This window comes from Nymphaea colorata, chromosome 2 (genome assembly GCF_008831285.2).
Source record: "Nymphaea colorata isolate Beijing-Zhang1983 chromosome 2, ASM883128v2, whole genome shotgun sequence".
In the NCBI taxonomy this organism is placed as follows: Eukaryota; Viridiplantae; Streptophyta; class Magnoliopsida; order Nymphaeales; family Nymphaeaceae; genus Nymphaea; species Nymphaea colorata.
In genome coordinates this window covers 25,175,787-25,247,875 of record NC_045139.1, presented here as the reverse complement: position 1 = coordinate 25,247,875, position 72,089 = coordinate 25,175,787, and the positions used below count along the sequence as shown (strand labels likewise).

General features: G+C 37.7%; 2 protein-coding genes, 1 long non-coding RNA gene and 1 pseudogene across 3 annotated transcripts in view; 3 read left to right on the top strand and 1 right to left on the bottom strand.

Moving 5' to 3' along the window:
- The first annotated feature begins 20,534 nt into the window (after positions 1 to 20,534).
- On the top strand, positions 20,535 to 28,015 carry LOC116248623 (laccase-14-like; annotated as a pseudogene).
- Positions 28,016 to 31,127: 3,112 nt separating this feature from the next.
- Positions 31,128 to 32,903, bottom strand: LOC126409824 (uncharacterized). The gene is made up of 2 exons (XM_050076304.1): positions 32,153 to 32,903; positions 31,128 to 31,862 (listed from the first exon to the last, which is right to left on the bottom strand). The coding sequence occupies exons 1-2, from the start codon at positions 32,790 to 32,792 to the stop codon at positions 31,825 to 31,827; spliced, it is 678 nt and encodes a 225-aa protein (XP_049932261.1). The 5' UTR covers positions 32,793 to 32,903; the 3' UTR covers positions 31,128 to 31,824.
- A 17,117-nt stretch (positions 32,904 to 50,020) lies between these two features.
- Positions 50,021 to 59,608, top strand: LOC126409734 (uncharacterized). Its single transcript, XR_007572364.1, has 2 exons — positions 50,021 to 50,410; positions 59,139 to 59,608. It is a non-coding gene; the product is annotated as an uncharacterized LOC126409734 (long non-coding RNA).
- A 12,041-nt stretch (positions 59,609 to 71,649) lies between these two features.
- The window catches only part of LOC116248944 (uridine 5'-monophosphate synthase-like), a 4,188-nt gene continuing 3,748 nt past the window's right edge, over positions 71,650 to 72,089 (top strand). Inside the window, exon 1 of the mRNA XM_031621987.2 lies at positions 71,650 to 72,089. This exon is cut by the window's right edge and continues 522 nt beyond it. Within this exon, the coding sequence (XP_031477847.1) occupies positions 71,817 to 72,089 (273 nt within the window). The 5' untranslated portion in view covers positions 71,650 to 71,816.

Below are 72,089 nucleotides of genomic sequence, written 5' to 3'. Positions count from 1 at the left end.
TTCTGTATTTATGTGCTTTTTGATCTCCATAAGGTTTTAAAGTTGGACCAGTTGAAAATAAACACGTTGTAATCACATTACATGTAATTCTCATGCTATACATCCATATCAGATCTATGTCATTGATTATGTTAATATTTGTGATCATTGAAGGTTTAGCTAATTTTATTATAGCGAAAGCCGCTTTGGTTCTGTGTTGATATGGTTATGGATGAGATTGGTGAAAATGACGTTTAATAAGATAACAATTATGAGCTCCTAAGGTTTTGTGTAATGTCTGAATGTATAAAGATATATTTGGCCCAAGTGAGAGATTGTAAGATCATTTGATGGGTCGACATATGTCAATTAGAAATTTCAGACATTATGGCTATCTTAACGTAAATATCCGCTTAAGTGATTGCATTTTAGGATATTATGTCATTTTAGATGGTATGAGGTAATTTTGAAATGCATAAATACTAGTACGCAATTACAGACTCTTTGATGGGTGGAATCCGTAATTGCCCTTAATATAAATTGGTAGTGGTCCCTGGGGTTGTGCAATGGTTACCTGAAACGTTGGTGTCTAGGGTTTTCCTCTTTCCCATCTGAGAGAGGCCTCAAGCGCGCCGCAAAAACCCTGGAAGATCCTACCGCGATCTACCGTCCAGTTCTTCAGATGGATTCAGGTACACTTCCGCTACAGTTAAGTTTATTTGGTTTAATTCAATGATTTAGCATGAACATGATCCTGTTTAGGGCATATCGTTTTGTGTATGCATGAAGGGGAGAAATCCAAACATAGAAGCCTTGCTTTCATTGATGACACCTGCTTCCTGCAACACCGCCTACTGCCTTGTTGGTGCGATATCATTCCTTGGACTCGAATGGATCAGGAGACAATCAACTGGTTCAACAGAGAATATCCGTGCTAGCTTTAAGCCAGACATCAGGGCCATCATTCAATTGAGTTAGGATTTTTTGGGTCATCGTTTGTATTATTTCGTTTAGAGAAACTGATACGCAAGCAAACGCTCTGCTGGAGGTTCTGCCTCCATCATTTATTTCAAACGAAGGAGAAAGAATCCAATAACCAACAAATAGAAGAAGGGAGAAAAAACAAAACAAACTCCACCGAGCTCATACCGGTGGAGGATAACAAACAAGCAGCAAGATCAACAGATGGAGCCTCAAGAGAAATGGAAATACAAGCAAAGATATTCACAAAATTTCTAACACCTCCGGAGGGCAAAGTCTCCCTCCCGCAAATTTATGAGCCATCTGGTCCACCTCTTATTGTTGAAAATCCAAGGACTTGGTGAATCCCATCTATCAACGTCGTATTTAAAGCCTGGCTAAGCAACATCGTTCCAATAGAATAGAAGCTAAAATGACATCTTTGAGGAGGAAAGAGAAGACCGAAGCCTGTGATTGTGTTAACTCCACAAATAGCAATGTTTTCTTTGCCTTCATATAGAGAAGCAATTTGTATACAGGCCATTCCATTACTGCAAGCCATTATCTTCGAAGGGAAGAAGCCAAATACAACAGTCCAAGACACTCTGAGTCTCACTACTAAGGCCCTTCTTACACTCCATGGTCTTGTAAGAATTGCACGTAATGTGTTATTATTAACAACAATTAACAAGTAGTTGTCTTTTAGTTAACTCCTTTTACATATATTTTTTGATTATTTAAATCAAAACTCTAATAATAAAGAAGATGAAAGTTTGATTGTGAAGAGAAGAGACAGTATAGAATATTTGAACGATGTAGACAATTTCTTTGATTTTGCAAGTGTTAATAATGCATAGTCAAAGGACGAATGAGATGTTCATGCATAAAATGGAACAATTTTAGGTTTCAGAAGGCACTTGATGCATTAGATTCTATTGTTTCTCATGGATGAACGAGAATAGAAACAAGAGAAGGGATGATGACTCAAGAGGATAAGTGACTCTCTTGCATACTAATTTGCAAGAGTATTCCTTAGATTATATAGTGTAATAACCAGACGTTACAAAGCTAGAGTTACAACGTTACACAGCTGGTACATCGTTACAAGGCTGCTATACATATGTTAACATTACGGACTAGGAGTTATGAGTGCAACTTGTATTTTGAATTCTTTCCCTCGTTGAGATGATTCTTGACAACGTCTAGGCTTCATTGCCAATCTCTTTCCATGATTCTTGATAACGTCTAGGCTTGATTGCCAATCTCTTTCCATGATTCTTGATAACGTCTAGGCTTGATTGCCAATCTTCAGCCATTGACAGTTCTTTCCTTAACATGCTCCCTCAAGCTGAACGTTGGATCAACTACATTTAGCTTGTTTCAAAACAAGTTGAACGAACTAGTGCTAAGTGCTTTCGTCGTTCCATCAGTCAATTGTTCAGCGGATCATATGAATTTAACTTGGATATTTCTTTGATTGACATGATCTCGAATGAAATGAAAATTCCAAGATCTTTCATAAAAAATGTATCCTGGAGTTGTCGAATAACCCAATCAATAAGAGAAGGGGATGAAGCATTAACGATTATATCATCAACATAAACAAGCACATAAAGGTTATCTTTGCCTTTGGAATAGATAAATAGTGATGCATCCGATTGTAAGATGAAGAAACCAATCCTTAGAAGATAACAACTGAGCCGATGGTACCAAGCTCGTGGGGCTTGTTTGAGGCCACATATAGCTTTTTCCAGTTTACATACATAAGTAGGATGTTTTTGATCTTCAAAGCCTTTTGGTTGGGTCATATAGTCGTCTTCATCTAGGTGGCCATTAAGAAAAGCATTGTCAAAATCAAGTTGACGAAAAGGCCACCCTTGTTGTACGGCTAACGAAAGTAAGACCCTAATAGTCGTGGGTTTTACTGTTGGACTGAAGGTTTTCGAGTAGTTGATGCCTTCTTCTTGAAGGAAACCACGAGTAACAAGTCGTGCCTTATGTCTAGCTATGGTCCCATCGACGTTCCGTTTAATCTTGTATACCCATTTGGAACTAATGACATTAAGACCATGCCATGTTGGAACAAGCCGCCACATTTTGTTTAGTTTGAGTGCATCGATCTCATGCTTCATTGCTTGTTGCCAATCACTCTGCTGAATTGCTTCATTGAAGGAGGTTGGTTCTTTCTGATCTATCATAACACAAAATATTTTCGGTGTCAAGGAACCTGTCATTGACCTGGTTACCATTGAATGAGTACGCTGAACCGGTTGCGTAAAAGGTGAGCTTTCTTGTATTGTTTCATTTTTAGCCTCTTGTGTGTGTTCATGACCAGCAAAATCATGTATGGGCAGATCGATAAGATTATCATGAGAACATGTTCCAAGAGGTGATGAAGGACTTGGTTGTTGTTGTATGAATGTAGGTGTAGCATGATTTCGTGAAGGCGAGATGTCTTGATGAGAGGCTGAAAAATCAGCCACATGTGACAAGAAAGAACTGTCCTGTGGAGGTGTTGAAGCATGATTGACTAGTGAAAGCATATTATCTTGATATGCTAAAGGATCCATGTCCTGAGAAGTGCTATGTTCAAGATTAACCACCGTACCTTGATCAGTTTGAGTACTAGGCATCCAGAAAGAAGCATCAACAGATGTTGGTGACTGTCCAGTGTGCAAATTCTCATAAAAAATCACATGCCTAGAGATAAGAGTCCTTCGAAATGTGGCATAATAACAAAGATACCCTTTATGTATGCTTGCATAGCCAATAAAACTTGGTGTTGTTTGATAAAGAGAGAAGTGGATAACATATGGGTCCACAAACTCGTAGATGAGTATAATCGGGCACCCTGTCAAACACCAGTTGAAAAGGAGTCTTTTATTTAAGCTTTAGAATCAAGAGCCGATTAATAATATATACTGCAGTCCTGAAAGATTCAACCCAAAACTTGTAATCAAGGCCAGAGTCGTGTATCATACACAAACCAGTTTCAACAATGTGTCTATTTTTTCCTTTCAACTATGCCGTTTTGCTCAAGCGTATAAGGATAGGAAAATCGATGAAGAATTCCATGTTCTTCACAGAATGATTCTAACGCCTTGGTGCAAAATTCACCTCCATTGTCTGACTGTATGGTGGCAATTTTTGAATTAATTGATTTTCCACCAAGACTTTAAAATTGCAAACACAGTCAACCACTTCAAATTTTGTCTTGAGAGGAAATAACCATGAATAGCGAGAGAAATTATCAACTATGAGAAGAAAATATTTGAAACCAACCTTGGAGATCACGGGAGCTGGTCCCCAAATGTCCATATGTAAAACTTCAAGAACTCGAGAAGCATGAAAATCAGAAGAAGGAAATGGTTGTTTATGCATTTTGCTAACAAAACACGATTCATAGACCTCTCATCGAGATGAAGAGTTTATGGAAATTAAATAACTAGTGTTTAAAAGATTCACAATCCTTTTTATTCGCATGTCTTAACCGACGATGCCATAGTTCATATGAGGCTGCATCATTGTGACATGAAAACCAACTGCTGAAGGCTGCTCTTTCTTGATTCTCGCTAGCTCGCTTAAGCGCAATGGGATAGAGTCCATTACGCTTCTTTGGTCCCCGAAGAAGAATTTTGTTTGTTCGCCGATCCTTGATCACAAATTCATATGATGAGAACTCAAAAATACAGTCATTATCAGTAGTAAGTTTTCTGACCGATAACAAATTGTGAGCAATAGTGGGGACGTGAAGAGTATTCTTTAGTTTAAAAGAATTCCCATTAACATCGACTGATCACCAGTATGTTTAATAAAAAGGTGAGAGCCATTACCAATAATGACGTTCTCTTGTCCATCCTGAGGAGCTTTGTTGTGCATCATATCATCACTTGCTACAATATGATTTGTAGCACCTGTATCTGGATACCAATATTCGTTTAATGAGTCTTGCAGACTCATGGCAGAGTAGGCTTGAGGAATGTCGTAGCACGTGCGAGCTGAGTGCCTCTTCCGTCTACAATATTGGCAAACAATAAGAGGGCGTTGGTATTGTGGATTAGTTGTACCATGTCGCGATTGTGGCTAGGACTGATTTCCATGTCCCAGAAATTGATTTCCATGGCCACCTCGATTTCTTCCTCTTCGGCCGTAGAAAAACCCTCTGCCTCGACGTTGCCCACGAAAAACGCTGAACGTAGTTTGGTTGATAACCTGCGATGCTGGCTGAACAGACTCAGTCGAGTTTCATCGAAGTTGACTTAAGTAAGGCAAGCTGTTTTTCTTGATTGAGCAAAAGATCAAATAGTTCAGAAAATGAAAGATTTGATGATGATGGACCAGTAAGCATGGTTATAAAACTTTTATATTCAGAAGACAATCCATTAAGTGTGACTTGTGCTAGATCTTGATTGGAAATTTCTTGACCAGCAGTGGATAAAGCATCCGAAAGAAATCTGATTTGATCTAAATAAGCTTGCATAGACATACTTCCCTTGTTGATAAGAAGCAACTCCTTACGCAACAACATGATTCTTAGAGGAGACTGAGAACCATATGATTTCTCAAGCGTTGTCCAAGCATCAAAGGCAGTTTTGGCGCGCATGATCTGCCCCAACACAGCTTCAGTGACTGTTGCCTTGATCCAGCTTAATGTCAGTCGGTCCAGCTTTCTCCATGCAACAAATTTTGGATTCGTTTCAGTTTTGTCGTCCTTTGTTATCTATTTTGGTGGTTCGATTTGAGTCTCATCAACAAACTGACGACTCTAGTTGACTTCGCCATAACAGGTAGTTATCTCGATTAAGTTTAACGGAGACCAGAGCAGCATCGGGATCCCATTGGATGGGAGACGTGGTAGCCATGGTACATTTAAAGGAAGACAACTTAAGGCTGAATATAATGAAAAACAGAGGTTCCAATAGAGACGGCTAAGAACATGCAGCAAGCGAGAATCTTCCACGCAGGAAATAAAAGGCTTCTGGGACGAGCGTCACTTGTAATATATGCAGCTCTTCACCGGATCGTCCTAAAATTTTGGAAACTGGTCCAAAAATAGTAGACTTGTGCTTGAATCCAACGCCACCAAGCTTGGTCCCTCATTTGCCTCCAAGAAGAATCACGCATCTTAGAAAGTCACGTGATTCTGCAAGAGACAAGCAAAAACAGGGGATACGCCACAGACAGGCGATGAAAAATCAGGCCGGCATTAGCTTTTCCGGCCAAGGTAGATGTCGAGCAGGGATGTTTTGGAAGCTAGACACCTGGGCAATCACTCAGACCAAGTTTAAAATCATGGAGTTAAAACCAGGCTTTTGAAGTTCCGCCACTTTCTGAATCCCTAGTTTCACGCTCTGAAGAAGAACATAAGAAGTGGCCAGAAAACAGGAGCTTCTGGTCGGCTCAGGCAACAATATTAGGCAAGGATAGGCTCCTTGCAACCACAACGAGTTGGGGATGTTTTCTGAGCAGTATGAGGACCAACGAAGGTTGTCACCAACAACGGTGTGCAGATGAACAAGTATGCCATGAGGAAGTCGGTTTCCCCTGTTTCACAAAAGACGCAACAAGAGAGGCGGCCGGAAAACGGAAGATTCCGGCCAGCTCATACGACGGTTTTGGGCAAGGATGGACTCCAATGAGCAGAGGATGAAACTTGAACAGTATGAGGACCAACGAAGGTTGGTACCTGTGTTGATGTGCAGGTGAATAGAGACACTAAAAAGAACTATGGTTGAACAAAGGGGCAACCAGAATAGAGGAGCACCAAGAACTAGGCAGATGGCTCTGATACCATGAACGAGAATAGAAACAAGAGAAGGGATGATGACTCAAGAGGATGAGTGACTCTCTTGCATACTAATTTGCAAGAGTATTCCTTAGATTATATAGTGTGATAACTAGACGTTACAAAGCTAGAGTTACAACGTTACATAGCTGGTACATCGTTACAAGGCTGCTATACATATGGTAACATTACAGACGAGGAGTTATGAGTGCAGCTTGTATTTTGAATTATTTCCCTCGTTGAGATGATTCTTGACAATGTCTAGGCTTGATTGCCAATCTCTTTCCATGATTCTTGATAACGTCTAGGCTTGATTGCCAATCTTTAGCCATTGGCAATTCTTTCCTTAACAATGGATCAGTCATCCTCCTATTGGCTTTATCATAGGAAATTAGTTTTTTTTAACTCCAATAGAAGTTAACTAACTAACCAACATGCACTTTAAAAACATGCACGAAATGCTAGATGATGTTTTTGACATGCATGAAGATGCATTGGCTTCAGGTAGGCCCATCAACCACGTTATTGAAGGAGGGGAAGACAATGACATGTATAAAAGATTGAATAGAATTGTAGAAGGGAAACTTTATCTAGACTGCAGTAGACATATGAAAAGGGATTTTTTAGTTTACTTGTTTTATATTATATTTTATGTCGGTGAAGAAACAAAAGTTTCAACATGTTATTTGATCTATTACATGAAGCTGTCCCTACTGGAATGCAATTACCAAAGACCATATATAAAGCCAAAAAAATTATCACACAATTGGGGAATCATAATGCAATAGATATGTGCCCAAATAGCTGCATGTTATATAAGAATAAGTCCTCATCAAAAGATACATATGTCAAATATGGTGTGCCATGATAGCAAGATACCGGCAATCAATCTACCACGAATGCATCTAAAAATGAAAAAATGACACCTACCAAAACTATGCATTTTTTTCTGATTGCACCACAGTTAAAGTGCATAATGTTGCATGACAGATGACATGACATTTTGAAACTCATGATAAAGATGGAGTGTTTGATATGCCCAATAGATGGATTAACATGGAAGAGGTTTGATGAAATGAACTCAACTTTTGCAGGATGCTCAAAATATATGACTTGGTTTAACAAGTGATGATTTTAATTTGAAAGTATGACCTCAGCTTACAATATTTGGCCTATTTTGTTAGTCATTTTAATTCTCCCACCTTAAATGTGTAATGAAGCAATCTTATATCGTGTTATCATTGCTTATACCTGGACCAACTGCTTCCAATACATCTAACATTGATGTTTGTTTGCAACCGCTTTAGATGAATTATTAACACTATGAAGTGAAATAGTACATATATTTGATATTCATAAAGAGGAATACTTTCAACTGTACTATACATGACTTTCAAAATATACTTATTTACCAAGGTGGAGTACTAAAGGCAAGCTAGCATGTCGAATATGTTACATAGGTACCGTTAGTTGTAGATTAAAGCAAACAAAAAAATGTATTATATGAGACATCATTGTTGCTTGCCTATAATAATAAATATGGAAAAAACGGTCACCTATTTGATGGTACTGTGAAAATGAGACTGATTCCAATTCTCCTATCTGAGAATATTGCAATACATCACAGTGACAAATGTTGTAATGAAAGATAATTCAACCCAAACAAAAGGTTTATACACAACTGGAAGAAAATGAGTATCTTCTTCACACTACCATATTAGAAGAATAACATATTATTTCATAGTTCAGATGTCATAGACATTGAAAAAAACATATGTGGTAACACCATTGGTACGTTATCACACCTAAACAAGTAATCCAAATATCATTTGAATGTTCAATTAAACTTGAAAGAAATGAACATAGGATACAAGAATATTTAGATTCGTTGACGGTTCTTATCGTCGATAGAGGCTAACAAGTCGTTGCTACAAATTTACGGTGATGACCTTGGCATTGTCGACTATAACTTCATTGGGGGAAGCCATTGACATTCGGTGATAGCAAAGATGACAATTTTTTTCTGTACAACGGCTTAACCTGTCATCGTACAGAACTTACAGAGAATGAAAAAAAAATTGCAGGTGCATCTCGCTCCATTATAAGTGCTACAACCATTCTAGCACTGGTGTTGCTGGACATTTCCAGCTTCCACTGCCTAAAGAGAGAGAGAGAGAGAGAGAGAGAGAGAGAGAGAGAGAGAGAGCACATACCTCCTTATAGCCCAGATCCCCCATCACCGCTTGCTATGGATGTGGAGAGAAAAGTGGTTTCCTTTGAATTGTCAGTAATACATATATTGACATTTTCAATAGTTTTACTAATGCTTTCTGCATATCAATAAAAGGACATTCTTTTGTAGTGATTATTCTTTTCCATTCGATATAGTGTACTGTCAATGAGAAATTTCCTAAAATTCCTACATGAACCAGGATTGAGCCTCATTCCATTTTATTAAACTACCCCATCCTACGAAAAAATCACCAAATAGAGCACATGGTCCATCATACCTGCCAATCAACTGACCATTCTCTTCAAGAGCAACTCCCATAGAGCATGAATCAGTCAACAAACAGATTCCACTGACTATAGAAGATAAATTTTCATCTAGAAAGCAACATTTTAAAATAATCTAAAACTGATCAACCAACAAAAACCTAGCTTCAGCAACCAACAGAACCCTAACTTCAACATGACCAGGATTCCAACACGCTATTATACAAGTTTTAGAATCAAGCAAGGAGCAGTTAGCAAAACCAACATATCTATAAATGTCCTTCTTCCAATTCTCAATTGCATCCAAATAAAGCATGTGATCAGGAAGAAATAAAACGGGAAGGTAATGTTCTTGGAGAACATACCTTAACTCCAACCCCATAGACCTTCTCATGAGCTCACAAATATTCCATGATAAGATTTTCATCTACAAATCAGAATTGCAGAAGCTAGGGGCTGCAGAAAGACCTTTCGAATATCATCAAAGTTGCTCCCACTTCTCAGGCACTCACAAGAAAAAGATGGCTCTGTATCAATGAAAACAAAAGACTTATTGCTTATAGCTGTAAGCAAGACCTGCCCTTCCTTACCCTTGCTTCCCCTTCCCGTGCCAAGATGGGAGTTTGAAGAAGTGTTGGGATTGTTAGGGATAGAATACAAGTCATGCTGTTCCAAGACCAAAATATGTGTTTGAAGACTTTTGGCTTATGTTGTGCACCATCCTTAGACTGGCTTGGAATTGGAATCGTCTGGTGATTTCATCTTTGCCATGATTGACCACATTCTGTCACATATTTTATGAAAGGGGGTTGGGGATCTTACCTTCTTTTCTGTGAGGCGAGAGATTTCTCTCTTTTCAGTTTGATATAAGGCGACACAATATTTTCAACAACCTTCTCTATTAGGCCCTCAACTTCATGTTCCATGTATTCTTGCACAAGGCCCACCTCTGGGATGATCCCATAATCGTCATCACCCATAAGAACATTGAGTGATTTTATGAAATATTTCTTCGATCCACATTTTTCACCTTCATGTCTTCACCTTTACAGTCATAATTTCTGATAGTATCCTTCATTCTCCTAGGATAGAGCTCTGGAATCACAATATCTACAAAACCAAACTCTACTTTCATATATCACTTGTTGTTTGAAAACCCTTCATCAGTCTTGAGTTCAATCTCTAGAGGGAGATGCACTTTGATTGGGAGGTACACCTTAACTCTAGTAAACACATTCTATGAAACAGCCCTGGTAGGCCCATCAACTTCTACGAGAACACCCTTGAGCAACTCCCTAAAACCTTAGAATTCCGGCCAACAGGGTGCAGGCCAGGGAGATGAATCCATGAGGGGGTTTTCCCTGCAACTGATCAAGCTTCACCTCATTTGAAACTCTTATGAGGAAATCTCCTTTGCACATCCCTGCCATCAAAATGGGAGTGCCATCTGATCATAATCGCCCTGTGAGACGTTGATTCTCTTGTTACCATTGACCTCAATGACTTCTAGTGTTGGAAAATGTCAAGTGTCTTCATCAAGACCTCCACATGCAATGCTCGTGCAAGTTTTACCACCGTCAACAATCCTTAGGGAAGCATTCTTTGTCACAGGGCAATCGATCGATTGATCTCCCCTTATTTGCTCTTGGTTGCCCCTCAGAAAGCCACTAGGCAAGGAAATCTCTGGCATCGTCAATTCCTTGATCTCATCTGCCTAACTCAGTACACAATCAACAGTTTGCCTCATTCTTCAAAGAGTAATGATACACAAAATACTGTAAGCCTACAAGCAATAGCATCTACATCCATATAGCTAGAACCAAATAAATTTAGATCTATGTGGCTAGATTCAGATTTGCAATTTTTTAGTTAAACAGTCCTAGAATCATAAGGGAGGTGAAAGACGTAAAAAAATTTGTCTGGTTAACTTGTTAATTCCCACTTAGATGCTAGATGGATAAGGAGCAATGTCAATCTGTGATCTTTTCTAGATTGGTGATGAGAAGTCGACGTTTCAACATCACACAAACAAAATTGTCAATATTTTCTTACCTTGTTAATGTTTGCTCTTGTTGCCATATATTCATTATTATTCCTCTTGTAGCCGTTTGAGTGTCGTTAAGGAAATGTTGAGGAAACGCCTTCCTTGTTGGTCTTCCTTCAACTAATTTGTAAAGAAAAATAACAAAAAACATAGCAATGCTGCATGATGTTCTTATTGTGGATGTAGGATCGACAGATCCAAACCACGTAAATCTGTGTGCATTGTCTTCCTTCTACTCTCTCAAAAGTTATCATGGTACCAGAACGGTTTTGAATCTATAGTGAAACAGAGGAAGTTCTCCATCCATTCACAACAACGACTTATGTTGGTGTTGTCAAAATTTGTTCTTAAAGATGTCGAGCAGATGTTGGAAGGACTCTTGAGTATCTGAAGATCTCTCCAAAGTATTTGCAAAATATATGGAGCACCAAGGAGAGAATTTTTTTTTAGCATTGCCTTTGAAAAAAAAAAAAGAGGGCAGCAACGTGCTAGTTTCCCTTTCATTCCATTGACCGGCATTATCACCACAATTAATCTCCCAGCCTAAGATTTTACAGAAAGGACCGCCTATCTGTAGTGGATCCAACACCTTTAAGCTCGACCAATTTGGTGATCGGAGTCGGCTGGAATCGTCAAATTTCCAACCGCCTCTTTTGCTGCAAAACAGCGCACAACGTGCTTGTTGCCCTTTTATTCCATCGGCCGGCGTTGTCTCCACAATCAATTTCCCAGCCTGAGATTTTACAAGAAGGACCACATATCTGTTGCAGATCCAACACCTCTGAGCTCGACCAATTTGGTGACCGTAGTCGGCCGGAATCATCAAATTTCTGACCACCTCTTTTGCAGCAAAACAGGGCATTACTGGATTTTGTCTCTATTCTATCAACCAACGTTATCTCCGCGAGCCATCTTCCTTTGTGAGATTTTGCAAGGAGAATCGCCTCTCTGTTGCTCATCCAATGCCTCCAAAATCGACCTGATTGGTGACCGGAGTAGGCCGAAATCACCTGACTTCTGACCGTCTCTCCTGCTGCACTAAACAAGTTGCAGAAAACAAGTTTCAGACCGTCTCTGCATGCAGGCTCTTGAGCGGTCCCTTTATCGGCAGAAAACAAGTTTGTTCATGTTTCTCTTTTATCAATGGACACTAATGAAGGGACCAGTGATTCTCAGGGACTGAACTCGGCTAGTGGATCTTCTACACAGCAACAAATTGTCGTGGAGACAGGTACCACCATTCTCAAAATTACAAATGTTCCATTGAATGGCTTAAATTATATGTCTTGGTCCAAAGCTGCTACTATGCTCTTAAGTGGAAAATGTAAACGTGGGTTTGTTAATGGAAAAAAATCTAAACCAGCCATTGACGACCCTAACTATGATGAGTGGGAGTCTGGTAATCATATGGTCATGTCTTGGTTGCTGAATTATATGGATGCTAAAATCGCTGAGAGTTTTTATTACTTTGAAACTGCCGAGGAAATATGGAATGCTGCCAAATAATTATATAGTGAAAAATATAGTACAGTGCACATGTATCAACTCTCCCATGAAATTTACGAGTTGAAGAAAGGTCATATGACCTTGAGTAACTATATTGCTACACTCAAAGGGAAGTGGAATGAGATGGACTCTCATTGTCCACTCTCAACCGACCTTGCTCGCATTAAGAGGCAGCGAGTTCAAGAAAGAACCTTCAAACTATTGGCTGGTTTAGGTGAAGATTACGAACAAGCAAGAAGCCAAATATTAATGACTTCTGATCTGCCGTCTTTGGATATGGTGTGTAACACCCTCTTACGAGAAGAAAAAAGGAAGAAGATTATGAAGACCGGTGACATTGTTGATACTAAAACTTGTGGTGAAAACATTGAAAAAGTTGCTTTTAATTCCTCGGTCAGCAAGAAACATGAAGAAAAAATGGAGGTTCAATCGTCATTCAGAAATAGAGGAAAATGACCAGTGTGCACATACTCCAAAAAAGAAGTGCATGTTTGAGAAAAATGCTGGAATTTGCATGGCAGACCTACCAATAAGGGAGACCATCTAAAACAACAGTATAAACCGCAGGCGCAGTTGGTCCAATCCGATGAAGGTGAGGTTACTCTTGCTACTATTGCAAAGATGATTAAAAATCTAAATGACCAGAGACACACCAATGCGGTAACTGTTGCATCAGCATTCACTTCACCTAGAAATCAGCTAGGTATGAATTTAGACCCTTCTCTTACTAGAAATTACTCTTGGTTCATGGATTCAGGTGCATATGAACATATGTCATGTTTTCACAATAACTTGAAAGATATAGAAAATAAAAGTGAAAAAAGGACTGTGACTATAGTTGATGGCACTTCCATAAAGTTGTTGGAGTAGGAAAAGCAAGTTTTTTTGAAAAAGAATTGAAAACTCTTTATATGCCTAATCTTGCATCCAATCTTCTCTCTGTTTCTAAGATTACACATGATCTAAATTGCAATGTTATCTTTTCTCCTACCAATGTACTATTTCAGGACAGGGTGACGAAGATGATGATTGGTGAAGAAAAAGAAGAGAATGGAGTGTATGTGATCAATCAAAATAATAATGTTGTTATGACTGCTAGCTTGGGATTTGATTCTCACTTATGACATTGCGGACTTGGCCACCTGTCCAGTAGAATTTTATCGTTAATTTTTCCTCATGAAACTTTTGATTTACATGCGTGTGAAATTTGTCAACATGTTAAAATGACTCATCCTTCTTTTTATTTGTCTGAAACTTTAGCTAGTGAACCGTTTGAATTGGTGCATGTTGATGTTTGGGGTCCTGCTCCAGTAACATCTTATAATGGTTTTAAATATTATTTATCATTTATTGATGATTTCTCTAAGGTAACTTGGTTATATCTTCTCAATTCCAAAGATCAAGTTTTTGAAAAAAAATGTGATTTACTATAATATGGTGCAAACTCAATATAATGTTGGTATAAGAACCGATAATGGGACTGAGCTTGAAAACAGTTCTTTTCAAAATTTTGAAATATGAGTGGCATGATGCATCAATATTCATGTGTAAAAACTCCGCAACAAAACGGAGTAGTCGAGAGGAAAAACCGTCATATTCTTGAAATTACATGTTCCTTACTTTTTCAATCTTGTATGCCTAACCAGTTTTGGAGCGAGGCAACTATGACTGCTTGCTATCTAATTAGCCGAACTCCTACCTGCATACTAAGAGGAAAATCACCTCTTCACATCCTTACAGGATGCAAGATCAGTACCAATCGCTTGAAATTGTTCGGGAGCATTGTGTATGTTATGATCGACAAAACTAAATGAGACAAACTTAGTCCCAAAGCTCACAAGTGTGTATTTATGGAATATTCAGCCAACAAAAAAGGATATAGATGGGACAACCCTTATGAACAACACATGTGTATCTCTAGAGACGTCAAATTTGATGAGTCAGTGCCATATTTTAAAAATCACCATCATCAAGAAAGACGTCAGGGGGAGACTACTTTGCCAAACATTAGCATATATGATGATTTAGTTGCAATTTCTACCAACCAAGGTAATCATAGTACATCAGAAGAAGCTCAAGTACAAACCTTGATCGAAAACATGGGAACTTATGAAGTTGAAAGGGACACAACAGAAGTCACCGAGCCTAGAAGATCACAAAGAATCATTCAACCTCTTAGACACTTGAAACATTATGTGACATATAAGGCAGTTATGCATCCTATCGAAAATCATGTGACGTTTAAAAATTTCTCTAAAAAACACTCTGCTTTTTTGGCTACCATAAAAAGAGAAATAAAACCAAGATCTTATGAGGAGGCCAAAGAGAATCCTGATTGGATCAAAGCTATGCAGGAAGAGGTTGATGCCTTAAACATAAATCAAACACGAAATATTGCTCAATTTCCTTAAGGACGTGCAGTTGACTGCAGATGAGATTTTAAAATGAAATACAACAGTGATGGAATAGTGGAAAGATACAAGGCCAGACTAGTCACAAAAGGGTATACTCAAACACAATGATTGGATTATGATCAGGCATTTGCCCCGGTAGCCAAGATGAATATTGTTTGAATATTGCTCTTGATCGCTTGCAACTATGATTGGCCACTATTCCAATTAGATGTCAAAATGCTTTCTTGCAGGGAGACTTACAAGAAGAAGTATATATGAAGCTACCTCTTGGAAGGTCTCAATAAAAGTCTACATCAGTATGCAAGCTGTGAAAATTGATATATGGACTTAATATGGATTCTACATTAGTAAAGCCAACAATTCGTTGTTTATCAATAAGAAAGACAATGATATTACTTTGGTTCTTATCTATGTGAACGATATAATCATCACAGGAAGCAACACTTTCAAGATCAATGATGCAAAATCACTACTTCAAGAGGCCTTTGACATAAAGGATTTGAGAAAGTTAAAATACTTTTTGGGAATATAAAATGCTCAGTCAAGGAAAGGACTATTTATGTCACAAAAAAAATATGTCACTGATTTACTCAAAGAAACTAGAAAACTTGGATGTCGTCCTGTAGATACACCAGTGGTCATCAACAACACTCTAGAAATTTCAAGATATCAACGACTAGTAGGAAGGTTTATATATCTCATAGTTACAAGATCTGACATCACCTATGCAGTAAATCTTGTTAGTCAACATATGCATGATCCGACTCAGGAACATTGGGACATGGTTGAATGGATTCTCAAATAAAGAAATCTCCCGACCAAGGATTATTATATAAACGAAATGGCCATGTCAACATTAGAGCATATTCTGATGGAGATTGGGGAGGAAGCATGGATCGAAAATCCACTATTGGATATTGTATTTATGTAGGCGATAACCTTGTATCTTGGTGAAGTAAGAAACAACAAGTCACTTCCAGGTCCAGTGCAGAAGCAGAATACAGTGCAATGGCCACCACAGCTAGTGAAATTACTTGGATTCGTACTCTTTTATCTGAAATGGGCTTGGAATTCAGTTCTCCCACACCAATGCATTGTGATAATCAAGCTGTCATACATATCGCAGCAAATGCAGTGTTCCATGAAAGGACAAAACATATAGAAATTAACTATCACTTCATACGAGAAAAGGTCCAGAATGGCGAAATCACTACTCCCTTCACACCAAGTTCATAACAGCTTGCAGATGGATTCACCAAAGCAATATCAAGAAAAGAGTTAAATGAAGCTATTAACAAGTGGGGCTGCCATGACTTGTATGCCCCACTTGAGGGGGAGTGATGAGAAGTCGACGTTTCAACATCACGCAAACGAAATTGTCAATATTTTCTTACCTTGTTAATGTTTGCTCTTGTTGCCATATATTCCTCTTGTAGCCGTTTGAGTGCCATTAAGGAAACATTGAGGAAATGCCTTCCTTGTTGGTCTTCCTTCAACGCTACATATATTCATTGTAATTTGTAAAGAAGAATAAAAAAAAACAGAGCAAGGTTGCGTGATGTTCTTATCGTGGATGTAGGATCGACAAGTCCGAACCACGTAAATCTGTGTGCATTGTCTTCCTTCTACTCTCTCAAAAGTTATCAATTGGCAGTTAAGAAAAAGACATGGAGAAAAAGGTATGCGCTAATAATAGATTATGAAAATATTACCCAACACCCTAAGAGAATCTAGCAATGAAACTATTATTTTATTTGCATGGCCACGTCAATGATGTCATTCTTCATATGAACTTCTAACTCCATTTATGCAGCGAGCTGCAAACACCTTCTTCTATACTTCTTGGGTGCTGCCTTGAATTGATTGGCCGACGCCCAATTTGTGCCTCAAGGCTAGTGCATACCTGGTGGGGCTGGTGGCATGTTAACAGTACGTCATTAGTTTCATTCTCATGGGCACTACTCTTATGTGTCTCATGAAAGTAGAGTGGGGCATCGAGTTGAAGGCGCATTGATTTTATCGCACACGCTGACGTAGCCTGGAGCTAAAAGGCATACAGAGTTCTATGCTAAATCCCACTAACAAACCTTTGTTTCTATGTTGAAGCATGTCAACATCCATGTAGAGTTACTTAAATTATTCTTTGTGGCAAATGCAGTATTATTTGCAGTTTGTACTCGAAAGTTCTTTCTATATGATATAATGCAGTTTCTTCACCTAACAGACAAAAGCAAGCAAGCAATACATATAACTAAATATAATAAGAATGACCGGTTTGAATGTTCAGGTGATGGTCGTTGAAAGCAAGAACTGTGCAACTGATTATTATATAGTTCTAATCAAGTGCCGAGACAGGTGTGGCCTCCGTCGGACGTATGCGTCAGTTATTAGATTGGGGTCCAGGAATATTGGTCGCTCGCAAGACCCAAGTAGTTGCAAGGCTAATTAAAAATTTGTTAATTATATATTTAGTACCTGATAAAAAAAAATTGACTCTACCCCTGGTTTTATCACAGAAGCTCTTCCATTAACTGTGAGGGCACATGATATCTCATGTGTCAATGTTTTCAAAAAATTGGTCTGAATTCAAACTAAACTAAGATTATCATAAATTGGCATGTGTCTGCCAATTTAAATTTAATGATAAGGAATCAATCCATTTTATGCATATCATGAGATTATTTAAGTGTAGCAACTTACTTTTAATTTCTTTTTAACTTTCCCTCGTTTTCCAAAATTTTTTAAATATTTTCCAAATATTTTAGCAAACCGGCAGCCTGGGCCGTTCCATTCAATTTTCTAATTTAAGAACATTCTCTGGATGATCATATCGAAAGGGAGACCCAAGCCACCTTGTGGGCACGTGGGGACATTTTTTTTCTTAAAAAAAAAGAGCAATTTTGTCTTTTTATGAAAGCTGTTTTCAGACATTTCCAGTTTTATCCCTCTCCAGTGGCTGTCCGTTAGTTTTTTCTTTGTAAAGATCGAGTTATAATTTCAAACTTTTTAACAGGAACCAAAATACAATTTTTCAAATAAAATTTTGATCGGACTACGATTATGACACGGGAGAAAGAAATAGAGAAGAATATCCAGTTCCTAGTAGACTAGAAAATTTGTTCTTCAATTTCCCTCTAGAAATTCGAGCACCAGTGTGGTTAGTTGGTCATCAAATGATAGTTCTCTATAAATCTGGAAGATCTTGGGATCAAGAAAGGTCCAACCTAAAACTTGGTTTTACATATAGTTAAAACTTGAGGTTGCCGTCCATTTAAAGATATACTTTGCGCTCAAAGCAAGAAATGGAATAAGTATTGTTCCATCAAGAAACATAAACACATGCTACATACCTTATTCGTACATAATTTTATGCATGGGATCTGAAGTGCGTGTATGGTACCAATAATATCAAATATTGTCCACCCCTATCACACTGCATTATTCAGCTAAAGCAACCATTATATGTATATATATATAATCCCATCTAGAAACGTGTGAACCATGCACCAACGGTGACAACGATGAATGAGAAGACTAAAAAGAAGAATAGAAAGGGGAAATGGAGGATATAGACCGAGAGTAAGATCTTTATATCCCAGACTGCCAGCATCAACATGCATCAACACTAAAGCGTTTTCCAACAATTACATTTAAAATGTTGTGCTATTTTTTGGCTGCAATGGAGAGGATTTGTTGCCGATCGGTGGAATGTAATTGCACAAAATTGGTGTCATTCCATTAAAATTTTAATTTTTTGTGATTTTTCTTTTGAATTTTGATTAGTGAATATGCCATTTCAGAAATTGTAACTCTTGGAATTCTCAAACAATTTTACGTTCCACCAGCATTTCAGGAGAGGAGAGAGATAGTAGGAAAAGAAAAGGGTAAAAAGTTATATCATAATTCATACACCAATCAAAAGATTCATTTTCTAATTCTACTTGCATTTACTTGTGAGGCACAAATGTAGGGTAAAAAGTTGGGGTCTGGGCCTTGTATAGGGATTTTTCATGCATTTTAGGTTTCCAAAATTAATCACTCTTCATTAATAATAGTACAGGCTAGCCTATTAGTTGTGACAACTTCTATTACCAGCTAGCAGCAGGCACACCTTACATTCGATCTGAGTCGACAATACAGCATCGAGCTCGACTCGTTTAACTCGTTTTTGTTAAGTCTTTCTTGTTTCTTTAACTCGCTAGCTTGTTTAACTCGTTCAGTTGTTACTCATTCAACTATTCTCTCATTGTATTTCAGCATTCATTATGTAGTTGATCCAAGTTAAGTTTAAATAACTTGAGTTCTTACCACTTGAACTGAACTCGTTTAACATTTCGAGCATATATTTGAACTTGAGCTCCACTTCGAGTCGAGTTTTGACGGGCACTGTTTGAGATGCTATGTACTTAAGTTTTCAGAGATCATATGCATGAATCTGATGCATCTACTCTGAATGGCAAAGAATAACTGGCCATATTCTAATAAGATGTGGACAAAGGCATCCACAAGCTCCACCTAACTAGTAGCTACCATTCTTTCAATTGGTCTTGCTGGTGGATCTTATTTGACAGTTTCCACAAAAGAAAAAAGTGATCTTTTGTATGAAAAGTACGGTAAAATGTGAACTCATTTTTCAAATCATGGGTAAATTAAGTTCAAAAATGTCTGAGGAGTACAAAGCCATTTGCCCCACTTATTTAGATAAGTTTATTGTTTGTGAAATATGTGTTCGCTTACGTTTCATAGATCTACCTATTATTGATTCGCGATTAAAAATAGATCTCAGAAAGAAATGATTGCTGAGTCATAGTATTTATTTCGAAATATGTATACTTGTAGTAACATATAATTGCCCGGTTCTATGAGAACCATGTGATCAACTTTTAGTACTCATTTTTTTAAGTAAAGACTGCCATACTTGCATGAATCGAACAATTCCCTGTAATTTACAATTCAAGAATGAAAATAATCCAGAGTCACAATTCCTCCTCAAATTAAAATGGGAATCAAAAGTTCATGTTTCAATTTTTTAATTTTGAAAACAAAATGCCTCGCTTGATTAATATTGATTCTAATTTCTTAAAAATCAAGCATTTTGATCTAAAATTCCATTCCATGATCCTGGGTGTATTTAACAGCAATTGATTTCACAGGCAAAGGATCGAAGTCGGTGCAACGCCGGCAGTTACCAGGTCTTTCTCAAATAAATACTCGAGGGCGGTTTTGTCATTTTTTTTGTGCTTTGTTCTTACAAGGCTGGTTTTGTCTTATTAACTTCAACCCAGCGGACTGGATTCAATCTGCGTTGCTATATATTGTGTAAGTTCGCTTTGCTTCTGAGCAATCGGGGACTGCCTTAATAAGGAGCTACGCGATGGGTGTGGACTTCCAGAAGCGACTCCTCCTCCTGCAACTTCTCACCATTTGTCTCTCCTGTTCTCTGCCATCGCAAGCATCATCAAGAATTCACTACCATGACTTTGTTGTGAGCCCCCTCCTATCCTTCCTTCCTTCCTTTCTTTCTGTATTAAATTAGCCATCAGATCAGATCAGCTTCAATGGCGGTTTCTCTTCTGCAAATTCTGTTTACTTTCTGCATCTCGCGATCATATATATATGTATACCAGATGGAAGTCCGGCCGCTTCTCTTAACTTACAGAATTTGTTTAATTTCTTTGCCTTCCGGCTAATTCACGGGCTTCCTGGAATCTATCCCATTTTCAATGCCAGTTTTTAAAATGGTTTTCTTCTCTGTTGAGATGTTTTGCGTGGCTTGCTTATGCTACCAACCATCGTTGTTTCTCTACTTTTGCCTTTTAATTGGATGTTTGGTTGCCGGATGTAGACAGAGAAGGAAGGTTATGGGTTCGGGCTCCGAACACGGGCAGTGCGTGTTCGGGACCCGATAGGTGACTAAAATGCCTTTGAATCTTGAACTCCCTCCTCCTATATCAGCAAAAGAAAAAGAAAGATTTTGTTAAACATGTGAGTGGGTGTGTGGTGCGGAAATTCGCACCACTCCTCTCAAGGGAGATCGAGTTGTTGCGTGCAACAAATATACACGAGAAAGGGTTGGAGTATTTTAGAATTTTTATTTTTACAATGATGTGTATTTTTTAGTCTTTTTAGTTTTTAACAATTTCTTTTGAATTCCTTTCAAAACTTCCTTTTTCACTTTATAACCAGCTTCACCCTCAAGCTTGCGGTCATTAATGCACATCGAGTTCACACTTCAAGGCCACACACACAGTCAAATATGCTGGATGTCAGACGCATCCAGCAGAATTTGAATATTTCTTGTATATATAGATATATAAGTAATGATAAATCCCAAACCACTAGGTGAAAGATAAAATCAGACTCATCAAAATGGATAGTTAAGTTAAACAATTTTTTGCACAATCTAACCGTGCAGACATTATCTTAAGAATGTTTTATAGTGGAAATATATGTTAAGTTAATCGTTTCTTGAGTTGAATAATGTTCTTAGAGTAATAGAAAAGTAAACAACTATTATAACATCGAAATTTACTAGTAGAAAAATCAATAAATTCTTATAAAAACAACTTTAACCAAGACTTACTTTATGTTAAATTAGTGTTTGTAGACCTTCTACCGTGTTTATATTTTATCTAAAATCTAAGACGTCCTTGTTTTTATCTTTGACCTGAATGGTGTGTGTATATATATATAAAATCTAAAATCTAAGACGTCCTTGTTTTTATCTTTGACCTGAATGAGAGAGAGAGAGAGAGAGAGATTGGTGTATCCCAGACAACATAGACCAAAAATTTTTCAGAGACATCATACATTTTTGTGCTTACAATCTTTCTTTTGCAGGTGGGTCCAACCTCATTTACAAGGCTGTGTGAGACCAATGAGGTGCTGGCGATCAATGGGCAGCTGCCGGGGCCAACTTTATAAGTAAACAGGGGCGACATGCCTCGCTGTGGGTTCCAGGAACCATGGCCCGAGATATTGAATTTTTGTTTACACATTTAATTTGTCCTCGAAAGTGGGGCTTCCTGCATTTGTTTAGGGTTGTTTATGTAATTTTGAGCACCCACCCACCTCACATGTGATGTGTCGCATGTGTCCGGGGCGGATCACAAATACTAGTTGCCATATTTTTTTTTGGGTATCATATGACAAGCATGAAAAAATGATAAATTTTTAAAATACTTAAAAATTAATAATAAATAAAATAAATGAGAAACACAACATAAAAAAAATAAATGACAAGACAACATAAAAAAATAAATGCATAATGAATAAGTAAATATTAGAAATAAAAACAAGCAGTTTTCCATTAAAAAAACGTAAAAAAATGCCCAGAATAAAAAAACCACTAAAAAATGCATTTTTCAGTTTTGGCCTTTTTTTTTTCAAAGAACTGTATTTTCGTCGCTTTTTTCCGCTGACTGATTTTGTACATTTCAACATATTAAAAAAACAAGAAACAACTTTGCTTCAAGGAGTGTCATGAAATTCAATTGGTGATATCGATCGACGCTGCTCGGTAAGTCGCCAATGAGCTTGGAAATTATGCTGCCGATTCTTAATTAGAGTTAAATTATGGTAACGAGATTTATATCTGCAGGCTCTGCCTAAATAATGAAAATCTTGCAACTTCTAGTCCACTAACAGTATAAATCTGTCTTCTTCCTCATTTTTTCTTCATGTTCTAGAAAATGACCAAGTTCTTAATTAATTCGTTCATCTATAACGTGGCAGACCATTACCTTATTGAAGCAACAAGTTATGTGGGCATACAAATTTTCGCATTTAGCTTCTTATTTCTATGTAACATTATCCTTTATAATGACTGGATGGACTCATTGCCCATAATTTTTAGAACTGGGCAGAGGCTGTCTTAAGAAGAAACAAATCATGTAGATCTGGAAACTCTCACATTCAGCCTGTTATCTGTTTCTGACATTAATTTTTTAAGATGCTGACTGTTTGGACTCCTTGTCCATATTTTTTTTGAATGGAATGCAGGCATGGACTACTAAACCCGGGCAATCCATGGCATGATGGGCCAGAATATATCACCATGTGTGGTGTTCAACCAGGATCAAATTTCACCCAGCACTTCCTTTTCACCACAGAGGAAGGGACAATTTGGTATCACTGGTCAGTCTATGGTGCAGTGGTCGTCTATCCAAAACTTGGCAAGACTTATCCCTTCCCTAAGCCAGACAAGGAACATGTTGTGCTTATAGGTAAGTTCAGTTGTTGTTCTTTACCTTATGCTACCTCTCTCTCTCTCTCTCTCTCTCTGAATTATGCGCAAAATATGACGGAAAGCCCCCACCACACTATCCTTGCACACTCATATTTCCTAAAGCTTCAGGTGTCCATATAGAACCGTCAGGATGAAAAAGAAACCATAATGATAACCTGAATGTAAAGAAAGTGTTTTGCAGATGCACAGAATGTAGCCTAACTTTGTTCTTTATGGCAGTATGACTATGAAAAGGGCTTCAGTGCTCCCTATAGTTATATCCGATTTTTAGCTATGGTGCATGATTTAAGCTTTTAGTAATAGCAAAGCAACAATCCATTTGCCATCTACATGATACTGCTTAGGGCTTCCATTGCCATACATAAAATGGCGATATGCATCTTTTATAGAACCTTCAAAAGGGTTGCACAAACTTTTTTTTTAAAAAAAAAAAAAAAAGCCCCAGCAAACCAAGTAGTTCTTGACATAGTTGGCACAACATGCATCATAATGGCATGCATGTAAGTTAAGTGTATGAAGCCTTCCTTGTCTTCATTTAAGGCTTCTTAGAGGACTTAAAAGAAAGGTACTAAGCTCTCCAATATTATAATCTTGGTCTCTAAATTCAAGGGGGTAGTCTTTTTCTGTATTGTTAAAAAATCTAGACCAAAGTAGGCAGAAGAGAAAGGATGAAGATGTAGAAACAAATAAAATGAATGGAAAGGAGGAAGAGAAGTGGGGGAAAGGCAAAGGATTACATGAAGGTCTTAAACTAAGGTATGAGACCTCTTGTCGTTTGATACAACAATAAATTTATTGCCCAAGTTATGTTGACATGTAAAAAATGCCTTGCACCTAAAGCCCTTAAATGCAAATCTTGTATTTTGTGCTTGGGGAAAATGTAGATGAAAGTGGATAACAATTGATGAGTGAATCCTTTAATTTCATGCTGACCAAATTTGCCACTTTTGCATCTAGGATCTTGGATGTAAGATCAAAGCAACATTTATTGTTTAGAATTTAAGTGAAGGCTCTTTCTCTAAGGTGAATAGATTTAAATCTGTTTCTCGTACAACATGGGCCACAATTTATTTAGTTGATGAAAAGAATGAGCTGGCTGAGCCAATGCTCAGTTTTTTTGTGTAAGATACATTTATGAAGCTGCAATTGTATGACCAATTGTATATAACATTTCTTATGTCTTTGATATACATAAATTTCAAACAAAAATATCTCTTAAAGCCATGCAATTACTTGCAAAAAGTAGTGGTTGAACTTTTGAAGCCTTAGGAGAGTTGCTTTGAATTTGAAGGGATGGGGTTAGGGAGAATGAGAATGACTATGGTGAGAAGGGATTTAAAGCAAGAAAAAAGAGAAAAAGGGAGAAACACGAAGAGAGGAAGAGAGAAGAAGGAAATGAAAGAGAAAAAGGTGAGAAACTAATGGGCAGACACAAGTTACAACCTCTCCAACACTTCCACATCCCTGTCTTTTTCTCTTCTCAATTTTTGGAAAAGTTGTTATTGCAAAAGGTATAAACATTTTATATTTACAATTCATGGTATTTTATATTTAAAAACATGCTCATGTGCACCATGGATTGATAGCGCAAATAGGTTGGGTTTTGGATAAGATTGATATAGCCAGGAAAAATAAGCCTCTAATAATCAAATATACATAAGCCCTTTTTATATTTTCTTTTCAACATTCTTGAATATGCGTGTGAAATATCGTATGATAACAAATTAGAGAAGATGTGATGAGAGCGAATTTGCATGACAAGATTTGGTTATTCTAATGTGAATGACGACATGATAGAGATAGGTAATTTTCTAGTGAAATTTATTTATGTTGTTGTATTACATATTTGCAGCAAAAATGTGAGTTTTGGTGTTACAGAAGTCATAAAACTAAAAGATTATTGGTTATTGAGGGGCATGCTTTTTTGTGTAGCGGATGCAAAAAATCAATTATAAAAAATTTAACATTACTAGAGTTGTATTGTTAAAATGTTCTTTCTCAACAATTTTAGGTGAATGGTGGAGAGCAAGTGTGATGGACATGTACCAACAAGCTATATCAACTGGTGGTGACTTTAATAAATCTGATGCAACTACCATAAATGGCCAACCTGGTGATTTATATGAATGCTCAAAGTCAGGTAAAAGATCCATTTACTAAACAATTTGTTAGAAGAAATGGCACTTATTTCATGTGGAACCATGTGCGCACATTAAATTCAATTTTAATCTCACACATGCATTAAACATGAGTGCATAATCTCAGTAACTTTCAGTTGTCAACTTTTCTGTTGCCAGTGTTCAATGGATGCCTATGACAAGTTCTCTATGTTTGAACATGGTTCATATAGTCCAACATCAAAAGTTGCTTAGATTCACTTGGTAACCACAACCTTTTAAGTATATGCAATTGGATCTACTATGGCTATTATTTGAAGTCGTCTTACACTTTACCCCAATCCATGCATATTTGCAACATGAGCTTAAACGGACAAGAAAATATTTAGTCGATGAGTTATAAGATCTGAGCTTTAAGGAGACAAATAATTTTAGATCTTAATATTTGATATAGGAAGCACAAGTATTTTATATATATATATATATATGTCAAGGACAAATGATCAAATGGGCTTGAGATTAGATGCTCTACCATCAAGAACACAAAAGTTTTGTGAGCTTAATCTTGTTGGAAGTCTAATATGCTCCCTAATCTTTTTTACAGAAACAGTTCGGTTCCTATTTGAGCAAGGCAAGACGTACCTTATTCGCTTAATCGATAGTGGAATGACAACTGGACACTTCTTTGCCATAGCAAATCATACACTTACAATTGTTGGTAGAGATGGATCCTATTTGAAACCTTTTGATACTGACTATGCAGTGATGTCTCCAGGACAAACCATAGATATTATTGTACAAGCCAACCAATCGAAAGGTCTTTATTATGGCTGCTAGTGCCTATATTGTTGATGATGCAGGAGGTCTTGCTGACAATGTCATTACAGCAATAATTGAGTACGAAGGATACAATACTTCTCAAAGCGCACCTTCATTTCCATATCTACCATCGGTTACTAATATACATGCATCATATGAATTCTCCAAGCAAGAAAGAAGTCTAGCATCAGAAGATCATCCAATTGATGTTCCAACAGAGGTGGATCAAAGGTTGTTCTTTACCGTGTCAATTAATTTTGGGCTTTGCCGAACAAGGGCTGCTTCAAGTGTGAACAATGTATCATTTGTTAACCCACTAATTGACATTTTGGAAGCTTATTACAAAAATATTAGTGGTGTTTACACAACAGATTTTCCATGCTTGCCAACATATTGGTTTAATTTTACATCTGAAGAGTCTGCAAAGGAGTTTTATTATTCAGAAATGGGAACAAGAATTATGGTGTTGAGCTATAATGAAACAATTGAGCTTGTATTTCAAACAACCAGCATACTAAAGTCAAATACTCATCCCATGCATCTACATGGCTATGATTTTTATGTGGTTGGAAGTGGCTTTGGAAACTTTGATCCTAACAAAGACCCACTGAATTATAATTTGGTAGACCCTCCTTTGGAGAATACAATTGAAGTTCCATATCTAGGGTGGTCTGCAGTGAGGTTCAAGGCAAATAACCCAGGTATGTAATATTCTTTAGTTTTCATTTACTCATTATTTTTCTGGTCACTATTTATAATAAGCTTGTCAACAAAGAAGCTTGTAATGTACAAAAATCCTTATATCTATTAAATTGTTTTAAGCATAAGTGTTTGTTCCTTTATGATTCTTTTAGAATGTGCAAAAAATGGGCAAAAAGAAAGTTCAATAAAATAGTGCTAGATTGTCAATGAATATGAACCTTGGAAATATGATGAGACGTGAAGGGACAAAATTAGGTTCACACTAGACCATCTTTGATGAACATGTCCTACAATTTGTGCGACTCTCACTTGATCTATATTAGGGAGACTTCCAAAAGACTATTTTAAGGTTTATAGGCAATGACTGCTATATTCCAAGTTCCTTTTGAATATAAAGATCCAATACTATTAAATTGGACTAGATGTCACTAAAATCTGTGACTTAAAACATGTCATGTTAAAGTTTCCAAGGTTCCACTAGTGGTTCTCGACTAATCTATATTTGTAATGATTCTTTATTTCATTTATGTGGGACTAATTATGTCTATTAGCAATATTTAGCATTGTTAGTATATTTCACATATAAATATTTTCTCTCTGACAAATTTGTTTGTTTTTTTTTCATATATAGGTGTTTGGCTTTTACATTGCCATTTTGAGAAACACTATACTTGAGGAATGTCAACAGTTTTTATTGTGAAAGATGGCCCAACAAATGAAACAAGCATGTTCCCTCCACCACTTTACATGCCCAAATGTTTGGACTTAAAGCCCCTTTGACAAGCCTGAGGATTTTGTCCAATTTGACTCATTTGATCAGTGAATGCCATGGAAGAGGTAGTTCTGGAGTGGAAGATTATGGAGAAAACAAACGTGAAATAAGTTGGTTAATTATCAGATTTCCATGATAAACTATGTTGAGAAAACAATTGTGAGATATGCTCATTATTTATCTTTTCCATGATAAACAATGTTATTCTATAATTTTAGCATTCACTTCTAAGGATGGTAACAAAACTCTCCCTCTCTCTCTCTTTTCTAACTATCCGGCTCGCTTTCCCTCTAGCAGAGTAATCTATTAGGAAGTTCAGTAAAGGGGTCCAATTTGATTGTTCCTAAAGCAACTCCTTTAGAAAAAAGAAAATGTATATTTTAAAATTGCTCGTGGGTTAAATAGGTATAAGACAATATAAACTAATATCCTCTTGTGTTCATGTAACACCAAATAAAAGCCTCTACTTGTAATCCCTTGGCACTTAAACTTGACATATGCATAGTTTAAAAGCATTCATTCTTTAGGCAGCATTAAATTGAAAGATAGACTTTGTTACAAAAGCAAAAAATGAACAAATATTGTTCCATCAGACACAATAAACTAGGTTCACGATGGCCCCATTAGTCATCAATATCACATGACATATTTCATAGTTTTGTGCATGGGATCCCAAAGGTGTTTGTGACTTTGTGTACCAGTAACAGCAGCTATTGTTCCCTTATTTGTTCAGCCCTATGTAAATCAGGCCCAAAGAAACAACCTCTTCAAGTAATATCAGCCTTGAAGCTTTCACCAACAAGTCAATCTCACAAACCCTCAAACAAACCCTCAAACAAGAGGTGAAGAAGAACTTAAATTAATCACACAAAGAGATACAAGAAGTAGGCTAAAAAGCCATACCATAAACAATGGGAGAGCTGCCCTATTTATAGAGGAGAGGGCCAAAGAGAAGAAGGAGGAGGCAGTCCCAACGGCTAGAAATCTAGCCGTTGGGACTAGTCTCCCTCTATGAAAAATAGAAAAAGGAGAGGGATAAAAGGGGAAAACAGAAAATAATACATAAAGAAAAAATACATAAAGAAAGTGAAAATTACATAGGTGTCCTAAGTACCCAAAATATAAAATATATATATATATATATAAAGCATATATTAGATGACTAATATATGTGATATATATAAATGTATATATGTATACATATGGGATACATACATTCTAACACCCCCCTTCAAACTTACGGTGTGATAACCGAAAGTTTGCCAAGGAGAAAATTAAATCTGGTAGCAGCGAGAGCTTTAGTGAAGAAATCGCCAAGTTGATATTCTGATTGGACATAAGAGAGATCTATGTTTTTCTGAAGGAACTCTTCACGAACATAATGGCAGTCCATCTCTATATGCTTTGTTCTTTCATGGAATGTGTGATTGCTAGCAATATAGATTGCACTTTTGTTGTCGCAACAAAGCTTGACAGGATTCGTAATATGAATTCCCATATCTTTCAGTAAGCTTTTGAGCCACACTATCTCCATTGTTGTAGTTGCCATTGCTCGATATTCAGCTTCTGTTGATGATAGCGATACCTTATTCTGTTTCTTGCATCGCCAGGAAATTAAGGAGTCACCTAAAAACACACAAAAACCAGTGGAGGAGTGCCTATTATTGGGATCTCCACCCCAATCAGCATCTGTATACGCAACTAATTCTAATATAGAAGAAGAAGACAGAAATAGTCCTTTGTTGATAGTGTTTTTCACATAACGGACAATCCGCATTGCCGCTCCCATATGTACTGAGGTGGGTCTTTGTTGAAATTGGCTTATCACATGCACAGCATGAGCAATGTCAGGTCTGGTGATGGATAGATAAGAGAGAGCGCCAACTATTTGTCGAAAAGGAGTGGGATTCTCCAATATCTCTCCATCATCAATTTTCATTTTTACTCCCAGTGCTGCTGGAGTATCCACAACTTTGTCATCTGAGATACCTGTTCTGTCAACTAATTCACTAGCAAACTTCATTTGAGAAAGAAGATAACCTTGTTTGCTATAAGCAACTTCAATTCCAAGAAAATAAGTTAGTCTTCCCAAATCAATCATTTGAAAACATTTGCTAAGAAAGTGTTTTACCTCTATAATCCCTTCATCATCACTCCCAGTAATAACCATATCATCAACATACAGTAATAAAACAATTACACCTACGGAGGTAGTTTTTACAAACATGGCAGTATCAGAGTAGCAAGATTTAAAACCTTGATTAAACATGACACTACTAAACTTGTCAAACCAGGTTTTGGGAGCTTGTTTTAAACCATAAAGAGCTTTCTTAAGGCGTAAAACTTTGTTTTGGGGTAGATCAAAACCAGGGGGAGCACTCATGAAAACTTCTTCTTGTAGGTGACCATTTAAGAAAGCATTTTTAACATCCATTTGAAAAATAGTCCAATGTTTAACAGAGGCAATGGCAATAAGGGTTCTAACAGAAGTCATGCGAGCAACATGAGCAAAGGTTTCTTCATAATCAATCCCATATTCTTGAGCATATCCCTTGGCAACAAGTCTGGCCTTATATCTTTTTAAGGTTCCATCACTTCTAATTTTGATTTTATAGATCCATCTACAACCAATAGTCTTTTTCCCCGTTGGTAGAGGCACAATATCCCAAGTTTCATTGCTTTCAAGAGCTTTAAGCTCAAGATTCATGGCTTCAATCCAATTGGGATCTTCTTTAGCTTCAAGGTAAGAAGATGGCTCATGAAAAGAATGATGTGCCATAATACAAGCTCGAAATTTTGGAGAAAAAGACTCATAAGAGACAAATCTTTGAGGAGGCCTAATGTGCCTTTGGGATCTCCTAGGAAGAGATTGATTAGTTTCTTGATTTTGGGGGTCTCTTCTTCTATAAACTAAGATCTCTTTTGGAGGGATGATATGAGTAGAATTATCATTGTTGACTTCTTCAATTGGTACCTCTATACCTTTATCGGGTTCATCATCATCAATATCATTAGTCCAAAGAAAAGTATAATCTTCTAGTTTCTTGGGTTCATCTTTGAAACCATTTCATTTTCTAAAAAGATCACATTTCTAGAAACATAAACTTTATCTTTTTTAATATCATAACATCTATAACCCTTTTGAGTTTCGAAATACCCAATAAAAACACAACAAATAGCTTTGGAGGAAAGCTTATCGTCTTTGTCATTTAACACAAAACATTTGCAACCAAAGATTTTAAGTCTATTGTAATTAGGTTTAACATGATGAAGTCTTTCAAAAGGAGAAATATGTTTCAAAAGTTTGGTAGGCATTCTATTAATTAAATAGGTTGAAGTCAAAACAGCCTCGGCCCAAAAGTTTTTGGGAACATTTTTAGATAAAAGAAGGGCTCTAGTAGTTTCAATAATGTGCCTATGTTTACGTTCGGCCACTCCGTTTTGTTGTGGAGTGTTAGGACAAGATCTTTGATAAACAATGTCTTTTTCTTTTAGAAATTGTTGAAATTCATTTGACATAAATTCTCCTCCCGAATCACTTCTAAAGACTTTGATATTTGAGCCAAATTGGGTATAGATCATGTTGTAGAAATTCTTAAAGTTTGTGAATACTTCCGATTTGTGCTTGAGAAAATAAACCCAAGTATGCCTAGAATAATCATCAATAAAGATCACATAGTACAATAATCCTCCTTTTGACATAATAGGAGCGGGTCCCCACACATCCGAATGCACCAAATCAAAAGATTTTTGGGCAATAAAATTTCTATTATCAAAAGGTAAGGCTTTCATTTTAGCCTTAATACAATCATTACAATCAAAGTTCTTTTGACAAAAATTCTCCATGAATGGAAGATGAGACATTTTTTCTATATTTGAATGTCCAAGTCTTTGATGCCAAGTTTGAATGTCACATTCTTTGGAGATATTGCAAGATGGTCTTGAAAGGTCCAAAAAGTCTATGTAGTAGAGATTATTTGTTCTAAAACCTTCCCCAATCATCTTCTTGGATATCCGATCCTGTATCAAACATTTGGATTGTGAGAAGATTACATCAAAACCAAGGTCGGCTATTTGAGAAACGGACAATAAATTTAAGTTTAATTTAGGAATATGTCTTACTTGAGGTACTTTTAAAATTTTGGATCCAAAAGCTAGGTCAAGATTTCCAATAAAATCAATTTCAAGAGAGGTACCATCCGCCGTTTTCACAAAGGAATAAGAATCATTTTTAGTGCATTCGGTGAGAAGGGATTCATAAGGAGTCATATGAAAAGATGCACCCGAATCAATAATCCAAGAGTACTTACTTGAAGAAGTAGATGCCACGGTCGCTCCCAAAGTCGAAGGTGTGCTTCCTCCTTTTAGAAAAGGTTGAAGAGCACTTATGAGTTGCTCAAGTTGGAATGAACTTGCTTCTTTCTTATCTTCTTGAATTTGAGCCGCAACATTGCTTCTTTTATCAAAAATTCTAAGTTTTGGACATCTTGGCTTGGTATGTCCTTCTTCTTGACAATGATAGCAAATAATTTTTCTCCTTGTTCCTTCATTTGTACGATTGAAGTGAGGAGGTCTATAAGGTCTCAAGTGGGCCCCCGGCGTAGATGTGGCAAGCACATTGTTGACTTTCTCTTTATCAAGACAAAGACGATTTTCCTCCATTTGAAGTTCCGCAATAGCCTCATTCATAGATGGTGTTTTAGAACGATGAAGTAAAGCGGTTTTGACACCATCAAATTCCGGTCTAAGACCTATGATAAACTTGTAAAACTTCTCACGTTGTATTTGCTTTTCTCTAAGAATAAGATCTTGTGTCCAATGTGGTTCAAAAATACTCAATTCATCATACAATTGATCCATTTCAGCCACATAATCTTTAATGGATCTATCTCCTTGTTGAAGATTGTGAATTTTGAGTTGAACATGATGCATATAAGCAACATCTCTCATGGTATGAGTTTTCTTTAGATATTCCCAAGCTTCTAGGGCAGAATTTAATTTAGAGATTTGCCCGCTAGTAGCATTGTCAACACAAGTCAAGATCCAAGTAATGATTTTGTGATGACCAAACTCCATTCTTCCCATTTTTTGTTGTATTCAGCCATTACCTTCTCTTTTTCGGTTGCATCCAATTCCATAGCCCTTCCATCAACAACTTTCGTAAGGACTATTTGTGGTTCAAGTTTTGTCCCATCAACTAGTCCCCAAAGGCTTTTACTACGAATAAAGTATTCCATAGTTCTAGCCCATTGTATGTAATTTGTTGATGAGAGTTTGGGAAAAGGAAGAGAAGAGACTTTGTCATCCATGGGCACAATCAACAAGGTAGATCCACTTACAAGTTATGAAGAAGATGGCAGCCACGTGAAAAGAAGTCCACGGCAAGGATAAAAACTCAACAATGATAGAAACCAGTCACCCTTTCAACAGCCACGAGCTCACCACCAAGGGAGCTAGATTTCGTCAAGAAATCACCAAAAAAGAAGCCAGCAAAAACACTCTTCTTCTTGTGTAAAACTGCAGCAAGCAATATCTCGAACACTTGGAGTGCTTCACAGCTCCAACGCAAGAATAAAAACTGAACCTTCAATCTTGAATGGCAGCAAGACAAAGAGCCAAAGACGAGGCTCTGATACCATGTAAATAGAAGAACTTAAATTAATCACACAAAGAGATACAAGAAGTAGGCTAAAAAGCCATACCATAAACAATGGGAGAGCTGCCCTATTTATAGAGGAGAGGGCCAAAGAGAAGAAGGAGGAGGCAGTCCCAACGGCTAGAAATCTAGCCGTTGGGACTAGTCTCCCTCTATGAAAAATAGAAAAAGGAGAGGGATAAAAGGGGAAAACAGAAAATAATACATAAAGAAAAAATACATAAAGAAAGTGAAAATTACATAGGTGTCCTAAGTACCCAAAATATAAAATATATATATATATATAAAGCATATATTAGATGACTAATATATGTGATATATATAAATGTATATATGTATACATATGGGATACATACATTCTAACACCCTATTGTACTCTACTACTACCAGAAGACATACTACGCTTGAATCGAAAAGTTGAAGACTTAAAAGGTCACGTAAAGGACCTTGAAGGCACACACATATAGTGAAGATATGAAGTCATAATTGAAGGCGTAAAATGTATGAACATTAATGTCATTGTAAACCAACATGATATGTTTTATCATGGCCAATGAAAAAGCATATGTGGATGGTCTCCACCTCATGGCTCTTTTGTATGTTATGTATCTATGCTGTAGAACTCTCAAATGAATGCCTGTCGCCTGAATGGTAGATCTATTAATATTAAGTAGCTTTTGAGCATATTCATCATTTAAATTGCAGTGTCATTCAAATTGTAATTGTTCACTATAACTCTACAAACTGCAGCTGTAAAATGAATAGATCATCTTAATTGCAATGTCATTTAAGATCGATAGTTCAGTTTTACAAACATTTCAGCATATGAATAGCTCACGCTATCAGTTCTTGAGCCAAAATAGATACAATCATGAGCCTTTATAGACACAATCATGAGCTAAAGAAGATTCATCACATATACCTCCATATAATTAGATAAAGAACATCAAACGTTGCTGCACAAAACAATAATAATGGCTACTCACTACAACAAAAATTTGATAAGATAATGAAAGAAACAAGAAAGTATAACAAATATTAGATGAACTTAAATATTAGATGTGGCATAATCAAATTAGGTTGCAGTATGATGAACAATATGAATTCAGTGGTAGGATTAATCTTGATAGTTTGCTGTATGTGGATCCAAAACAGGCAAGAAAAGTATCAGCAGAAAGTAGTATGAAGCCTGTGGTGAGAACTAGATACATAAACGGTTTGCTCTGCTTGCAGATTCGAATAATATGTTCAGTGTTGGTTCCTCTTAATTTTAACTGCAAGTGACCTCCCTTCCCCCCCTTTTGTTAGACTCACATCCTAGTGCCACCTTACTGTTCTAGAGTGTTCATAACGATTATCAAATTTTGTTAGTGAAATAGTGACAACAAGAAAATCTTGGACAAATGTACGATTGGCCTTCCCTTTTTGCTTCCTTTTCTTGATGAACTTGAGTTTCAGGTTTTCTTTTTTCTTCTAAGTTTATTTAGTTTTTTTTTTCTATACCTTTTTGACAAGAGAAAGCTGTAGAGACTCAATCTGCATTAGAATGACTGCAAAAAAAGATGCTAACATGGCAGGTCCTTGATCCTAGAACCACTACTTAGAGTCCATAATCCACCATACGACCATAACACACAACAGTCCCACTATCCCTTTATTTTGATGTTTTAATCATGGCAAATGAACACCATAGTCACACAAAACACATTTTTTTCGGAAAAAAAGACGCAAAAAAAAAGCGATAGATTAAATGACCGTTTAAAACTTTAAATACACATTTTTTTAAAACGTTAAAAACGAACGCGTTTTTTTCAAAAAAAATTCAGTTTTTTTAATGCAAACAGTTTTTTTTCATTTTCTATTTTTTATTTGATGCAAATCTACTTATCTTTTGATGTTTGTGTTATTAGTTTCTCACTTATTTTATTTTCCTCTCATTTTTAGTTTTTTAAATTTTCAAAAATTTACAGTATTTTAACCCTTTTCTCAAGCTCGCCGTATTATACTCGAGAAAAACCTCGCCATTTAAAACTCCAAAACGTTATTTGTGACTATGAAATGAAGTAGACAAGAAACAATTGACAATGCTGAAGCAAGACATGATACATGAATTTGCAATATTATAATAAATCCTTATGTGTGGAGAGAGAGAATAAGAGAGAGCAATCAATAAGCATGTGACTTCTAGATAACCTGAAAGATGGACTAGTTGACGTGCATACCGTAAAAGACAAGCAAATACACTTTCAACACTGTAAAAATAAATCAACACACTGTAAAGATAAATCAAGATACTATAAATGTGTTTTTACCTGCAGTTTTTAATTTTGGACAATTTCTTTTATCATGGCCTGTCCCTCTACACGAATGACATATCCTTGGTTTTGTAGAATTATCATCAGTTGATGTATTCCTAAATAGATGAGAAATACATAAATTAGGGAACATATACAAACTTTATCCTAATTGATTGTATAAAAAAAAACAGATGTACCGTGCTTTCATGCTCAGATCACATGTGCGCATATCATGGCCACATTGACCGCAAGTATGGCATTTTCTATGTAATTTACTTTGCTCGTACCTAAAGGGATTTGCTTTTCACTCTTTTAACAAAGGGTTGCGCCTAAACAGGCATTAAAGTTCTCTTCACTCTTTTATCTGTATGCAGAGAAAGAGAATGAGAAAGGGAGACTAACAATTGAAAGTCAAAAGAAACCGCAATGTGAAAGGCGTCGGATTCACATAACCAAAGCCAAAATAACAAAATCGTTCGACTGCTACCAATGCAATCTGAAGGGCGTCAATCATCTGGAAGGCGGATGGAAACGCTCAGACACACACACAGTGTGAGCGAGAGAGATATAACAAGAGAGGAAGAGAAAAAGGGCATGCGTCGGATTCCCGACGTCCCGCTGCCGAAAATCAGACTACAGACGCCGTCGCCGGATTCTGATGATGCGGTCGGACATCTCTTCCTTGTTGGGCGTTTCGGCTCTTGGCTAGGGTACGTAGCTAGGTGGGGGGAGAATGGAAAGAGGGCGAGAGAAAGGAAACGAAGGAAACATGTCTTGAGGGGGAAGAGAGAGCGAGAGTGGTAGCAAATGAGACGAGGAGGAGGAGACCCGTCGGGTTTGAGCGGGGCACCGGGCACCACCCCACTATTCATTAACGCGATCTCTGGTCGTCCATTAACATTAAATCGGATGGCCAGAGATCAATCCATCCCCTCCTACTGGGAGGAATGATAGAGACTGATGGCAATCGCTCATCAATGTCAATGGTTGTTGTGGCACAATCTCACGTGATGTTTTCTCAATGCCTTGTATTAAACTTTTGTTACCAAAGGTTAGATTGGTTACAAACTTACTTAACACATGTTTTTCATTAAAATTACAAAGGTTAATTTATTTTTCAAATTATAATTAGAGTGAAAAGGTTGCTTGGGGGTTAGGCCCCTACCTTTATTCCAACAAAATGAATATATACAAGGGAAGGCCAATACAGACCTTAACACTAAACAAAAACTTAACACTAGACAAAAACAAAGGATTGGCCCTGTCACGGGCTGACAACTTCGGCCCGTGCGGTGCGGCAAGAACCTGATTGCCGCAAGCCTTCAAACCGTTGAACGGGGCGCAAAAGTAGTTTGACAAAACGAGTGTATAAAGAATGTTTGTGAATAAAGACATCTCGCAATGTATTCGTTTGGAAAATTAGTACATCACGAGAAAGATAAGGAAGGAGAATGATCTCGACTTTACTTATATAGGATGGTCGAGGCCGCTTACAGGATTCCTATGCCGACCACCCAAAACAAGAAATTCCAATACTTGACACTTAGACCGGTGGGAGGGTACTCCCTTACAAGTAAATATGCATAAGCAAATGACTCAAAATAAGCAAAAGAAGCACAATGCAAAACAAAGCAAAGGACTGTACACACTCCCAGACACAGGGGAACAGGCTCCCCCCTTCAAGTTATGCGTCGTCCTCAGCACCAGCAATTTCATGATAGACCTTGACTTCCAGCGGGTAGCGCTGCTTCATGCGGAATGCATACTCCCAGGTGGGGTTGTGTTCGCCTATCCACTTCACTTGGTACTTCTTCGGCTCCCCCAAATAGTTTGTCTTGTGCCGAAGAATCTCTTCCATCTGACGGTCCGCCGCTCGCTTGGTCGACGGGGCTCGCTGCAGGATCGGGTCTCGTTCTGGAACGCTTTTCTCGGGGTCTTCCTCATCAACATAGAAGGGCTTCAGGTTACAAACATGGAACATTGAATGCACCTTAAAGTCTGGCGGCAAGTCTAGCTTGTAGGCTAGCTTTCCGATTCTCTTCAGCACTGTGAAGGGTCCCTCATACTTGTGAATCAATGACATGTGTCGACTACGGAAAATGCTCGTGCGATCAGGATAGAGCTTCACGAGGACTTGATCACCGACTCAGAATTCCATTGGCCTTCAATTCCGATCTGTAAACTTTTTCACCTTTTTGGCGGCCTTGTGTAAGAACGCCTTAGCCATTTCCGTCTGTTCCTGCCAATCGCGAACGAACTGGTAGGCAAAAGTGGGTCTTCCCTTTTCTTGGGCTGCAAGGGTATGCGGCATCAACGGTTGTTGTCCAGTGGCTATTTCGAACGGACTATGTCTAGAAGATTCGCTCTTCTGCAAATTATAGCAAAATTGAGCTACATTCAACAATTTCACCCAATCTTTTTTATTCACGCTGACATAGTGTCGAAGGTATTGTTCCAACAATCCATTGATTCGTTCAGTTTGGCCGTCCGTTTGAGGGTGGAAACTTGTTGAGAATAATAAATCTGAACCCAACAAACGAAATACTTCGCGCCAAAATTTTCCTGTGAAGCGGGCGTCCCGATCACTAACAATGCTTTTCGGCACACCCAAATGCTTGACTACATGCTTCACGAACAACTCTGTCGTCTTTTCCGCGGGACATTCTTTAGAGGCTGGGATGAAGGTGACATACTTTGAAAATCTATCCACAACCACAATGATGGAGCTGAAGCCGTCAACTTTGGGCAAGCTGACGATGAAGTTCTTGGAGAGGCATTCCCACGGACGTTTTGGAATAGGAAGAGGCTCTAGGAGACCGGCAGACTTCTGGTTTGTTCCCTTGTCCTGCTGACAGATCAAGCATGTTTTCACATAGGCTTCAACGTCGTCGCGCATTTGTGGCCAGTAGTAGCCACGTTCGAGCAGTGCCAGTGTCCACTCCTGGTCAGGATGGCCAGCTCACAACGAGTCATGACACTCCTTCAGCAACTCTCGTCGGAGATTGCCCCATCTAGGCACGAACACTCGTCCGCCTTTTGCCATCAAAAGTCCATCTTGTAGCCAAAATCGTCGCATCTTTCCCGCCTCCGTTGTTTCGACCAAGTGCTTGGCCACTGGGTCCTGCTTCACGCCTTCTCGAATCCGCCCGAGAAGAGCACCCTCGAGTTGCGTTTAGGATGATGCTGTCCGGGTAGCTGCCAACTTCGCCTTCCGACTCAGTGCATCGGCTACGACGTTTGTCTTCCATGCCTTGTACTCCAAGGCGAAATCGAATTATGCAAGGAATTCCTGCCATCGAGCCTGCTTCGGACTCAACTTCTTTTGAGTCTGGAAGTAGCTTGTGGCTACATTATCAGTCTTTACCACGAATTGGGACCCCAATAAGTAATGCCTCCATGTGCGAAGACAATGAATAATGGCCGTCATTTCCCTTTCGTGCACGGAGTACCGTCGCTCCGCGTCTTTCAGCTTTCGACTCTCATAGGCGACTGGGTGACCTTCCTGCATCAAAACTCCACCAATGGCAAAATCTGATGCATCCGTGTGGACTTCAAATTTCCTTGTGTGGTCGGGCAACCTGAGCACAGGCTCCTGCGTCAGAGCCCTCTTCAACTTCTCGAAGGCATCTTCTTCGAGCTCTTCCCAAGCCCAAGTTCAGTTTTTCTTTAGCAAATCAATGAGAGGCGCAGTTATCAAAGAATACCCCTCAATGAATCGTCGATAGTAATTTGCCAAACCGAGAAAAGAACGTAGTTCTGGTACATTGGTTGGCGGTTTTCAGTCTTGAATTGCCCTCACCTTTTCTGTGTCCATTCGTAACTGACCTTTTCCCACAATGTGACCGAGAAAACTGATTTCTAGTTGGCCGAATAGGCACTTCTCGCGCTTCACATATAGTTCGTTTTCTTCCAATACCTTGAACATTGTCCGCAAATGTTCCACATGGTCCCTCATGGAGCTGTTGTACACTACAATGTCATCAAGATAGACTACCACAAGCTTATCTAAGAACGGATAGAATATCTTGTTCATTAGAGTCGAAAAAGTGGCTGGGGCATTCGTCAACCCGAATGGCATTACCAAGAATTCAAAGGCACCATAGCGAGTGACGCAAGTGGTTTTTGGATCGTCGCCTTCAACAATCCGAACTTGCCAATATCCTGATCTGAGGTCTAACTTGGAAAACACTTGAGTTTCGCCCAGTTGATCAAACAGATCTGCAATCAAAGGTAAGGGGTATTTGTTCTTCACCGTTACCTTGTTCAACGCCCGATAATCCACACATAGCCTTTTGGAGTTTTCATGCTTCGCTTGGAATAACACTGGTGCACCAAAAGGAGCTTTGGAGGGTCTGATTATACCTCCAGCTAGCATCTCATCCAACTGTCGCCGAAGTTCTCTTAATTCTACAGGGGCCATTCGATACGGTGCCATTGCCGGGGGTTTGGCACCAGGAAGGAGTTCGATGGCATGATCCACCTCACGTTGAGGTGGCAGCTGTCTAGGGAGCTCCGCAGGCATTGTTCCTGTGAATTCCGCTAAGACAGGCGCAAGCGCCTCTGGGACCAAACCAGGGGAGTCATTAGTCACTTCCCTGATTGCCACCAAATACGTCTCTTCGCCGTGCTTGAGGTCTTTCTTCAACTGAAGGGCAAATATCATTGCGGCTTTGCCCTTATCCCTCTTTATCGATGTTACTGGAACCATACAAAGGGACTTCTCGTCCATGATACTGATACTGTGTAGGTGCGGCATTGAACCATTTACGCTGTACTGAGGAGCTACATGCTTAGGATCATCCGAAAATCATCTATCGGGACCACCGAGAAGTTGGCCCTTCCTGACCAACTCTCAATCTTCACAACCGCATCACGGGCCACTCCGTGGATGAGTTTGGCCTCTGAGTTCACCGCTTTCATGCGTAACTCTCCCCTCTCAAGGGTTAGGCCTAGTCTCCTCGCCTCCTCAACTGAGACAAAGTTATGTGTGGCTCCCGTGTCTACCATAGCCAGGGTAGACCTTCCATTTACCAAGATTTTCAAGTACATGAACTCGTTAGAAGGTGTTGCTGTCACCTTCACTTTTTCCTCCCTTTTTATGGTGTTCAGAAGTTGAAGTGCTCCCATCTTTGGTCCTTCCCCTTCTTCACTTTGTGCCGCATTAGCAGATTGCCTTGAAGAGCTTGTTTGATTGTCCCTGTTTACACGCTTTGGACATTGCCTCCCTAAGTGATTACCATCGCAAAACCAACATTTCAACACTCTATTCTGAGAGTTGTCGTTTCTGCGAAAGAAAGTTCTTCTTTCGACTTGGCGCTGAGTTGATGGTTCATCTTTCCGTTACCTTAGATCCTCCTTCTTTCCTTCATGGTCAGGCTTCTTCGACGGCTTGAAGGCATTAGTATAGTTCTTGCGTTGAGTATCAGCCAAACGTTCTGCTACCACATAAGCATCCTCCAAGGTCTCTAAATTACTCCTTTCCACTTCAGACTTTGCCCACGACTGAAGTCCCAAAATAAACCAGTTCAATTTATCTTGTTCTTGCATATCTGGCACATCTAACATCAGCCTTTGATAGGCCCTCATGTAATCTCGCAAGGATCCGGTATGTTTCAGTTCACCAACCATCCGATAGGCATGGGGCGTGTCGCATTCGGGGGCATGAAGTAAGTTCTTAACTCTCGCTGAAAATCATCGAAAGTGTCTATTGTGCAGATCCCCTTCTAAATGTCGAGCATTTTCCTTCTCCACCATGCCACAGCATCGCCCTCTAGCAACATAGCTCTTGACTTGAAGGTCGTCCCTCATAACGCCTTGCAAGTCCAGGTAATACTCTACTTGGAATAAAAAGTTGTCGATCACTCGACTATCCTGAGTTCCATTGTATTTAGCTGGTCTCTGAACGTCGACCCTTCCTGGCCGATCGTCACCTCCACCTACAGAGATCTGTCGCTATATTGTGCGGTTCTTTACCTGAAGTTCTTTGACTTCAGCCTGTAACGCGGTCACTGTGTCAGTCAGTGCCCGATTCATGGCCACTAGGTCGGCCACTTGTTCCCGCAGTCAGTGTTGTACGTATCGTACGATACGGGGCCGTATCGTATCGTTTGTAAAATACGATACGATACACCCCCTGTATCACAAATGGGGGTGTATCATACGATACGTGCGATACGGCCCCCGTATCGTACGATACGGTGCGATACGGGTTGATTTCTAAAAAGGAGACTTGAACCCCATTTTTTTGAGTTTTTTTTTATAAAAACCCACCCCTTCCTCATTTCTAATCTATAGATTGTACCGTTTTAGAGGGAAATCATTGATTTCCATTGTGAAATCATCGATTTCCATTGTGAAATCATCGATTGTCACCGTGAAATCATCTATTAAACCATGGATTTGTGCATGGGTGGCTGATTCCCATTGAGAGGAAATGATTTTTTTTTTAAACCATGAAGATAAAGATGAAAAAGAATGATATTGTTATGAATTTTGATGTCTATGAAGTATGAATGATGAACCGTGAACGTGTAAGTTTATAGCATTTAGCAAAATAATAAGTCTATCATTATCTAAAAGACTAAACCATGTTTTCTACGAAGAATTTATTATTTTTAATTTTTTCTGATTTTTTATGAATTTTTTGATTTTTTTTAAATTTTTTCTGATTTATTATTATTATTTTTTAAAAATTTACGATACGGTTACGATACATTACGATACGGTGTATCTTAAAGCCCGACCGATACGCCTTACGATACGCTTTTTACAACATTGCTCGCAGTACCTTCATCTCGTCCTTCATTTCCCCGAAGGACTCAGCTGCATTACCCAATGCTTCTTCATGAGTAGATACGTCGGTAGCCAGCTTGTTCACCATCTCGGTCAGGTCTTCCTGACCCTGCGATGTAGCCATCTCGTTAGAATGGGCTACCCCCTTGCCCTTGGCACTTCGCAGATTGTATTGAGTCGCCAGGGCTTCTTCCTCTTCGATCAACGATCGTCGGAGGTCTCTTTCGATCAACGATCGTCGGCGTGTAGTTCTACACTGACTATCCAACCGCTTCCCTAGATTGAGCCGAACCTGGGCTCTGATACCAGTTGTCACGAGCTGACAACTTCGGCCTGTGCGGCGCGGCAAGAACCTGATTGCCGCAAGCCTTCAAACCGCTGAACGGGGCGCAAAAGTAGTTTGAGAAAACGAGTGTATAAAGAATGCTTGTGAATAAAGAAATCTCGCAATGTATTCGCTTGGAAAATTAGTACATCACGAGAAAGATAAGCAAGGAGAATGATCTCGACTTTACTTATATAGGATGGCCGAGGCCGCTTACAGGATTCCCATGCCGACTACCCAAAACAAGAAATCTCAATACTTGACACTTAGACCGGTGGGAGGGTACTCCCTTACAAGTAAACATGCGTAAGCAAATGACTCAACATAAGCAAAGGAAACACAATGCAAAACAAAGCAAATGACTGTACAGACTCCCAAACACAGGGGAACAGGCCCAACCCTTCACAAAAGAAAAAATAAAAAGATACATAGCATAAAAGATATGCCTATACATTGAATTCAGCAAAGAATTCATGAGTATCATCAGCATGCTCCATGATTAACTGACCTAGGTCAACTGTGACTTCTCTCTGTCTCACAAAAATCCTTTCCTGGAACTTACCAAGGAACCCAAACCATCCTACATTTGTCCTTCTTCCTTCAAGTGCCTATCGTGTTTTCCTCACCCAATCTTTAGTTGGGGAGACTATAAAGTAATCTCCACCATATTCTTTATGAAATCTCAAGATGCGCTCCAAAACCTTCATTTCTCTCTCATAAATCTTGCCCCTATCCTTAATAACCACCACACAGCCCAAAAGCCCATTAGTTGCATAACCAAGTCCAGTTATTTTCAGACCAAGTCTGGTATGAGCTCTCGCAATGTTAATTAAAATACCATTTCTATCTGAAACAATAGTGTCAACACTGTAAAGCCCGGTTTCCAGCCAAATTCTCAGTTTAAGTTCTGTCTCAGGCGACCATTTAACGGAGGAAAAGCTATCCATGCAATTCGTCCACACTTCTCTTTTGAACCTACTGATATGGGGTTGGACATTGTCGTGGAAACATGTGTTTCTGAGACGCCACAAATTCCAGCAAACAATTAAGAAAGTCATCCTCCAGCACCGGCGCCTCTACTCACCCAAAATTTTAACTTGTAGTCATTTTTGAGTTCAGCTACAATCTCTCCTTGAGGAAACTTCACTCTACCAAACTTTGCAGCAACATATCTCCAAACCTCCTTGGCTGTTTTACATTGAATTAAGACATAACCATTAGTCTCCTCAGCACAAAGGCATAGGGAACAACGATTGGCAAGTTGGATGCCAGCCTTCTGTAGTCGATCAAGTGTGGGTAACCTGCCTTCACAAGCTATGTAAGTGTGCCAGTAGCTCTTAGCTGGGCAAAGCTATTCCAAATCTTTTTTCGCCACCACTCTTTAACACCTTGCGTTCGACACTTTTTCATAATGTCCCCAGCTCTGAAATTCTCCTTACCACCATCGCTTCAGACTAAGCTGTCATCATCATCTCTGAGCCTTATGTCATCCTTGAACACACCAAGACGCGTAGCAATATCCAGAGTCGGGCTATCCTGGCTAACACTAGTAAACTCCCGAACGCTGGTATTAAGCTCCTTCCAATGCAACCCATAACCACTTCCATCAGCTCTAGTGAGGAGTACCTGCCTCGCCCAACGATCAGTCCAAAATCTGATGCGATCTCCATTACCAAGTTTCCATTTAACTTTGTCTTGAATCCAGCTCCACCCCCATCGCAGTCCTTTCCAACCCCAGCTCTGGTTAGAGCTTTTTTTGAATGTCCAAAGACTGTGATATCTCAAATACTTCTCTTTAAGAAGGTTTGCCCAAGGATCCCCACTGATCAAAAGCTGACAGCAGCGACTAGCTAGCATCGCTCTATTCACTTCCTCCAGTCTTCTAATACCAACTCCTCCCTCCTCAACAGGCATGCACATCCGATCCCAATTAACAAGATGCATGCGTCTAGCGCCTTCTTTGTCATTTCACAAAAATTTAATATATGCTTGCTGTATTTTCTTTATTACAACTTTAGGTAATCTAAAAGTCATCATCCAATAGTAAGGTAATGTCATTAGAACATACCTAATGAGACAAAGCCTACCCGCGTACGGCAATAATCGAGCTTTCCATCCAGCCAATCTCTTTTCCACCTTAGTGAGGAGAGGCAGACAAAGATCTTCTGTAAGTCTGCCCAAGAACAAGGGGAGCCCAAGGTACTCTGAGGGGAGGTCCCCATTAGTCCATTGCAAGATCCGTTGAATTTCACTGGTTTGACAGTCCATCATGGTTTTAGCAAAAATCTCAGACTTTTGCTTGTTTACCTTCATTCCAGTAAGACGTTCAAAAATCCTCCAAAACAACTTTGATAGTGTTAATGGTTCCCCTGCTGGCCTTAACCAGCATAATCACATCATCTGCAAACATCATAGCACAGCCCTTCGGATTCACACAATGGATTTTGGGAAGAAGAATGTTATTTGTAATCGTTTCCTTGGTGAGGCGGTGATTAAACATCTACATGACAATAAGGAAGAGGTAAGGGGACAAAGGATCACCTTGTCTCAACCCACGCCTTTCATGGAATTTTGCACCCATCCTACCATTCACCAGGACTCTATAGGACACCGAGGTAATGCATTGTATAATAGTAGCAATCCATCTAGGATGGAAGCCCAAAAACTTCATGCTATTGGCTAAGAAATCACATGAGACTCTATCGTAAGCTTTCATCAAGTCCAGCTTTAAACAACAACCTCCTTTGTCCCAAAAATCTTTCGAGTTAATGGCCTCATTCACCCACAAAATGTTGTCATGTATGTGTCTCCCTTTCAAGAAGGTTGCTTAGTTTACATTGATAATACGTCCAAGAATAGTCCTCATTCTATTAACAATAACCTTCGAGATGATTTTGTATATAGTGTTGCAAAGAGAGATAGGTCTGTAATCATCTATTTTCTTAGAGTTATCTCTCTTGGAATTGAGACAAATATAGTCTCATTAACACTCTTCACTATTTTCCCTGAAGAGAAGAAGTCTCTCACCACCTTGACCACATCAGTGCTAACCATCGACCAACACTCTTGAAAGAAGTAGTTAGGGAAACCATCAGAACCAGCAGCACTATCCTTATCTAAACTCCACATTGCTGCAGTCACCTCCTCCTCCACGATAGGCTTTAAAAGCTGATCATTTTCCAAATCTATGACCTTAGGTAGACTATCAATGCCATCAAACAGTATTCCTTCCGCTTCATCCGTAGCTAAAACCTTGCGAAAATAATCAGTGCACACTTCAAGAATCTGCCCACTCTGTACATATTCAGTACCAACACTTTCTATACATCTAATCTTCTGTTTAGCTTGCCTGGATTTCGCCATCGCATGAAAAAAGAAAGTGTTTTTATCTCCCTCTACAAGTTAACGAATATGAGATCTTTGTTTCCACATTACCTCCTCCATGAGAAGAGCCTGAGTTAGTTTCCTCACATGTGTTCCTCATCAATCGCACCTTCAATACATTGTTCCATACGCTCCCTGCAACCCTGTAGCCTACTTTGAAAGATAGCGATGTTATCAGTAAGATTACCAAACGAATGCTTATTCCAATCTAAGAGAGCCATTCACAGGCGATTAAGCTTTAAAAGGAGACACATCATAGGGCACCCCCAGACCTCCCCTCTCCAAGCTTCTTGCATCACTTCCTTTCCTTCCCTATCCAACAGCCAAGGCTTGAAGAGCCTAAACGGCTTCTGACCTCGTGAGTCATCAAATGTGTCTTTGGTTTGATATAAAAGCACACTATGATCAGAAGTGGCAGACGTCTGGACCTTTAGTTTGCCCTCACCACCAAAAACAAATTGCCACTCATTGTTAACCATGCACCAATCCAGTTTACACTGCACTGAGTCTTACCCCTGTCTATGATTCGACCACGTAAACCTCTTATTATTGTCTTCAACCTCCTTTAGCCTGCAAGCGTAAATAAACGACTGAAAGATATGCAGGATGCAGCTAAAGGTGCATAACCTGTCTTGTGGCGACTGCTCAACATGACATTAAAATTGCCAATTAACATAACTGGTCCTTCAACTCTTAAAACAAGGGCCTCTAATTTATATAGGCTTTGCAGCCTTTCCCCAAACCTGGGTGGTAGGTATACACCAAAAAGGACAAAGACTTTGTCATCTGCTAACCTACGAAAAGATATACCAACCCAATTTTGATCAACCACCAAAGAAGAAGCTTCTAGCTCCTCCTCTTTCCATACACATAAAACTCTAACCACACCGTCTGAACCTTCAGCATTCGATACAAATCTATAATTGTGGTATCTATCCATAATAACCTGCATCCTATGACGGGTAATCATCGTATCAAGAACAAACCCAATGGAGGGATTAAACTTATTGAAAATCAGACTCAACTCTTGTTGCGCAGGCCTCTTAGCAAGGCCTCTAATATTCCAACTGAATACTTTCATGAATATAAGTACTGGGAACCTCTGCATTAACACTCTCCATTCCGATGACCCTGCCACTTACATTCCCTTTCTTGTCTTCTTCATAGGGGAGTTCAATAAGGGCATGGTTCATATTATCAGTCTCCCTTTTCCTCTTCTTGGACCCATTATATCGGTGCACTATAGCATCTTCTACACTAATCACTGCGGCTGGAAGACGACCTTTCTTGCCCTTGCTGGCAAACCTGGTAGATTTCCTCGTTCCCCTCAGTTTCATGTCAGCTACCTCAACTTGGTTGCTCTCGAAGGCCGGACCCCTCCTCCATATTGAAATTATGATGCTTCTCCTTATCGGAGGAAGATTCCTTAAACCCAGCTGCAAATATGAACCTCACTGGAGATGCTTGCTCTCCCAGTATGTTCACTGCAATCTGTTGATGACTAAGAAAAGGATTAGAATTCTCTTCCTCAGTGTTTATAGTCTTTCCTTTCTCTCGAGCTTCCTGTGAAGAATTCTTCCCCCCTTTCATCCTTCCATTATTAAACTTATTACACTCATTAACACCCCGTCTCCCTACGTTCCTTTGTTGTGAGCCCCCATCTCCCAACTTAGAAGTCGCCATAGTTTTTAGACCTAGAGCAGTCTGATCATCATTCCTTTCTACATTCTGAAACTGACAATCAAGTGAAGCAAATCTGTTGCCCTGTGGTTCCCTTCCTCTAGGTTCGCTTCTTTGTAACCCTCCTTTAGGTTTTTTTATTACTAGTACTTTACTCCATGTTTGCTCCTCAACATCTGCAGTTACTGCACTGTCCTTATTCTTACAAGCAGCCTTATAGTGTGAGGTAGTGCCACACGTACTGCAGTATCGAACCCTAGATTCGTACAACACATCTTGAGATATCTTATTTCCCCTGACTTCAATTGAGATTTTGGGAACCGGTTTGAAATTGAGAGGGACATCAATGCACACCCTAGCAAAACTTAGTTTATCCTTGTGCATTGTGCATTCAACTGCTCTAATAAAGGAAGCACCCATTCCTTGAGCGATAGCTTTAAATCTATAGGAATTCCAGAACAGAACTGGGAGTTGAGGAAGTCAAATCCACAAGGGAATCGATTCCTCCTCATTCAGACGTAGCACTGTACTTGGCTTCCATTTGCTAGTAATCAGAAAACGACCCCATACCACCCATTTTCTGCAAAGAACCTCCCTGAGCTCTTCCTCAGAGCTCACCCTCACCAAAAATCTCTCATTCCCAATAACAGAAAATTTTGGACAGTTAATATTAATCCATAGCTTGCGTAAGGCCTAGAAAACATACCTGTAATCCATGCCCGTGATTAATTTCCGTCCATAGAAACCAGCTACCGCTGCGAACCGATATTGCTCCTTCATCTTATGGTACGCCTCAGTAGGGAAAACCACCGTAGGTTCATCCCCAGTTCTGTCAATAGTCACTACTAGGCAGCCCTCAAAGTCCGACTCCTGGTTCCCAGCAACAACACCTGCCCATCCTTTTAATCCATTCCTTTGAGGGATGGCATGAGCGACACATTCCCCCTGCTGCATAATCGTTTTACCGCTTGCTGCTTCCACTTTGTTCCGGTGAAGGTTGTCGTACATAGCTCCGTTCCTCATGGCTGCTCCAGCAGCGCTCCTCAACTCTAGAAATTCGCCCCTATTTTTCAAGATCCATCTGCCTGCGTAGTTCCATCCCCCCTGCGAGCTCCAGAGGTTTCCCACTGAGTTTCCCCTTTTCCACACGACGCCCTACGCTGCTCTCCTCATAACTTTTCTTCCCGCTAGGTTCCATCCCCCCTGCAAGCTCCAGAGGTTCCCCGCCGAGGTTCCCCTTCTCCACACGATGCCCCACGCTACTCTCCTCATGACTTTTCCTTCCACTCTCTCGACGCCGGTCGAGAGGAGAAGATTCAACCTCCCGGTCTATATCCATCTTGCCTCCAGGCAGGGGCGGAGGGAGGGGGGGGGGGTGCCTAAGCCATGGCCCCACCCTGGCAAAATGAAAAAAAAACTTTTACATTGAAAAAAAAATTATTTTTTAATCCTTCTATGTATTTTTTAGATTTAAATTTAGTTTGGCCCTACCCAGATCCAGAGGTTGGACTGTTCTGGCTCCGCCACTACCTCCAGGTTCCATCCCCCCGACGAGCGCTGAGGGTTCTCGGCCGAGCGTTCCTTCCTCCACGCGATGCCCTAATCTCCACGCCTCAGTGCTTCTCTCACCACGCGATGCGGTTTAATTAAAAGGCAAGTCTTAAAAAACTTCTCAAACTAAAATATCTAGTAGAAATATCAACCGACCAAATTGGAGAGAAATAACTATGTTAGTTACCATGTTTCCATAATTAAATATTATTTATTCCAACTTGGAGTCCAATAGAAATTTGAAGATAGCAATTTACAAAATCACATTCGAATATAATTTATATGTAACTGAATTCAGATGTATGCATAAATTAGATGTCAATTGAATTAGTAAAAAGTAATAAACAAATCCGGCGCAATTGGCTATTGAATTTTTTACCAAATCCGATTTTACTTGCATTTTATTGTGCACGAATTAAATATTAGATTGCATCCATCCCGGTTTAAGCATTCCTTTGTGATCCCTCTGTCTCGGCCGACGTGACACTTACAACCCATCTGTTTTCTGTCCTACCTTCAGCTGACTGACTCGTCTCAACGGCAAGGAACCCCTTCCTTTCCCTTTTGGTTTCGTCCTATTCCTCCCTCACTTCTCCACTTGTGACTCGTGAGCGTGTGCCGCTTTTCGCATCACTCTCAAAGGAAAGCCAGCACTACCCATTCGTCTTCTCCTTTTTTGCTCCTGTTGTTGCTAATCCTCAAACACTAACGACAGGCGCTTCTGGTCGGCCATGGTGCTCCCTTCTGCTTTGGCACTTTCTGTCGCCAAGGTGGTATGGACCATTTTGAGAGGATGGATATCTGCCTGTGTCACTATCGCCTCAGAGATTGCTCGTGCTTTGAGACTAGGAGATATGGGCCCTTTACATGTTGGATGAACGAGGTAAGTCCTACTCTTGTTGCCTTTTAATTGATGGCGTGATTTATTTGAGGGTTTTACTTGCTGCCCATGTTTATTGAGACGGCTGATGGTCTGGGTTTTCTTCGATTCTGCGAATTTTTTATCTCTATTCTCGGATTCTTGATTGACTGTTAGCAATTCTCTGCAAGCCACTTCTAAACTCGATCGCCTGGATAGATATTAGCTATTTTGCCTGTGCATTGAGAGCTATTTACTTCCTGCACTTGGGTTCGTGATGGCTCTGAGACATGTTGGTTGAAACAAATTATCGTTCTAGTTCAGAAAATTGTAGTTTGGGGAATCTAAACCCATTTTTGGTTGCATAACCGCATACGATTCATCATTTATCTTTGTCTTTTTCAGTTGGATTACTCTGCTGATCAATCTTCACAAGAAATCACTTGTCATATCAGCAGGATGAGCTGCGATACCACTTTGTGTCCAAAATTTCGCATCCCTATCTATGGCACTTGTCTGGATACATGGCCTTAAAGCCGTTATGATGGATGTTAGGTCAAGATAGGCTTGTGGCGTTTTTGTATATTTTATCGTTGAGTGGAGATTAAACCATCACGCACCTGGTTTTTAGAATGATTGTGACCCCTTTTCTTCAGGAAAGACTACCTTTATTAGGTTGCTTTCCTTTTAGCTTTTCAAGTTCAAATATGCCTTGAGTTGGTCATGGCATGATATCATGTTGCCCACCTGTTTCCGTTTGCATTTTCTTTGCCATAGTGGAAGGAATTATGAGAAAGATGATGCTTATCTTTCATGGGAAACTGTTTGAGATTTTTTCATGAATAATTTCGCTTACTGGAATTGGATTAAATATTGAAAATCAATTCGGCAGGTAAAGAATGAGACGTAAGATCATTGAGAAGGGGTTGATAGTGGGATGGGCATGGCTATTAGAAAGGAAGTCAGGATTCAATTCCCTTGGGCACCACCCATTGGGTAACCAGAAGCTGGGCATACCTACTGGGGTTGGGAAAAACCTGTAAGGTTTTTACCGCTAGTTCCATCAGGGTTTAGGACCGGGTTTTCAGTTTCAAAAAGTAGACAAAGATTGTCATAGTGGGAATGGAGAGATTGAAAAATAAGAATTAAGATCTAACAAAAGATGACCTACCACATACAAAAACAGAAGGGGAAAGAATGATACTGAGGAAATACATGGAAGAAACTACGTAAACAGGCTACTTTAATTATCATAGGTCACCATTTTTCATGAGCATGTTTCTGTTAAGCCATGTTTGCTTTCATATGTTTTGGATTATAGCAACACTATTAGGACAGGAAACTTGTTTTCCATGGTCTCATGGTATACTGCTTTCATTACTTTATCCTTGATTCTTTTTTCCTTTTTTTTACTTATCTAGCTGCAAGTAGCCAGTTCTTCCCACATTTGAAGTTTTAACTGATAAGTGATAACCAAACATAGAATGCTAGAACTGATACAGCCTTGCCGGCTCGCTAGCTAGTATCAATAGATTGCTGAAAGTGAGTTATAGACCTCTGCAATGGCTTGAACTATTGGAGAACAAATTTCTTTGTAACAATCATTGTCAAATTCTAGTAATCATATCTGTCGTTAAAGTTTAGACCATACTATTGATGCGTGACAATGCACATGAAGATTGAGTTGGATTTCTATGCTGGTGTATGCCTTTGTTAACTAGAATCTCCACTGTATATTGTATGCTTTCTTAACTGAAATTTCCAATTATAAGTGAATTTTTGTCCTTCTCATAATGATACAGTTGAGGACAACGGCATGCCTAAGCATATGACAGATCCCAGTATTCATTGTCTGTTATTATGGGCTCTAGTAATGGGGCTTTGTTGTTCTAGTCTATATAGTTAACTGCACACCTGGGCATAGCAAGCAAGTCGACACACCTAATCATAGTGTCCCTAGATGGCTAAACCAGTGGGGTCAGTTAGGCCTTTATTTGGTGTCCCTATGTACACCTAGCTTTTGGATTTTAAATGCTAATTTAGATTTTCTTGTAAAACAACAGCAAAGGGGATAATAAGTGTGTACAATTTAGTCACATATAGTTGATTACTTGTTTATTTATATAATGTATGGGGTGTTCTATGAGTTACATTAGTATGTGACTGACAGTTGACATGGATAATAAACAGGGTGATTCGGGTTAGGTGTATATGAGCATCATTCTTTAAACTTTCTTTGTTGTGACACCATTTCCAAATTTAAAATCATTTCTACACATGAAATGTTACAGAAAATCTTCATTAAAGAACATGTATTCTGGTGTCAGAACCTAGGTGCAAGAGCTGAATATGATTTTGACACCAATTGTAAATGACATGGCACAAAAATTAATCTAATTAACTGAACTTACAAGTTCTAAGTTGCCTCATGCCCCGCTGTGGTCTGTCATTTAGGAAATGGGATATACTAGGAAGCAAAGTTGTAACTACACCGTTGTCATAATTATCATTCTCAGGTGAGGTTTTTCTTTTTTTTTTTTTTCGATTAACTTTCTGACGTTTTTCTTGTGTATTAATCAGAAAATGTATCTTTCTCGGGAAAGTCTCATGAATTCGAAAAATTAAACAAAAAAAGAGTTATGAAAGTTTGGGTTTTCTAAATTTTTTACAAAACTTTGATAAAGATTCAAAATAGCTATTTAAAAAGTTTAAAAAACTTCTAAAAAATTAAAATATGTTAGGCAATGTTTTTTTTCCAAAAAGTTGAAAAAGACATGATAGAATGTGATATTTTCATTTTTCTTTTAAATGTTGTGATTTTGATGAGACTTGGCTGACTCAACCAAGTCCCCAACAAGTCTACTGAGCTGCAGGTTGGTTTATGTGAGTCATTTGTGTATATAATATATGTGTGTGTTTTTCAGAAAAATATCAGTAAAGGTAGTAAACTGTGTTTGAATCAATGTTATCTGTATCGTACGATACAGACGCGTATCGTATAGGTCAAAGAAACCTATACGATACGTATTCAATATGCGATACGCATGCATATCGTACGCGTATCGCACGTATCATGCGATACGGGTTAAAACACAATTTTTTTTTATTTTTTAAAGTTTAAACCCTCCTCCCTCTCTCTCTCTTCTTGTATTTAAAGACTTCAAGAGACGTAGGAGGGAGAGATTTTGCACATTTTCATCAAAATAACCAAGGATTCATCGATTTGGGAGATATTATCATTAAATCATGAAAGATGATAGCTATATGTTTTGAACTTATAAAATTGTGATGTAATCTAAGTCCTAAAACTCCAAGTCCTAAGACTCTAAGTCTTAAGATTCCATAAAATTTTCAAGTTTAAAATTGTGATGAATGCTTATTATGTTATTTGAATATCTAATTTCTTATTTTTGAATGTGTTGTTGATACACATGAATGTTCCTTATATATGACGATCTTTTTTATATTTGAATACATTTTTCTTGATTTCTGCTTTTTGTTCATTTTCTCAGATTTTTAATAATTTTTCTCTATTTTTTCTTATTTTTAAATATTTTTTAAAATTTAAAAATTAATTTTACGATACGCTACGCTACGTTTATGATACGTTATGATACGGCGTATAGGTCGGCCCGACCGATACGTGATACGCTACGCCTTTTTAACATTGGTTTGAATATTCTATCAAATTTACATTGCATTGCACACAAAAGATGCATAACATATATTAGTAACATCATTGTAGTGAATATTTTATTAAAAGTTGCATTTGATTTATACAACCATTATGCATATTATGTATAATATATCAATGCTACAACAAAATTTAGAACTTCATTTTATAAACATATAAATATACTTTATGGCAAAACATGTCAAAACTCAAAGCCAGGCTGAGTTTCCTTAGTTGTTCCTGCATGTCATGAGTCAATCCATTAGAGTCAAGTTTCCAGTTTCTGGGTTTTTCGAAACCTTAATCATTGATGTTATGTTTTCTAATTTGAAAAAAAATGATTATTAAATATTTTTAGTATTTAGTGATAAATTTTTATCTTTTTTTTTTCTTTGGGATAAAAAAGATGGACTATGGTTATGTGCATAGCAACCAAACTACCTTTTTTCAGATATAAGGGCTAATACTGATGGAGATGGGGAAAGTCTGTTGCAAGCACATTTGTAGCAGGCTCTAGTGGCAGTGCAAATAAAGTTTCGACATCTGAAATATATCCTTCTCGTCCACCTTAGAGGCTTGTGATATAGTGATACGAGTAGGAAAGCCTAGTGGCAGTAGTGGCAATGTGCAGTTTGTTTGCACTTTGTGTCACAGAAAATTTATTTGCTTCTGTACATGTGTTAAAGCACTTTTTCTTTTTTTGCAAAGTTGTGGTTATGGAATTGGATCATGCAACATGTTGACAAAGAGATGTTGAAGCCTTGAAGGAATTAAAAAAAGAATAAGAGGCAGCTCACAAGAAGAAAAATTCCAAAAAAAATCAAGTGAACTATATGATACTATCTATGATTCTATACCTTTTACTAGTGCATAGTAAATATGATGTGAAGGCCTGGGCAATTAAAAAATGCATTTTGGATTATTTGTAATAGAAAATGGATTTTATATTTTATTCAATTTATAGGGTCGACCTGGGAGATGCTAAGGAAAGTTGATAAAAAAGGGCCCATGCTTCACAAAGCTTATGAAATGGGGAACCACATGATTATGGAAATTCAAAGCATAATCTTGAAACATGATAAAGAGAATTTTGTAGTTGATGATTCAAATGTTTTCGATCATTTGCTTGCAGCTTTGGTGAAAAGATGGGATGAAAGCATTACACTTCTGCATCACATGGAACACTCCCTTAATCTGAAATACTATCGACAAGAATAGTTGTTGGGAGGTCTTGGTCATGCTCCTCTAAATGAAGATCTAAAAGTATCAAGGTATAAGATGATATACTTGGAAAGACTTTTCAGTGATCATCATACACTGAAGTTAGTAAATAACGTGTTCCAAAAGTTTTTGACTAGGATAAATTAACAGCTTTGATGGCAAGGGATGATGAAAACACTGTTAACTGGTGGGCATCATATGTATCAAAGACACCAAATCTTCAATGTCTTTTAACGAAATTAATACCCTGCCTGCTACATCATCTTGTTGTGAAAAAGAAATTGGAGCATGTATTCTCAAATTAACAACATTAAAAGACACAAATTTAGTAGCAAAAGAGCAGAAAATTTAGCTTAGTGCCACTCTAATCTATGATTACTCTCCCACATTTTTTATGACTATAAGTATCTTTTCTTTTTGCTTTTGTATGTCAAATTCAAATGAAGTCATATTATATTACAGTTTTCTATTATCCAAGTTTGGGGATGTAAAGCCCGAGGACTTTTTCTTGAAAATAGAACTTGATTTGCATACTCTCAATATGGACTTTGAAGAACCCATCCTTCCAATTCTTATGATGAAATAAATCATTGTAACTTTGTTAGATCATTCTTGCAAACATTCTATGTGATATACTTTGGTATTTGTTACTCTGATAGTTTGTTTATTTATTGGTTTATTTTTTTATATTTTATAAATTATGAATCATGATTACAATCTTATTTTCGTTATACACACACACAGCTGTGTCTCTGTCCCCAAGATTTTTTGAAATTGCACCATACCCTTGTCCGCACCTGCATCCATATTCACATCCGTAAACACACCCACATGACATAATCTAACAGCATGCCCATTATGCCAAGTTATCTTTTGCAGTACGGATTATATATTATACATGTGCACTTAATGAGCCTAATCAATCTTGCATGAGTTGAATGTGTTCAACTCAAGCTTCACTCATTTAATTCATCGAACTTTAACCATTGGATCAAACACGACTGGTTTAACAGATGAGTCATTGCTTGACTCATTTTGCGGCCCTAAGCTTGGCTCATGCGCAACTAATTTACTAAAAAGGTGGAGTTCAAGCCCAAGGTTGAACTCAACTAAGTAAACAGGGTGAGCTTGAGCTCTGGGGGCTTGGCTTGTTTAACCTTGACCATGCTTGTTAATAAGGGATATGTAGAAAATGTTTCACACGTTCGTTAGAAAAAGTTCTTTAGTGGAATGAGTGCTATGCAGAATTGGTAGTTTGTTCAAATGTATTGTCCTATGTTGTCAAGGCGCCCAGGCAGCGCCTACCGCCTAGGCAGGACGAGGCGTGCTTAGGTAAAAAAGGCAACCGATTTTATTATTATTTTTTTAGTTATGTTAAGCATTACATAATAAAATTATGTACTTACCGACTGAACTGTAAGCTTCTATTCCAAGTAAAACTTGAAAAACTGTTCTGTTCTGTTTTAATTGGATTACACTTTGTAAGTAAAGCCAAAAAGTAAAACATGAAAAACTGTTCTGTTCTTGTTTACATGACAGACTAACAGTACATTTCCAGCTTGTTTACATACTTTAAATCTGTGTTGTTCTGTTCTAGCTGATGCCTTAGTTTGATACACAAAAGAAGGCACACATCATTTTTGTTTACATACTGGACACAATGCTTGTATTTCTTATAGGCTATTCAGTTATAGACCTTATAGACTATTTCACTTGAATCATTTAAAACAAAAATCGTATCAAATCAGTACATATAATTTACATTACAAGTCTACAACAGAGTGTGCGTATAACATATAATATTCATTATAACAGATTTTACATATAACAGATTGTACAAATCAGTGCATATAACATACATTATAACAGATTCAATTGCAGATGAATCCACTTAAAAATTGCTTCAGATTGTTCTAATATACATATATAACACATTAATATACAATACGTAAATATACATTATTTCAGATTTTACATATATTATACATTATAACAGATTGTACATAGTATATACAATAAAATCACAGGCATATACCTTCCCATGGTGTAGGCATGCTGGTGCCTAGTCCAGCCTAGGCGCCAACACCACACCCATCGCCTAAGTGATGGATTTAGGCAACGGATGTGGACTGGTGCTTAGTCCACGCCTAGGCGTCGTCTTAACAACATAGGTATTGTCCTTGTGTCTTAGCCTGAGCCACTGGGCTGAGTTTGGACTTTATTAAGCTTAGCTTAAGCCAAGCTCAAGCTCAAGCTCAAGCTTAAAACTTTAGCTCGAGTGATGCTTATGAAGACTGAAGCCAAGTTTAAGCCATGGTGTGCTCAAGCTGCTTGAGCTTAGGTTGTGTGCCAGCCCTAATCTCATATGGAATGCGACTCTTCAAAAGTTAAGGCATGTGAGGATGATGAGCTTGGTTCAAAATATACGAGTGCCACTTGAACAAAGTAGTTTGTGCATGACATGACAAACTCAAAAGTATATGACAATTCTTGAAGTGAATATCTAGTTGTAATTTGTTTTGTTTTCATGTTATCTAATGTATATCATCTGAAAGAAATTATATAGAAACTTGATCTTTCTCATTAGGATCAAGGTGTCTGATGTGAGTCTCTAGGTTAATGGAGTTCCTTCTAGGCTTACAACCATTCAAGGGGTCTTTGTGTGATTCTTATCGTGAGCAATCAGATGCTGCTTTCAGTATTTTTCCTTAATAAGGCAGTCTGCCTCATAATTGCATTGGTACTTACTGCAGTCCTGGAATGTCGTACTGTCCCCTGTACCACCACCGACTGATGTTGCATGAGTATTTCCATCATCCTACAGTAAATTTGGCATATTAGTGTTGCTTTGGTGCTATGGAACTTTTTAGACTGATCTGGGCTTCAACCGAGATGAAATGTCTCTTATGTTTGCTGCACATTTTCACTTTTAAAATGTTAATTAGTAGTCATATGCCTTTGACACAAACTATTTGAATTTTTTGAACTTCAAATGCTGAATTGTTACAGTGCAATTTGGTTTATAAATGTAGAGCAGATTTTGTGGTTATTTGTATATTTGGTATATGTTTGTGGGATTTGTTGATTTCTCCATTTGGATTTGAACGGAGAAATCCTCCGGCCTCTCACAGCACATCACCCGGTGCATCTCGCAGCCGTGATTGGATGAAGCTCAAAGTGGCTGGAGGATTTTCAGCTCCTCTATTTTTGTGTGTGCATTTGTATCTGTAAACTTTTCCATTACCAAACTTTTTTATAGTTATTCTTCATACCATGTTGGTAACCCTGTCCCTGCTGCAACCATAACTACATGATATAATACTGATACTAAAAAATAATAAAATAGTTTAAAAAAAAAAATCATAGTTGGGCATACCAACTATTTAAGAAACCCTGATCAACCAGTTAGAAAACTGATGTGTCCTTAAGAAGGCTTGTATGAACTAATACACCACGTGAACATACCAAGTCTATCTGTCTCTCTTTCTTGCTCTGGAAGTTCTCCAATCCAATCTTTTCAAATTCCATATCAAACAAGGACCATAAGTTGACATACGCAGTTTCCTCTGCCATCAGGTCTTGTTTTTTTTTTTTCCTTTACTGTGGCTACTTTCCATGGAAAAATTTAGATCTTCATATGTATTAGCAATAGAACATTCAAACTCTGGTTTCCAAACCCAATTATCTTCCCCTGCAAGGATAAATTTGTCTTTATTTAATGAATATTGAGAATGGATTTATTCAAATCTACAAAATGAATGATTTACTGATTCCTCCTCTGGCAGTAGTTGTTTCTTGTCACTTAGACGCTTGATGCACTCCACCTTTCTATTTCAATTTAATATGAGTCTTTTGCAGGATGCTTTGGACTCGATTCCTGTCCGTCACTGCATGAAGTGGTAGTTCCTTTGGTAGATCGACTGTTTACAGCTTGATCAGTTTGGGTGCATAGGAAGCATTATTTTCTAATGAGTAAATTTCGAGTTTGAAGCATTATGCATAAGATCATTGACCCAAAAGGCTTGGCATAATGAAGTGGGCCTTGGCTGTCATGTAGGCAATCATGGTTCAGATTTCGTGGGCATCAGTCATTGCATACGGGTGCAACATTGCATGTATATAACCTGGAGTTGGATTTTTTTTTTTCTGGCTCATGAGTATTGGAACATGTTTTTGCTAAGTAATGTTTTGTCCACTCTTGGGGTGGGATGGGAGACCTGGCCGTGCTGGTTTAACCTGCCACAAGATCACGGCCCTGACTCTGTAAAAATCTCATAAATGATATCTAGTTCTCTCTCTCTCTCTCTCTCTCTCATGCCATAAATTCATTTGTGAGCATCAGATAATAAGTTTGTACAAAAAGATGCAAAGAGGCTGTTATGATTTGAAATTAAGACTCTCATTACAAAATCTTTGCATTTCTCATGGGTTTGATTATTGTTTTTATCTTAGCCTTTCTTTGTTGTGTAATTATGGTTTTGTACCATCATTGGACTAGCTTAGTCATACTGGAGAGTACTTTCACAGTTTCACTATTGCTAGATACCTATGAACAATTAAATATAAGATTCGATCCAGGCCATGACCTTGCTTCATGGAAATCATCAATTTGTGCTGGAAATGGCCGTATGTTCCTTCTTTTCCTTTACATTTCCTGATCCTGCACAGAAAGTTGAACTTGATATCCATCTTGACCATACAATGGTGGTGCAGCATATGCCTCAACCTTTTTCTGACCTATCTCTTTAAATTAACCATCATAACTCTAACCAGGCTCAACTCTAATGTGCCAAGTTTGTTCCCGACCTAACCCTACACAGAATGCGATAGATCTGGCTTTGGAGATGAGGAAGGAGGACTAATCAATATTTAGGTTGGAGTTAAAGAGGCTGATTAGGGTTGGCAGCTGGGTATGGGTTGTTAATCTTTATGCTGCAACTGAATTTTTCTTATTGGGATTATGATTGCCAAATTTTTAATGTAAAATTAGAAATTTACTGTTTATTATTCCTGATCCTTGTGATGCTACGTCTTTTTCTTGAGAGAGAGAGAGAGAGAGAGAGAGAGAGAGAGAGAGAGAGAGAGAGCACCCAAGTATGTGTTTGGACATTATTGTTTTGCCGTGTACTTTGCACATTTCACTTTTGAAGTATTGACATCTTCTTCTTGAGATAATTTGCATTAGTTATCACCAAAGTAGTCGGTGTATTTTGATTGTATGTAACTATACCACTGTTGTGATCACCAATATTGAATTGTGTTAAACTCATAAAAATGTTGCACTGCTCAAAGGTGGTTGTCTTTATGTTTGTAGTTTAATTGGATAAGGTGAAGGAAATGTAATTCAATACATGAGACATGCAGCATTCAAAGGTGTCATGTTGAGTGTCCTTGGTTACATGTTCCTTTAGTTTTACCAAATATTGGAAGGCGAAGTGTATTGATGTGTTATGGTTTTTTACCAAAATGAGGCTGTAATAACCCCACACTTGAATAAGAAAAAGCAAATAATAAGGGAGATTATTATCATATTTGTTTTTCCATCCTCTTGATAGAGCATGAATATTTATCTTTTGTCATTGCTGTGCCTAGTTTGTTACTTTTTGATGGCTCAAGTAATATTGCTATTCTAGATGGATCTAATTTTACTGATTGGAACTATATTGCTAATATTGGGGTGTATCGATCTAGTTCTAGCATTTCGTGTGAATGAGCCTGCCCTTTAACTGATAAAAGTACAATAGATGAGAAAGTAGTATTTGATAAGTGGGAGCAATCTTAACTTGCTGCTTATGCAGTCTAGAGTTGCTAAGAATATTTGGGGGACTATACCCGCTTATCAAACTGTGAATGAATTTTTCAATGTTGTAGAGGATCAGTTTGTCAGTTCAAACAAGGCTAGGACTAGCACCTTGATGCCAAAGCTCACATCTGTGAAATATATGGGTGGGGGTAGCATTCGTTAGCATATGCTAGAAATGAGAAACATGGCATCTCAGTAGAATGATATGAAAGTTACCATTCCTGACTACTTTCTGGTCCACTTAATTATATCATCTCTATCTGTTGAGATTAGTTTGTTTAAGATCTCTTACAACACACATAATGATGAACGAACATTCAATGATTTGGTGTTCAAGTGTGTTGAGTAAGAAGAGAGATTGAGGAGCGAGAAGGTGCACCATGCACATATGGCTTCAGATAAAAGTTACCATAGAGTTGGACCAAAGAAGAATGCCATGAAAGAAAAGGATAAGAAATCAGCTGCAGGAGCATTTAACCAGTCGCAAGCCTCATAAAGATGTCTTTCCTATGAAGTGCTTCTTCTACAAGAATAAGGGACATGGTTTAGTCGCAAGCCTCATAAAGATGTCTTTCCTATGAAGTGCTTCTTCTACAAGAATAAGGGACATGGTTTAGGGTTTAGGGTTTAGGGTTTAGGGTTTTAGGGTTTAGGGTTTAGGGTTTAGGGGACAGACTGTGAGAAATATAGTTTCTCATGAATGTAATTTGATTAATATTCTAGTTAATAGCTGGTGGGTTGATTCAGGTGCTATTATTCGTATTGGCAATCAATTACGGGCTGCTCTAATACTAATTGTTGGACTTTTGGAGTAAAAACCAGACATACCATGCTCACGTTCATGCATAGAAATAGTCAGTTAGGGCACTTACCTATTCCTGCCATGATGCACAATGAAAAGAATGAAGTCTGACAATCTCCTCAGCCTACAGCCACCGTCCATGAGCACAGGCGCAGAATACCGAAGGTGAGCAGGAACTGATCTTCAGAAATTTGTTCAACCTTTTAAACCACTCTCATCATGTGATATAAATAGGAAATCAAGGGTCACCTTGAATGGGTGTGGAAATGAAGAGATGCATGTTGAAGAGGTGCTGAAACGAAGGGTCGCAAATGTTGAACCAACATTCACTTCTTAAATCGATGCAGATACTTTAGTCATCACTTCAGAGAGAAAGAACAACACAAAGAAATGGAGAGAACTATATAAGGGGAAAGATGAAGAGAGATCCAAACAAGGGAGAGACAGTTGGCATGGCAAAACAGTTGGGCATATACGTAGGTGTAGAACCTAGCTCTGATGTAATATGAAATGTTGAATAATTCAACATGGCACAAACCATCTTTTTAAACATATGGTTTCCATATGCACTACTAGGCATGGTATACTGAGGCACAATGTATTCTTCCTTACAATGTATTCTTTCTTAAGAAAACGCACTAAAGGTCCTTCCCATTAATGTTGAATAATTCAACATGGCACAAACCATCTTTTTAAACATATGGTTTCCATATGCACTACTAGGCATGGTATACTGAGGCACAATGTATTCTTCCTTACAATGTATTCTTTCTTAAGAAAACGCACTAAAGGTCCTTCCCATTGTCTCATCTCATCCACTATAAATAGTAAAAATGGATAAAGCTAGATTTTTTGAAGATGGTTATGTTGAGATAAAGACATTGCAAATCTCTCTGAAGAAATTAAGGATGCTAGGTTTGAACCAGAAAATACAATGTCTAATAGACTTCCTATCATCTTTCATTCAAATATTAAAAGAATGTTGATTCAATCACTGATATAACAATGAAAAAAAACGCTAGTGGATAATGCTAGTGAGCAATTACAGAAATGGCAAGTTCAATTTGAAAATTTAGAGCCACATGTATGGAAAGGAGATATGCTATTCATCTTAATTAGTGTACTTGCAGAAACCTGTGATTTCATGAACGATGATTCAATCACCTTTATGGAAGTTATTAAGTGTAAGCAATCATGGATAAAATTCATGAAAGAAGAGTTATACTCTATGGCTAAAATAAAGTGTGGGATCTTGTCATTCTGTTTAAAGGAGTCAAACCCATTATATGTAAATGGGTATTTAAGTTTAAAAGCGCCCTTGAAGGCATAATTGAGAGGTACAAGGTAAGGATGGTTGCTAAAGACTTCACTTAAATGGATGATGTTGACTGTAAAGAAATATTGTCTCTTGCCTTAAGTAAGGAGTTAGTGATGATTATTTTTTGCCCTTGTAGCTTATTTTGACTTAAGAGTCACATCAAATGGATGTAAAAACAACTTTCCTAAATGGTGACTTGAATGAAAAGGTTTATATAGAACAACCTCAAGGTTTATTTAAAGAAGAGTCAGATTATTTGGTTTGCAAGTTAAATAAATCAATATATGCGATTAAACAGGTCTCCTGACAATGTTACATCAAGTTTACCGAAATCATCTTAACTTTTGGTTGTACTGAGAACATCATTGATCAATATGTATACCTTAAGAGAAGTTCATAATTCTGGTACTATATGTAGATAACATGTTACTTGCAAAACAACGATAAAAATATGGTGACATAGGCTAAAGAGTTTATTTTCTCTCATTTTGAAATGAAAGACATAGGAAAAGCTATCTATGTTTTCGACATTGAGATTCGTCGAGACAAAAATAAAGGCATATTAGGTATTTCTCAAAGGCTTATAATGATAAGATCCTCAAAAGATATGGGTTGGAGAATTGTTCTTCTACTACAAAACTTATAACGAAAGGGCATAAATTGAATTTAAAAGATTGTCCACACATTGAAGATGAAGAGACACAAATGAATGCAATACCATATGCATTAGCGGTTGGCAGCTTGCAGTATGCACAAATGGATACAGTCCCAACATATTGTATGCAGTTAGGGTCATATTTCAGTCGAATCTAGGGATTGGTCATTGGAAGACTGCCAAGGAGGTCATGTGATACGTGCAAGAGACAAAAGATTACATGTTAACATATTTGAGGAAGGACCACCTAGTAGTTGTTAGCTATTTAGATAAAGATTTGGGTAGATGTCCTGACAATAGGAAATCTATCACTGAATATGTTTTCCTACTAGCAGGTGGTGCCATCTCTTGCAAGAATGGGAAGCAGTCCTACTACTGCCCACACCATGGAGGCAAAATTTATTGCTCTTTTCGATACCACGTCACAAGCTATTTGGTTGTAGAACTTTATATCAAAATTGAAAGTGGTTGAATCTATTGGAGAAGTCACTCAAAGTATTTTGTGACAATGAAGCCATTGTATCTTTCTCTAACAACAACAAAAAAATACTACGTCATGTAAGCATATGGAATTGAAGTATTTTATTGTCAAGGAGATGATATAGAATCATTTAGCATATATTGATGACATTGGAACTGAAAATATAATATCCTCTTACTAAAGGTTTGGTCCCAAGGTTGTCTTCCGAACATGTTAAGATGATGAGTTTAGTGAAATCCTTGTAATCAGGTACACACTTATATTTATATTATCACATTATAGTAATAAAGTTTGATTCTCTATATTCTTGTTGATTGTACATTAGTTGTACTTGTTATGTTAAGAGTATTGCATGACAACTTATAGACCCAAAGTATAGACTTAAGGTCGGTCTATTGCATGGTATATCAGTTGCTTGGGTCAAGTCGGAGGATGTTGGAGAATGTGCATTGAAGAGTCCAACAGTTGCGATTCAGCACCTCTTCAACATGCATCTTTTGGTCTTCGCACCCATTCAAAGTGACCTTTGATTTCCTATTTATGTCGCATGATGAGTGGTTTAAGGGGTTGGAAAAATTTTTACGGATCGGTCCCTTCTCATCTTTGGCATTCTTTGTTTGGCTCATCGACACTGATCATAGACTGAGGAGATTGTCCCCTCATTGTGCATCATGACAAGAACCGGTAAATGCTAACTGGTTACTTTTATGCATGAACTTGAGCATGTTTAGTTTTTTACTTCAAAAGTCCAACAAGACACTCTTTGCCAAATCTCTAGAAAAGACCTCATGGTCCTGACAAATCTTTTTTTCCTCAAGGCCCTTGTCTAAATTGATAAATTTTATCAAGTTTTCCTCATCGACAGTTCTAGCCGAGAACGATTTCTGTGGTATGCTGTAACATAGAAAATCGTGGTCGCACAGTTTAAAACCAAGGGGTATTTTAGTAAGGACATTTGTGTGGTATGCTATACCATTTTGCCCTTACAAGGGAGAGTCTATTTAATCAATAAGGGCATTTTAGTGATTTTAGAAGGCCATTATTTGAGCATATCATTTTTGCCCTTATGAGGGAAGAGTCCATTTAATGAGTAGTGGTACTTTGGTCATTTACAAACTGTTTCATATGGACCGTCGTTATGAGCCGTAAGACATAGCCTGCTCCTGTTTAACATTTTGACAAATGGAAAGATAATAAAAAGCTGTTAATTATTTGAAATTTTTGGCTCAATAGTTGGTGGGAGTTTGAGTGGAAGATTTCAAGAATGCTATTTTTTTGGACTCTTAAGGTAGTGTGTGTTCCATCAAGTTGAAGGCGGTATAGTATTGACTTATATTTTTGAGGGAATGTCAATATATCCAATTTGAATCGGATATCTGATTTGACAGATTCGATCCGATTAAGAAATTAGATCAGATTCAATTTAATAAATGGCATTTGAGCTGGATTCAGATTCGGATGTTCATAAATATCCGATCGGGTTTGGATACGAATTCAAATTGGATTCATTTTTAGACAAACATCCTGAATCTAATGCCATTAAATTTTGAAAATTGACAAAATCCGGTTGAAAATTCGGATTCGCATATAAATTTAAAAATCGGATGTGAATCGCATTCAGATTGTAAAATCGGATTATCAGATTGGAATTCGAATATAACTTTTTTTTATTTGAATTCAAATCTGAATTCGAATTCGAATATCTGAATATCCAAAAAAACATATATAATTAAGGATGTATTCAATCTAAATTCAATCCATTGACATCTTTGGACCTGGAAGCTCTAGATTGCCAACCTAAAAATTATTTGATTTTTTTTTGCGTTGAGTACGGTGTGCATGTCATTGTCCCAGAGAATTTGAGATTTTTTCGAGACAAAAGCAACAGATGAGGGTAGAAAAAAAAATCAGAACGATAATAACGCCTCCAGATTCCACGGGTAAGGTCCATCCTTGGGGAGGTGGACGTAGACTCTCCAACTCAAATCCATTTTCATCTGTGAGCAAATTTTATTGCCACATCAACAGCGTCTTTTGTGAGTCCTTTCCTTTGCCACGAAAGTCATTTTGAATAATCACTTGCAAAATTTGAATATTTGAAGGTTTTATTGTTACCCTTTTCCATATAAGGGTTTAAGTCATGGGAAGGTTTTCGTTTTTACATTTTATCCCCTTTTATGATATATTAAAAATTTATTAGATTAAAGAGTAAGAACAATATTAGTGTTAACACCTCAAATCTTTCTACATCAAAATTAAAGCAATGTGAAAATTTTTCAAAAAAATTGTGAAAATTTACAATTTCATAGCCAATTTCGAACCTAAACCTAAACGTAATTTGGATTCGAATCATGAATTTAACTCGTGACACAAATCCCAATGCAAGATTACGAGTTCAACTATGTCCAAATTAAGATTTGACAACCAAATCTAATTACAAATGTCATTTGAAATCTAAATCCAATTGCAAAATTCAAATTTTGACTTAGATCCAAGAATTGGATCTAATTCAGTCTAGAATGTTATGTGGGACCCATGTGTGGGCCCCACCTAGCCCGTGTGGTCAAGAGCCCCCCCTCCCCCCGCGGGGTTACACCCCCCATTTAAAAAAATAAATAAATAAATATTTTCTCCCAATTAAATGAAATCATTTTCAAGGAAAAATGAATGATATCATAACTAAAAACCTAAGAAAAGAGAAACATTTATGCATCTTTTTTTTTTTAACTAGGTCATCTTTAAGAGTTTTCAATCTTCGAAAAACAATAACTAGGCTTGTCAAACCCACTTAATTCAAGTAGGTTCGACCCTAGTGCACCCAAATCTTAGTTAGGCTCAGTCAACATGAGCTCAGTTTGATTCAGTTGAAATCCATCTTCAATCAAATTATAGACGAAAATACCCTTTTCGAGTCAAATTTGACAGAAATTTCAAATTTTATTCAAATTTAAATTGAATTATCATAATTCAATGACATTTAGAGCTTAGAAACTAGATTTTAACCTAACAAGCTCGATTTCAAACAAAAAAAAACACAAAATAAGGCAAAACTCTATGCAAGGGTATTTTCGTCTAAAATTTTGGTCAAAGTTGGTCAGCTAAGTCTGAACCAAGGTTGACCACACCTAGCCCAGCCCACCTAGCTCGTGCAAATAATTAAATAGAGCTATTAAAACTCATTTAATCTATTTTTCATTTCCCTAAGCCTTGATTAATCTTCCAAGACAAGTTAAAGGAGGTGGTTGAACCCACCTCCTCCTCTATATAAACACCTCCTTGGCCACCAAGGAGGGGGACAAAAATTTGAGGTATTCCATCAAGTGTTGCAGCCAAGGAGGTAGGAGGGAGAAGCCAAGGAAGAGATGTGAGATTCCCCCAAGTACTCTTCCCTCTTTTCTCTTATTTTCTTTTTGATTTTCTTCTATTCTCTCCATTGATTTTGTTAAGTTAGGGTGCTTAAGTGAACCCTTACTTAGGATTTTCGTGGTGAGAAGTCTTCTTTTCAACTACAAATTCCAGCAAGTAAGCTATTCTACTTCTAACTTTGATAAGTTCGAATCCAAGCTTGGATTCTTGCTTAGGATTGCTCGATTTAAAAAACAAGTGAAGGCGAAAAGCAAGTATCAAGACCAACCGCAAGGTAGGTGATTTTAACCATTTCTCATATATTTTGGCTTCTCGTTAGTTCATCTTAATTTCAGCAATTCGTGGCAGAGTTTATTTTCATTTGTTTCATGGCTGGGAATGATGTCCAGCTAGGGAAAATCTATGATTAAATGTACATGTTAATGCATAATGCATGTATATTTCGGTTTTTCTTAAAGATGAACCCATATATCAAATTTTGAAAAGGGCCCCAAGGCTACGTCCCTTTCAAAACAGCCAGCTTAAAACCATTTTGAACTCCTCACAGAGAATCCCACGGTGAGAGAGTGATCTTGCTGCAATATATATATGATAAAAAAAAAACTATTAAGAATGGATGCATTCTCATGAATGTAATCAACCTTTGCATGGCAAAATTAAGGATGAACTAGCTTGACCATTCGTTTATCTCTTTCTATTTAAAGTTATTTTGTTTCATGCTTTATTTAAGTGATCAAGGGTAATAGGGGAGATTTGAAACAAGTTTTCAATCCTCCCACATAAAAGAACCCAGCCATGAATCTTCATGATTAGTGAGTTATGTGGTCCCTTTATAAAATTTTATTTTGAAGAGTAAAGTATGTATATATATATATATAAATATAAATATATATATATAAATATAAATATATATATATATATATATATATATATATATATATATATATATATATATATATATATATATGTTCAATCTCTTGTCAAAAATTGTTTTCCTCTCTTAAAATCAGATTGGAACACGTTTCCAAACTGGTTTTAAGAAGACGGTTCATTTTGATTTTAATAGTATCAAGTTATGAAATCGTTTTCATTTCATTTTAAAATTTACTTAATTTCAACAATCTATACGTAAGATGTATGTACATTGTTGAAATCAGATCATGTTTTATATGAATTGGTTTAAGAATGTCAAATTTTACATATTTGAAATGCCAATTATCCTAGAACCATCCAAAAAAGTTGACGATTTCATGAGTACGAAATCTGATCAAAGACCTCCCATTTCTATTTAAGAAACAAACTCTTTATTGGAATCAATGTCCACAATTTTCAACTATCTAAATCAACATAAGGTCTGATTTTTTTCAGTTATTTTGAGACAAAAGTGGATGTCATCAACGTCTACTCAAAAATTGATTTTGGCATCATTCGTGTATTTTTCATTATTTTGATAATTTTATGTTAAGTCTCAAGCTTATAGACTACATCTCTAATTCATGTGCTTAATCATATAATAAGCACATTTAGAGAAAGTCCTACATTTTAATTAAAATCAATCTTTATGTGTATATTGTATGACATGTAATTACAAAGGATGGACTTTGAGAGTTTATGAGAGAATGAAGAATGTATGTTTCATATGAATGAACTTTGAGAGATTATTAGAGAGAGAAGAATGAATGTTCCATATAGTTTCCCTTCTCATTTCATGCATTCACATTCACTCAAAATCAATAGCACCACATGTACATTCTAAAGAAGTTATGATTCAAATTTGAGTTGCAAAAAGTGACCAAGTCATATTGCAACAAGAATTTGTAAACTTCTCTTAACTTCAAAAGAAAACACAAGCAATGCATTCATAATCTTGGCCAAAGTGTGTTTGAAAAACAACACATTTTCTAACAATTTGGAACCTATATTTCATCAAAATAATGAAAATTACCTAATCAAATCACACGATTTGGCAAAAAAAAAAAAAGAATTAAAAAATCAAGTTTCTTTGCTAAGGAAACTTAGCTATTTTCCAAAAAGTTGATCATAATTTCAACTCATGAACCATCTAGAGCCCACAACAAAGAACTTAATTTCACTCTTCAAAATGTTCAAGAATTATGTATTTCAAATCGAATGGCACAAAAACAAAGGTTTTTGAACCAACTTGAAAATCCTCTAATATTCAAAACGAGTTCAAATCACTTATTCAAAATGAATTTTGGTTATTGAATCCAAAACCTCAATGCATAAGCATATAAGATTTGCATCAAATGCTCGTATGATCCAAATGATCCTTAGTCCTCGGTCCAACTACCCCTGTTAAAGGCGGCAGGAACGATTAGACTTCGTACTGACGGGCGGATCCCTTTCCCTTAGAATATTTTTCAAAACCTCCATTTTAAAAGAGTTTTGCTGATTCGCAACAAACACCCTTTGAGAAAAAGGGTGGGGTGCGAACAATTAGGACAATTTGTAACTAAGGTTTTCTATTCCTTAGGTTGTTAAGTTTTATGAAAATGTGGTCCTTATTAAGAAAATGATGAAAATGATCTTTTTTTAGTTATTAACATATTTTTCCTCAGATTTAACTAAAATAAATTATGTGGGTGGCAAAAAAAAGATAAACAAAACACTTTATTTCAACTATGTTAGGAAGGGTGCACCATATTTTCTTCAGAAAACATAACTATGTTAGGAAGGGTGCACCATATATTCGGAAAACCTAAAGAAGGTAAGATGTCAATGGTTATTCAGATTTGAATTTAAATTTGATTGAGAACGAGGAAAGTCTATATTATATCAAATCTACATCAGAATTTATAATCAAAATATGATCTGAATCCAGTTTTTAAATATACATCCAATATAGATTCAACTTTTAAGCTAAATCTAAACCGCATTTATGATATGTTAAGAACGTGATTTCAAAATAAATGGACTTTGGATGTAGGAAACTTTTTAAAACTAAATTTGATTTGAATCCAAATCCGATGGGATATTTATTAAATCTAAATCAATTGAGTAAATTTGAACCAAAATTTGCAATCAAATGTAATCTGAATTTGCATTTTAAATTCACAGTCAATCTAGATCCAACTTTTAAGCTGAAGCTAAACCACATTATATGTTAAGAACCTGCTTTCATAATACATGAACTTTGGATGTAGGAATTTTTTTAAAACTAAATTTGATTTGCATCCAAATCTGATGTGATATTTATTTAAGTCCTAGCATTTGCAATCAAAATGTAATCTAAATTTGATTTTAAAATTCACATCCAATCTATATCCAACTTTTAAGCTAAATCTAAACCATATTATGATATGTTAAGAACAAGCTTCCAAAATACATAGACTTTGGATGTAGGAAACTTTTTAAACTAAATTTGATTTGAATCCAATTCGGATGGGATATTTATTTAAGTCCAAATTCAATTGAGTAAATCCGAAAAAGAATTTGCAACCAAAATGTAATCTGAATTTGGGTTTTAAATTAACATCCAATCTAGATCCGACTTTTAAGCCGAACCTAAACCACATTATGATATGTTAAGAACCTGTTATTAAAATATATGAATTTTGAATGCAGGAAAGTTTTGGAAACATTTGAATCCAAATCTGATGAGGTATTTATTTAAATCCAAAATCAATAGAGTTATCACTTCTTAAATCTAAATTTGTATAAGTTTCTTCATTGAATGTTAAACTTTCTCCATGCCTTAATTTTTTTTTGGAAGCAGTGTCCAATCTAAATCAGATTTAATGATCTTCCTTCCTCAAAAAATAAGCCGCTTTTCTTTGTGGCGCACAATCAAATCTACGGTGATTGTACGTATTAGGTCCATATGATACGATCCTCGACAAGGCCTTTTGCAAGACAGCCTTTTTTTAAAATGTCCCAAGAGGTTGGCCATGTCTCTCTTCTCCGATGCCGTTGGCTGTTCCATCTGACGGCAGTTCGTTTCCCTAGGCGTTCCAGCCCTTCGACATGCAAAAGCGACATCGTTTTCTCTCGCCCTCAGGAGTCTCTTTCTCCGCACACACTCTCTCTCTCCCTCTCTGTCTCGCGGGGCGGAACCAGAGGCCGGAATCCGTTCACGTTTCCGGTTTCCGGCATGGAGTCTTTGATCCTGGAGCTCCACGAGATTGAAGCTGTGAAGTTCGGCAGCTTCAAGCTGAAGAGCGGCATCACCTCTCCGGTTTATATCGACCTTCGCCTCATCGTCTCGTTCCCGTCTCTTCTCTCCCGCATCGCCTCCTTTCTCTGGGACTCCCTCCCTCCGGCTGCCGCTTCCTCCTTCGAGCTAGTCTGTGGCGTCCCTTACACCGCCCTCCCCATCGCCACCTGCATCTCCCTTTCCCGCTCCATCCCCATGGTCATGCGCCGG

What these genes read in the sequence shown, in the direction of transcription:
- LOC126409824 (XM_050076304.1), bottom strand. Translation starts at nt 32,792, where the DNA reads ATGAGAGATGTTGCTTATATGCATCATGTTCAACTCAAAATTCACAAT. An exon ending in CGTGGCATCTACTTCTTCAA is followed by an intron (nt 31,863 to 32,152) that starts GTAAGTACTCTT and finishes TGTTTGATACAG; the next exon opens with GATCGGATATCCAAGAAGAT.